This window comes from Cricetulus griseus, assembly GCF_003668045.3.
Source record: "Cricetulus griseus strain 17A/GY chromosome 1 unlocalized genomic scaffold, alternate assembly CriGri-PICRH-1.0 chr1_0, whole genome shotgun sequence".
NCBI lineage: Eukaryota > Metazoa > Chordata > Mammalia > Rodentia > Cricetidae > Cricetulus > Cricetulus griseus.
This window is the reverse complement of record NW_023276806.1, coordinates 185,133,465-185,205,553: the sequence shown is the minus strand read 5'-3', so window position 1 is coordinate 185,205,553 and position 72,089 is coordinate 185,133,465. Positions and strand designations below refer to the sequence as shown.

The 72,089-nt window shown below is 38.9% G+C and overlaps 1 non-coding gene and 1 pseudogene across 1 annotated transcript; one reads left to right on the top strand and one right to left on the bottom strand.

Moving 5' to 3' along the window:
• Positions 1–26,226: 26,226 nt before the first annotated feature.
• On the top strand, positions 26,227–26,383 carry LOC113832861. The gene has a single exon (XR_003480335.1). It is a non-coding gene; the product is annotated as a U1 spliceosomal RNA (small nuclear RNA).
• A 3,766-nt stretch (positions 26,384–30,149) lies between these two features.
• Positions 30,150–30,813, bottom strand: LOC100766695 (annotated as a pseudogene).
• Between the last annotated feature and the right edge of the window lie 41,276 nt (positions 30,814–72,089).

Sequence of the window (72,089 nt, the reverse complement as noted above, 5' to 3'; positions counted from 1 at the left end):
AAATCCTTAACACAAAATATCCAGGAAATATGGGACACTGTCAACAGGCCAAACCTAAGAATAATAGGCATAGAAGAAGGCGAAGAAATACAGCTCAAAGGTACAGAAAACATTCAATAAAATCATAGACGAAAACTTCCCCAACATACAGAAGGATATGCCTATGAAAGTACAAGAAGCTTACCAAACACCAAACAGGCTGGACCACAAAAATAAGTTAACCTCGACACATAATAATCAAAAACCAAATCTTCCTATTAAGAGAAAATATTAAGAGCAGCAAAGGAAAAAAGCCAAGTAACAAATAAAGGCAGACCATATATATCCTACAAACACTAAGGGAGCATGGATGCCAACCCAGACTACTGTACCCAGCAAAACTTTCAATCACTAGAGATGGAGAAAACAAGATATTCCATGACAAAACGAGACTTAAACAATACATATCCACAAATCCAGAACTACAGCAAGTTCTAGAAGGAAACTCTAAACCAATGAAGATAACTATACTCACAAAAACATAGGCAATAGACAATCCAATTTTACCAAACAAGAAAAGAGGGAGAAATCCACACACAATGAAACCACCAACAATAAATCCAAAACAATCAAGACCCAACAATCAATGGACATTAATATCCCTCAATGTCAATGGTCTTAACCTGGCCATCAAAAGATACAGGCTAACAAAATGGATACGAAGACAGAATCCATCATTCTGCTGCATACAAGAAACACACCTCAACTTCAAAGACAGGCATTACCTCAGAGTAAAGGTTTAGGAATAATATTTCCAATCAAATGGGTCCGAGAAACAACCTGGTGTATATATCTAACAAATTAGACTTCAAACTAAAATCAAGCAAAAGAGATGAAGAAGGGTATTTCATACTCACCACAGGAAAAGTCCATCAATATGAAGTCTCAATCCTGAACATCTATGCCCCAAATATGAATCCACCCACATTCGTAAAAGAAAAACAACTAAAGCTCAAACCACACATAAAACCACACACACTTATAGTAGGAGACTTCAACACTCTTCTTTCACCACTAGACAAGACCACCAGGCAGAAACTTAACAAAGAAACAATGGATCTAATAGAAGCTATGACCCAATTGGGTTTAACAAATATCTATAGAACATTCCATCCAAACACAAAAGAATATACCTTCTTCTCAGCACCATATGACACCTTCTCTAAAATTGACCACATAGTTGGGAACAAAGCAAACCTCCACAGATACAAAAGAATTGAAATAACCCCCTGTATCATATCAGGTCACCATTCTTTAAAGCTGGAATTCAACAGCAATACAAATTTCAGAAAACCCACAAACTTGTGAAAGTTGAATAACACCCAATTGCACCATTCCTGGGTTGAGGAAGAAATAAAAAAAGAAATTAAAGACTTCCAAAAATTTAATAAGAATGTAGACACAACATACCAAAACTTATGGGACACTTTGAAAGTAGTGCCAAGAGGAAAGTTCTTAGCACTAAGTGCCCACATGAAGAAACTGGAGAATAGTCACACGAGAGAATTGACAGAACAAATTAAAGCTTTAGAGCAAAAAGAAGCAAACTCACCACTGAGGAGTAGATGCCAGGAAATAATCAAAATGAGGGCTGAAATCAATAAAGTGGAAACTAGGAAAACATTACAAAGAATCAATGAAACAAAGAGTTGGTACTTTGAGAAGATCAACAAGATAGACAAACCTCTATCCAAACTAACCAAAAGGCAGAGAGAGAGCTTGCTAATTAACAAAATCAGAAATGAAAGGGGGGATATAACAACAGACACTGAGGAAATCCAGAGAATCATCAGGTCATACTTTGAAAAACTGTACTCCACAAAATTCGAAAACCTAAATGAAATGGACAGTTTCCTAGATAGATATCACTTACCAAAATTAAACTAAGAAGAGATAAGCAGTTTAAATTGACCTATAACCCCTAATGAAATAGAAGCAGTCATCAAAAGCCTTCCAACCAAAAAAAGCCCAGAGCCAGATGGCTTCACTGTAGAATTCTACCAGAAATTCAAACAAGTGCTAATACCAATACTCCTCAAATTGTTCCACACAATAAAAGCAGAAGGAACATTGCCAAACTATTTTTAGGAGGCTACAATCACTTTGATACCCAAGCCACACAAAGATACAGCTAAAACAGAGAACCACAGACCAATATCTCTCAAGAACATCCACACAAAAATACTCAACAAAATATTGGAGAATTGAATCCAAGAACACATCAGAAAAATCATCCACCATGATCAAGTAGGCTTCATCCCAGGGATGCAAGGATGGTTCAACATACGAAAATCCATCAATGTAATCCACCATATAAACAAACTAAAAACACAAAAAAAACAAAAAAACAAATGAACATCTCAATAGATGCTGAAAAAGCCTTTGACAAAATCCAACATCCCCTTATGATAAAGATCTTGGAGCGAACAGGAATACCAGGAACATATATCTAAACATGACAAAAGCAATATACACCAAACCAATAGCCAACATCAAACTAAATGGAGAGAAACTCAAAGAGATTCCTCTAAAATCAGGAAGAAGACAAGGCTGTCCATTCTCTCCATATATCTTCAGTATTGTACTTGAAGTTCTAGCTAGAGCAATAAGACAAGAAAAGGAGATCAAAGGGATACAAATTGTAAAGGAAGAAGTCAAACTTTCACTATTTGCAGATGATATGATAGTCTACATAAGTGACCTAAAAAACTCTACCAGGGAACTCCTACAGCTGATAAACACTTTCAGCAAAGTAGCAGTATACAAAATTAACTGAAAAAATCAGTAGCCCTACTACATACAGATGATAAATCCAATGAGAAAGAAATCACAGAAACATCACACTTCACAATATCCACAGGTAACATAAAATATCTTGGAGTAACACTAACCAAAAAAGTGAATGACCTGTACAGTAAGAACTTTCAATCTTTAAAGAAAGAAATTAAAGAAGATACCAGAAAATGGAAAGATTTCCCATGTTCTTGGATAGGTAGAATCAACATAGTAAAAATGGCAATCTTGCCAAAACTAATCTACAGAGTCAATGCAATCCCCATCAAAATCCCAACACAGTTCTTCACAGACATTGAAAGAACAATACTCATCTTTATATGAAAAAAACAAAAAACTCAGGATAGTTTTAACAACTCTTTACAATAAAGGATCTTCTGGAGGCATCACCATCCCTGACTTCAAGCTCTATTATAGAGCCTTAGTTCTGAAAACGACTTGGTATTGGCACAAAAATAGACAGATGGAATCGAATTGAAAACCGTGATATTGACCCACATACCTATGAACACCGTATCTTTGACAAAGATGCTAAATCTATACAATAGAAGAAAGATGGCATCTTCAACAAATGGTGCTGGCACAACTGGATTCAGACATGCAGAAGATTGCAGACAGATCCATATCAAAACTAAGTGCACATGAATCATGCACAAAACTTAAGTGCAAATGAATCAAAGATCTCAACATGAATCCAGTCACTCTGAATCTTCTAGAAGAGAAAGTGGGAGATACCCTTGAACAAATTGTCACAGGAGACTGCTTCCTGAACATAACACCAGTAGCACAGACATTGAGGTCTACAATGAATAAATGGGACCTCCTGAAACTGAGAAGCTTCTGCAAGCAAAGGACACAGTCAGTAAGACAAAACGACCACCCACAGAATGGGAAAAGATCTTCACCAACCCCACATCTGACAGAGGGCTGATCTCCAAAATATAAAATGAATTCAAGAAACTATCCACCAAAACATCAAAAAATGAAATTAAAAAGTGGGGTCCAGAGTTAAACAGAGAATTCTCAGAAATTCTCAAATGGAATCTGAAATGTCTGAAAGACACTTGAGAAAGTGCTCATAATCCTTGGCCATCAGGGTAATGCAACTTAAAACAACTCTGAGGTACCACCTCACCCTGTCAGAATGGCTAAAATAAAAAAAAATACCAATGGCAATCTATGCTGGAGAGATGTGGAGAACAAGGAACACTCCTCCATTGCTGGTGGGAGTACGATCTTGTAAAACCACTTTGGAAATCAGCATGGCGGTTGCTCAGAAAAATGGGAATCAGTCTACCTCAAGATCCAGCAATTCCTCTCGGGCATATACCCAAATAATGCATGCTCATTCAACAAGGACATATGTTCACCTATGTTCATAGCAGCATTGTTTGTAATAGCCAGAAATTGGAAGCAACCTAGATGCCCCTCAACTGAAGAATGGATAGAGAAAATGTGGTACATTTGTAAATGGAGTACTACTTAGCAGAAAAAAGCAATGGAATCTTGAAATTTGCAGGCAAATAGATAGAACTAGAAGAAACCATCCTGAGTGAGGTAACCCAGTCACAAAAAGACAAACATGGTATGTACTCACTCATATATGAATTTTAGACATAGAGTAAACAATTACCAACCTATAATCCTCTTTACCAAAGAAACTAGGAAACATGAAGGACTCTAAAGGAAAAAATGCATGAACCTCAGGAATGGGAACGGGAGCATGAGGGTAGGGGAGAGGGAGCTGCCAGAATGAGAGGAGGAGAAGAAGAGAAGAAAGGAGGAAATGAAGGAGTAGAAATATTGAGTTGTGGGGAGAATAGAGGAGAGAGAGCAGGATCAGAGATACCATATTAGAGGGAGCCATTATAGGTCCAAGGAGAGATCTGGCACTAGGGAAATTTCCAGAGACTTAAGGATGACACGAACTGACAATCCTGGCAATGGTGGAGAGGATAACCTAAGCACCCTTCCCCTAAAATGAGTTTGATGACTACTTTTTATGCCATCCTAGAGCCCTCATCCAGTGGCTGATGAAAACAGAGGCAGACATCCACAGATGTACACTGAACTGCACTCTGGAACTTAGTTGTAGAGAGGGAGGAATGAAGATTGAAGGGGTCGGTACCAGGCTGGTGAAACCCACAGAAACATCTGGAATGAACAAGGGGGAAACACATCCATCCCAGACTGCTGTCTGGGAAGCCAGTACAGGATTGATCCAGACCCCTGAACATGGATGTCAATGAGGAGGCCTCTGCAGTCTAGGGGGGCCCTGGTAGTGGATTAGTATTTTTCGCTGGTGTAAGAAGGGACTTTGAGAGCCCATCCCATGTGAAGGGATGCACTCTTGGCCTGGATACATGGGGAAGGGCCTAGGCCCAGCCCAGGATGATGTGGTGGACTTAGTGAACTCCCATTGAGGGCCCTACCCTGCCTGCGGAGTGGAGGATGGATGGGATAGGGGGTAGTTCGGGGGTGGCAGAGGACAGGTGGGGGTGAGGGGAGGGAGATGGAGAAGGGATTGAGATGTGAAACAAGCTTGTTCCTAATTTGAACTAATAACGAATCAAAAGAAGAGAAATAGTTATCAGATAAACATATCTATTTCTGTTATGCTTATGCAGTAGACTAGAAGATGGTGGAAATAAATGTTCAGCAAAATGTACATGATCAATGGTGTCTAATAAGGAAGATAAAGACTAAACAAGTCATCTACATGATAATATTCATGCAACTAACAAGGACCAATAAGAAGAAACCTTTTCCTCAGGAAGCAACAGGCCAAGGGATCTTTAACATGTATTGGGTTGAGTCAAGATCAGTCTAAGAACATAGGAAGGTTTGTGGTGTATTCCAGTTTGAAAATACTGCAAAGTAAGTATTAATGCATAGAGAGGTATTTAATATAACACAAGTGAAAATTGTGTCATAACTGATATAACACACTTTAAGAATTGCAGTTCCTTTAAAACTATCAAGATCATATGTAGCAGAAGTTTGTGCTTCAATTCATTAGTGCACTACTTCATAGAACATCTTGTATGGACCTTTGTTTTCATTGTAAACAGTTGAGAGACTAGTACATGTTAAATTACAGACAAAACCAATTAAAACACTTTTTATGTATAGAACTTCTCAGACACAATGCTAAATTATAAATATTCATACATTTTAAAAAAGAGGTGTGATTTAACTAACATTACTTATGGAACTCTTCTGCAAATGATTTCAGTGGACTATTGGGTCTAGGTAGAATGAACTTAAATAATAATGCAATAAACCATATTCATTCAAAAAGTAGCCACTGAGGACCTAGCACAGTGCAATTGTTTTTTTTATTTCTAAAGAAATGCTAACATAATAAAGAGTGTCATCCTAGAGGATAAAGGTAAATGGTAAAGAAGAGCGATGGCCATAAACCAGACAACTGGACAAATAAATGCAGAGAGGCATCAATATGAACAAGGGACATGTAGCACTCTTCTACTGCATTGTCAATTTAAGGCATATGTCACATATAGTTCCCATTCCAAACATTAGGCTTGAGAAACAGGAGAGGCAACTTTTCATCTTAGGAGCCAACAAAGGCAAAGCAAGTTCTGAAGCTTGAAGGGAAGGCTGGAATCCAGATACAGCTCAAGCAGTCTGGCAGAAGGGCAATCTCCCTTACTGAGTGCAGGTTTCATCACTCTTGTAAAACCAAACTCAGGCAACAGGCTCAGCATTGATCATTTATGGAGATGGCACCTCCGTGACCTGTTAACTTCCCATGATGCTCCACTTCTTCCTTTAACATTTCACACTGGCAGAGAATCCAACACATAAATCTTGGGGGATATACTCAAACTGTATCAAAACCATAACAGAAGACACAGCGCGCTAGTGTTTCTAACTACCTTCTTTCAAAAATCAATTCTATATTCCCTCAGCTACTCACGGTTTTTAAACAGTTTTTTAAATAGTCCAAATGACCAATAGCAACCCTGCCAGGATGTTTTTATCATAGCCCATTGATACACTTCTAAGAGATACCCTAAATGATGTACTGTGTTCCAAACATGGGCTTCCTTACCTTCACTGTTGAATAGAATTCAGTCTAGAGAACAATTTGCTTATCTCTAATAGAAGTATTCTTTTGTTTATAAACAAGATTTATAGGCCAAAAAAATACATAAGATCTTGAGAGCTTGTTTGGAGGTTCCAGCAGGGGAGTGCAGCTACTCATATACCGTTGGCCGAAGACCGGTCCTCCTCTATTCGGGGAAGGTCATCCTCTTCTATCTAGCTCGCAGCTTCGGGAGGGAAGCACATGGTGCCCTGAGGGAGGAAGGGGACACCCGCCTAGTCAGCCAGATCAGCGGAGTAAAACCTGGCGATCAAAGGGGTGACAGATGGTCCCCTGGAGAAGGGGAAAGGGACAAGATCTCCTGAGCAAACTGGGAGCACGGGAGGAAGGGTAAAGGAGCTAGGAAAATAAGAAGGGGAGAAGAGGAGGGGTGAGGTGGACATGGGGGAGCAGAAAGGGGAAGAATAGAAGTTAACAAGAATGCAGATAACATAATAGGATTACAAAGCAAACAGGCACTAGGGAAATGTCTGGAGATCTACAAAGATGACACCAAATAACAATCTAGGCAAATGAGGAGAGGCTACCTTAAAAGCCCTCCCCTAATAATCAGATTGATAACTGAATTATATGCCATCCTATAGCCTTTATCCAGCAGCTGGTAGAAGTAGAAGCAGACACCCACAACTAATCACCGAACTGAACTGGAATCCAGTTGCAGAAAAGAAAGAGTGATGGGCAAAGGGGTCCAGACCAGGCTGGTGAAACCCACAGAAACAGCTGACCTGAACATCGGGGAGCTCTTGGTCCCCACACTGATAACTGGGATACCAGCATGGGACTGATCCAGATCCCAAGAATGTGGGTTTCAGTGAGGAGACCTCGGGATTCCTGTTCAGTACTTATCCCTAGCATAGGTGTGGACTTTGGGAGCCCAATCCACATAGAGGGATATTCCGTGAGCAAAGACACACGGGGTGGGCCTAGGCCCTATCCCAAAGGATATAATAGACACTGATGGCCCCCTGTGGAAGGCCTCACCTTCCCTGGGGAGCAGAAAGGATATGTGATAGGTAGGGTTTTAGTTGGGGGGGAGGGGAGGAGGGAAGGAAATGGAAACTGGGATTGACATGTAAAACAATCTTGTTTCTAATTCAAATTTTAAAAAAGATAAAAAAATACATAAGATCCTAGGAACAAACTTTTGTTAGGTTCCTAATGCTAAGTAGTAACTTTTCCATTCCTATCCCTAGAGTCCTGGTTGTAGGAATTCTGAATATAGGAAAGATAGCATCACACATTGAAGACTAATTCAGTGAAGACTCAGCCTTACAGAGAATGTATTCTAAGATTGCATGATTGTCACTCACATGTCATTGTAATTGCAACTTTAAAATGCCATTGCATTGGTCTATCAAACTAGCATCTCTGGGTATCAGGGATCATGGTGTGATGACTGAATTCGGTAACACTGTCTCACTGCTGTATTTCTTTTGTTATATAGTGAGATTTTCTGCTCAGATGTAATGCCCTGTATATGATGCTAGATAAAGCATTTTTTAAGTCTGTTAATGAGGAATATCCTTTTGAATACTGTGAATATAAATTTCTCTTATTGGTTGATGAATGACGCTGTTTTGGTCAATGTACAGGCAAGATGTAGACATGCAGGAGGTACAGGTGGGGCTACCAGACTAGAAGAAGTCTGGGAAGAGAAGTGCAGAAAGGTGAGAGAGAGACACCATATAGCTGATGAAGGAGTAATGTGCTGTAGCATTACAAGTAAGCCACACCTTCGTGTCAGTACATAGTTTAATAGAAATGGGTTAATAATTAAGAGAGAGCTAGCCAATAGAAGCTGGAGCCATTGGCCAAACAGTTTATAATTAATATAAGTCTCTGTGTATTTATTTGGGGCTAGATGGCTGCTGGACCAGGCAGGACAGAAGCCTTCCATCTACAATATGTGGGAGGCAGTCTTGATAAAAAGGACTATGAACAGAAAAGACAAGTATGTATCCTAAGTAAGTGCCTAATATATAAGGATAAAATATTTAAATTTCTGTGATGAAACTGATCCAGTGTCATCAATCTACCATCAGGCAGTCAGCTGGCTGAACTGTCTAAAGAATGATTCTTTAGTAGAAATGTGTTTGTCTCTACTGGCAGCAGATTGGTCGATGGATGGTAGCTAAAGTTATAATGGCCATGGTAGAATGAAGTCCATGTTGCTGAACCCCCCCCCATAACCTCCATCCCTGGTAACATGTTCACACTGTTCATGAGCACAGTGGGCAGTGGTAAGGTAGCTGCAGAAAGAAGTCAAAGACTAGGATCTATAAAATTACCCCCCCCCAGATCCCTATTAAGCTACCCATTGGCCAAGAACACGATTTGGTGAGCATTCATGAAACACACAAACATATTTGTAGTTTAGTCCATCCAAGCGGATCTACCCATAAATCTCTTTCCCCGTGTTCCCTGTTATAAATCTTCAAATAATTTTCCTTCAAAGTTCCTGATTATCCAGCTAAATGATTCGCTACAGCCCATGAACTGTTAAATAATCACATATCTTATCCTTTCTCTTTACAAGCAAAGTGAGTGTCCAGATTCACTGCTTAAAGGTCTCATACTCATTGGAAGAATTTTCTTTTTTTCCCTAGATTTTTTAATTTAAATTAGAAACAATCGTACTTTACATATCAACCTCAGTTTCCTCTCCCTCCCACCCTCCCATGCCTCACCAGCCCCAAATCTCATCCCCCTTCTGCTCCCCAGGGAGGGTGAGGCCTGGAAGAATTTTTTTGTATCACCAACCTTCAAGGATATTTCCAAGGCTGAAGAGCTTCTGCTATTCATGATGTGGTGCCACCTTCATATTTTGCAGAGTGCTATAGACCAGGCTCAAGTCCTCTCCACCTCTGTCCACTTCTTTTGCAGGCATGGTGAAGACTGGGAGAGAAAAGGAAATGTGGCCACAGTGGAGACCATGGACCACTTTCTTGTGTAACTCATCTGAACCTTCAAGACCTTCTCCAATGTGATCATGTGTGCCCTGCTTGCATTTTGTTACTCGTGCCAATTTTGTGGTTCGGTGGATCTCTTCACTACTATAAATGAAGTCATTAGCATCTTTAAATATAATTAGATTAGAGATCTCTTTAAAATCCCAGAATCAATTCAGGAAACACATCCTTAAATTCTTTTAGAGTAACTCTCAGTACCAAAATCTGAAGATTAGTCAGAGCTCTCCAGAGAAATACAGCCAATATCGTGTGTGTGTGTGTGTGTGTGTGTGTGTGTGTGTGTGTGTGTGTGTGTATGTGCGCGCGCGCGCTCTGTGTGCATGTGTTTTTCTCTCTCTGTATATAAGTTCTGACACATGGTTACAGAGCAAAGGCACAAGATACTCAGCCACCAAGCTAGGAATCCAGGAGAGTCAATGGCAAAGTTTCAATCTGTCCAAAGCCTGAGAATCAAGACAGCTGATGGTATGCATTCTAGTCGAAAAGTTAATGGTCTCAAAACGAAGGAAGAGCTATTTTCAGCCAAGTTGGAATGAAGAAAAATGATGCCCGAGTTCAAACAGGCAGGCAGAAGACATTTTTCTTATTTAGAAGTAAAGTTTTTTTTTATTTTTTTTCTCCTTCAGCTCTTTGGCTGGCTGGGTGAAACCTACCCACTTTATGGTATGTAATCACTTTACTCAATCAATTGGTCTAAAAATTAATAATTTCTGGGGACATCTACTGAAATTCAACCACAATAATATTTGACCATATGGTTGGGCAAATGGTTGGGTACGTCATGACCTACTCAAGCTGACAGATAGTATTAACTGTCAGTACACTTTAGGTGATGGAGTTGAACCGTTCTCACCAGAGCTGAAACTCTCAGTGTAGCTGAGCAATGATGACAAAATTAGCACCCTAGTTTTCTTTTTTCTTTTTTTTTTTTTAGGATCCAAAGAGAGTTCATTACAGCACAATTAACAAGACAATTTGGTTACTTCTGTGACCCTGAGATTAACCCCACACCTATGAACACCTGATTTTTGACAAAGAAGCCAAAACCATACAATAGAATAAAGAAAGCGTCTTCAACAAATGGTGATTGCAAACTGGATACAGGCATGCAGAAGGCTGCAGACAGATCCATGTCCGTCGTCACGCACAAAACTTAAGTCCAAATGGATCAAAGACGTCAACATAAATCAAGCCACAGTGAACGTATCAGAAGAGAAAGTGGGAATTACCCTTGAACAAATTGGTACAGGAGACCACCTCCCAAACAACACCAGTACCACATACACTGAGATTCACAATTAATAATTGAGACCTCCTGAAACTAAGAAGCTTCTGTAGGGTAAAGGACACAGTCAACAACACAAAATGGCAGCTCACAGAATGGAAAAAGACATTCACCAACCCCACATGTGACAGAGGGCTTATCTTCAAAATTTACAAAGATCTCAAGAAGCTAGTTTCCAAAACACGAAATAATCCAATTAAAACGTGGGGTACAGAACTAAATAGACAATTCTCAATAGAGGAATATAAAATGGCTGCAAGACACATAAGAAAGTTCTGAACATCCTTAGCCATCAGGGAAATTCAAATAAAAACAACTCTGAGATACAACCTTACTCCTGTCAGAATGACTAAAGTAAAAAACACCAATGACAGTTTTCTTCCATTTCTTTAAGAGATTTCCTCATATCCTCTTTGAAGGTCTCTATCATTGCCATGAAGTTGTTTTTAAGGTTATTCTCTTTTGATTCATATTCGATGGGATATTCAGGTCTTCCTGGTGTAGAATGCCTAGTCTCTGATGGTGTCATATAAGTCTTTCTGTTGTGGGATGTGTTCTTATACTGTCATCTTCCCATCTCTTCTTCCAGTGGGTACAGGTTGGGTATCTCCCTCTCCAAGGAAGTTGGAAAACCAATTAATTGTAAACTTGTATCACATTCAACAAATCTACTCAAAGTGAGGACTACTAAATATCTTTCACCTCTTCTAATTGTACTTCTATGTCTTCTGGAAGTTTGACAATTTTCTTCAATATTATAGTCTTCCCAACTGCACCCTATGTCAATGAGATTCCTGTAGGTGTCCAGCATCACATCTTTGTAGAGATTCTTCTCGGAAGGATTCTTCACTCTTCCTGAGTGAAGTTGATGAGCACATCATCATAGGTCACTGCACTATGTTAAATGTGAAGTGCAGAACTTCTAGAAGACACTAGAGAAACAGAGCCTCTCCAAGTTTAGCAACTTGACTTCCACGTGCACCAAGAGGCAGCACCCTATTTTTCAATGTACATATTACCATATTAAATAAATGTTAGCACTGGCATGTTCTAGTTTGTAAAGAAAGGCTATATAGAAAGATGGTGGGTTTGTAAAAGAAGAAATACTATTGCCACATCAAATAATTGCTTAATTTGGCTATAGTAGAGAGTAACTTTCATGTTATATGAACCCAAGTTCAAAATCGGCCTACTTGGAAAAGGAAGTTGGTATCAATCACACATCCCTGAAAACTAAATGACCACAAGAAACTACAAGAAGATATCTGTTTAACCAGTCACCAGACAGACAATAATTTGCACTTTGTAAAGGCCTGTTATTACCCTTAGAGACAAGGAAGCCACTGTATATGTATTTCAGAGTTTTATGCCCTCTTGATTCTTTAAAGAGTAATTCTATTTTTAAGACATCTTTTTCCTTATTTATCTTTATCTTGTGCATCTAAACATTTTGCCTGCATGTATGCCTGTATACCACATACATGCCTGATGCCCACAGGGTCAGGAAATGCAATGACTGGCACATAAAGAATTCAAATAAGACATGGCTGGGAAGGTATGTGGCTCTATATCTACTCTATGAGGTTTTTAAAAGATGAATTTAGCAATTCCAGAAAATAGATTGTGTGTGATTTATATTTTCCTACACACAGTGGGTAAGATTTGCATTTGAGGTCATTATTATGGAAGCACAGAAACAATCTTTAGCATTTTGACAAGACAGCTTTCACAGTGAGCATGATGGATGATACAGCACCATGAATAATGGTGTAACCAAAGTCAAATAAATGGCATCAGGAAAAGTCGAAGCAGTAAGACCTATAATGTTCCAATGCAAACAGCTATGACACTGTGAGCAGATACAGTTTTGCTATTTGTTTTTCCTATTGAGATATGAAACTACCAAGGAACATTGCATTTTACCTGAAGAGACAGTTTGAAAAATATTTGCCTAGTCTATTAGTCTCTAGTGTCACTGTAACAAAATATCACACTCTGTGTTGTAATCAGCTAAGGTTTATTTCTCCTTGTCTGGAAACTAGAGACACAAGATCAAGACATCTCAAAAGCTTTTTCTAACACCTCCCTGCTTAGTTTTCAGATGACTGCCTTCTAGCCGTATCCTTACGTCCTGTACAAGCCCCTTGTGACTTGTCCCTTAATAAAAGATATGAGTCATAAATGATTAGGACACTGCTCACACAAATCTTTAACCTTAATCATATCTTTATAAGCCAGTCTGCAATGAGAGCCTCAGTGGAGGGTAGCTCTTCAGCATGAATTGAGTTAGATAATACAATTAAGTCCATAGTATTTATGATTGGAACTCAAATTTAAAAACAAAATTACAAGGAAATGAGGAAGGAAAGAGAAATTTTCTTTGGGTAGTTTCTTAAACATTTTGTAATGTTTTCTACACACTTAAACATTTTAATTAAGTAATAAGAGGACACATGTGACAAAATACAAAAATTAAAACAATAGACAGGGCATTGGTGGCACATACCATTAATCCCAGCACTCCGAGCAGCAGAGGGAGGCAGATCTTTGGAGGTTGGGGCTAGCCTGATCTACAAACAAATTTCTAGTTAAGCCAGGCCTACACAAAGAAACCCTGTCTCTCAAAACCAAATAGATGATAGATAGACAGATAGAGAGACATAGATAGATAGACAGACAGACAGATAGGTATGATGCATAGAATCCTTGTCAGCACCTTAATTCTCTATAAATTTGTTTGTGATACTAGTTAATCTTTTCCTTCCTGTATCAATGCAACACTTCATCTTAAAAGAATCCATTCAGTGTGAAATTTGTAGACTACAAGAAGATTGATCCAATTAAGAATTTTATAAAGGTATTATCTATTTTAAAGGTTTCTATTAAAACTGAACTCAGACTTCTGATTTGTCAGACTACCTATTCACTGAACAATATCTTTATTTCCTGATAAATTCTATTACAAGTTATTCATAGAAAGTATTAAAACTTCTACCAAACCATAACTGGTCAAAAAATGTTAAGTTTGACACTTACATCCAATTTTCACTGCTATTATAAAATGCAACAGGAGAAACAATTTAAAGAATAAATTGTTTTGGTTAATGGTTTCACTGACCTTAGTTCAGGGTCAGTACGTTCTATTGGGTTCTGGCCTGGTGAAGAGAATCATCACAGAGAGAGTGCATATCGGAGGAGGTTGCTCAACTCATGGTATCCAGAAAGCAAAACAGAAACAGGGAATGGGTCAAGATTCCAATATCCCTTCTAAGGGTATGAGTCCAGTGATCTGCTTTTTGCTAAGTAGGCCCCACCTCCTAAAATTCCATAGCACAAACCCTAGCAACCAAACCTTTAGGAGATGATTGGGGGGGTACATTCTGAATCTACACCTTAAAACCATTACAGCCTGACCCAAAGAAGGCATGAAGCACTTTACCATGAGTGTTGAATGATTATCGTGATCCTTAGGCAGAATACATGTTTTATAGGTTAGGAAAAAGAAAACATAGTTTTTACCAAAATAATTGTCTAGTTATTAATCTGAAGCAATCATATACAATGAGACATACTGAACAGATCTGTAAGATAGTAAATCTTATGACCATAACATACAATTACTTTTGCATTTCAAATAAAAGATGAAAGAATGCTCAATTTGAAAATGTAAGCAACTACTATAATTTAATGCATATCATTGAAAACATATGCCAAAAATTGGATCTATAAAATAGATTGTGTCCCAGCTCTCTTTCAATGGATACCTATCATCTTCTGTCTTCTGCTCCTAAAAGGAACAAAGTTTATGAGTACTATACTTTTTTACTTTTTATTAATTATTACTTTGATTCTACATAGTTACAAGGTAGCATGTGATAATGAATTATATGTATACAGTGTATAAAAAGCAAGTCAAGTACTTAAAATTTCTTCCTGATCCTTCTTTAAAATTTTTAATATATAGCAATGTACATAGTCATTGAATACAATGCAATGCTTTCATTTTCTCCTTTTCAATTCTTCTTTCTCTTTTGTTGTGCTAGGATATCATTTATTCCAGGTTTGCCTCTCCATGTTATTTAGCTGAGGATGACCTTGAATCTCTCATATTTGATTAATGTTTAGACTAACTTAGTTAACTTTAAGTGTATTGGTGTTTTGTCTGCATTTATGTGTGTGTGTTCTATGTATGTACCTTGCACCTGTAAAGATCAAACAAATGCATTGGGTCCTCTGGAAATGGAGGTACAGATGGCTGTAAGCTGGATGCTGTGACGTGAGCCAGGGTCCTCTGCCAGAGCCACAAGTGCTCTTAACCACTGAATCATCTCTCCAGACAAACCTTGAATTTCTGATCCTCTAAGTCCATCTCTCTGGTGCTAGATTATTAAAGGTATGTATCATCATGCTCAGTTTATATAATGCCAGATATTAAATCAAGTGTCTCGTGAATGCCAAGTGTAGGGAGCTGCAGAAAACCGCACCCAAAAGATGGCGCCGGTTTCCGCCTTCCGCCAGCCCGACGGCGAGCGCTCTCTGTGGTAAACAACTCCAAATAAGGCAAAGGTCATGTATCCTCTTAATTCTGCTTGGAGACAACCTATCCTGGCGCGCCACGTAGGGTTAGGTGATTGGTAGATGTAGACTATATCAAGCCCCGTCTCCCTCGGCCCGGGGCCGCCGCCATTATACATTGTACAAAGCAAAGAGGTTCCCGATTAAACTGTGTTTGAAGAAGATTCCTCGGTGTGGCGTCTTTCTTGCTGGTCAAGGGTGGACGCCGCAAGTGGTGGCCCGTACGGGGACGCCGCCACCGCCGCGAGTGGTGGCCCGTACGTACGGGGAATCAGAACTTCTCACAGTCGGGGGTAAGTTCCCAAGGTAAGTGGAACTGTAAAGTCCGCGGTGAATGCGGAGATAGGTCTCCGGTAAAGGAGCACCAAGGTCCTCGGGAAAGAGGAGATAGGTCTCCGGTAAAGGAGCACCAAGGTCCTCGGGAAAGAGGCAATAAAGTCTCCAGTAAAGGAGCAACAAAGCCCTCGGGAAAGAGGCGGTAAAGTCTCCGGAAAGGAGCAACACTGTTCGCGACAAAAGCGAACCGAAAGTAAAAAACCTCGCTTCTGCTTTAATTTGCAGAGTGAGAGTAAGTTAATGGACCCCGCTATTATAGTGGTGATTTGGCTGCTTTTTGACATCGCAGTGTGGGCTTTTATTTTCTGGTGGTGTTATCCGACTTGCAGTGAGAAATCAAAGGAGAAACAGAAAAGGGATAAGAAGCAAGTTTATCCTTCTCTAGGAAGGTTGAGAAAGGAGTTAAAAGAACCAGGAGAGGATTCAGAATCAGAGCAGGATATATGTGAGGATGAGGACATCATGGAGGAAGAGGAGGAAGAGATTATTGAGCTCATGGAAAAACATTCATTAAAAGTATCAGAAAAACAGCGTCCTAAAATGGCGACTGTAAAACAAGGGCACCGCCCTACCGCTCCTCCCCCCTACTGCTCGAAAGAGGAAGTAGGAGGTCCTGGTTGCTCCACCTTCTGTCCGGAAGTGTGGCGTACGGTTCGCACTGAGCTTCAGGTTACTCAACCACTGGCTTATCCAGTTTTTACAGACGGTAACCAACAGAGATATCATGAACCAATTGACTTTAAAATTGTCAAAGCTCTGGCAGAATCGGTACGCACCTATGGGGTGACAGCAGCTTTTACAATTGCTCAGGTAGAAGCGCTCGGTCGCTACTGTATGACACCCAGTGATTGGACAAATTTGGTAAGAGCTTGCTTATCACCAGGACAATATTTAGATTGGAGAGCTTTTCAAATTGAGTTTGCCAATGATCAAGGTGCGATTAATCGTGCAGCTGGTGATCAATATTGGGATGTGGACATGCTTCTTGGTCAAGGACGTTTTGCACAGCAACAAACAGGATATCCTCCTCAAGTGTATGATCAGATTAATCAAATAGCCATTAGGGCTTGGAGGTCTCTGCCTAACAAAGGTGAGGTCAGTGGAAATCTTACAAAGATATTACAGGGTCCTATGGAACCCTTTTCAGACTTTGTGGCAAGAATGGTAGAAGCTGCAGGAAGAGTGTTTGGGGATCCAGATACTGCTATGCCTTTGATCAAACAGCTGATTTATGAACAGTGTACAAAAGAGTGCAGAGCTGCAATAACTCCATATAAGGGTAAAGGCCTTGAAGTCTGGATGAAAGTCTGTAGGGAGTTAGGGGGTCCGCTGACTAATGCTGGACTAGCAGCTGCTGTGATGCAATTAACTAAGAAAGGTGGAGGTTCAGGAGCTTGCTTTAAATGCGGCAAGCAAGGGCATTTGAAAAGGCAATGCCCCGAGGGAGGAAACACTAAAGTCAATAACTTTGCTCCGCGCCCTAAGCAACCTGGCTTATGTCCTAGATGTAGAAAAGGAAATCATTGGGCTAAGGATTGTAGATCAGTAAAAGACATCAGTGGACAGCCTCTTGTTCAGGGGTATGGAGGAGCCCGTCCAAAAAACGGACGACGGGGCCCACGACCCCAGGGCCCACAAATATATGGGGCCATGGAGGATCAGAACCAGGACCAGAGTCCCGAAACCTGGCCCTCTCTTCGTCATCTGAGGGACCGAGGAGAGCCACTACAGGCTCCGCGGGGCTGGACTTACGCTCCACCACCAGACTCGTATTAACTCCCAGAATGGGGGTCCAGCTTGTTGACACCGATTTTAAGGGACCCCTTGAGCCTGGCACAGTAGGTTTGCTTATAGGAAGATCATCTGCAGCATTGAAAGGTTTACGAGTACATCCTGGAGTTATAGATCCTGATTACATGGGTGTAGTAAAGATCATGGTAGAATCTCCTAGAGGGATTACAGCCATTTCTCCTGGAGACAGGATAGCACAGCTACTGCTTTTGCCAAGTTTGCATGACAAGTTTCCAGCACAAGCCAGAGAGAGAGGAGAGGGAAACTTTGGCTCCACTGGATCAAACTTAACTTTCCTAGCTTTAGACCTTGATCAACGTCCAACCCTTGAGTTAATAGTGAATGGTAAGAAAATCTTAGGCTTACTAGATTCTGGAGCTGATAAGAGCATCATAGCCACTAAAGATTGGCCCTCTGGCTGGCCTATACAGGTTTCTTCTCAAAGTTTACAAGGTTTAGGCTATGCTAAGGCTCCTGATATGAGTGCTAGACAATTGCCTTGGAAAGATCAGGAAGGGCATTCAGGGACCATGCAACCTTATGTGTTAGACTTACCAATTTCATTATGGGGAAGAGATTTGTTAAAGGATATGGGTTTTAAACTCACAAATGAATACTCAGAAACATCTCAAGGTATCATGAAACGAATGGGATACGTCCCAGGCCGAGGCCTCGGGAAACATCTGTAGGGTCGTGCCAGTCCTATTATCCCACAACCAAGACCAAAGAATCTAGGTCTGGGTTTTTCCTAGGGGCCACTGAGGGAGGTATTCCTATTACCTGGAAAACAGAGGAGCCGGTATGGGTTCCTCAGTGGCCACTTTCCTCTGAAAAACTGGAAGCTGCTAAGACTCTAGTGCAGGAGCAGCTGGATCTGGGGCATATAAAAGCCTCTGTATCTCCATGGAATACTCCTATTTTTGTCATTAAGAAAAAATCTGGTAAATGGAGATTGCTTCACGATCTTAGAGCTATTAATCAGCAGATGCAAATTATGGGCCCTGTACAACGTGGTCTTCGGGCAACCTCACTGTGGATAGTTGGGATAAGCTTGGAAAAGATCTAGATTTTGTCTGGGCACAGGGAACGCTGAAGCCAGGGACGAGGCCTATTTGGAAAATGGTTCGCAGCTGTCTAGAGGATCAAAGATGCCGCAAGGCTGTAGAAGAGGGGCAGGAGACGTTAGAACAGCTGAAGGAAATAAATAGATGCAAGTCATGGGGCCTGTGCAGCGTGGTTTACCATTGCTGTCAGCCCTACCCAATCATGAAGAACCTGATTTGTGATGTGTGCAGGATAGTGTTAGGTTTGCTTTTACTTTACCTTCTATTCTCCATACCATTATATGAGTGGGTGGTTTTACCCCAGGGTATGGCCAATAGCCCCACTATGTGTCAGCTTTTTGTGTGTCATGCTATTGCTCCTATTAGAGAGAAATACCCTGCTGTGAGATGTGTCCACTATATGGATGACATTCTCTTAACTAGTAAGGAGTTGAAATTGCTGCACTTAGCATATGGAGATTGCATTGGATATCCAATCTACCCTTAATGCTCAATTGAAAGATGGCATTATGGTTTTGAATCAACACATTGATCTATTGCAGGAACAATTGGATACTTTATGGTAACTGGCACAGTTGGGATGTGAATGGAGAATGCCTGGTTTGTGTATAACAGCTGTTTCCTATCAGAATTATTCCTTAGAAGCAAACATGTCTAAACAACCTTCATAGTATCTTCTAGGCAACTGGTCTGGGGATTTTGACAAGCTGATGCAGGAGCTGAGACTCTCCATAGTGCATGTGAATTCCACCAGGGTCGACATCTTGGTTGCGGAAGGACTGTCTGCGTGGATCACTCAAGCCATGAATCATCTGAAAGAGTGGGCAGGAATGGGTGCCCTGGGAGGAATGCTTATCCTAGTTAGTTTCATAGCGTTATGGTGTATCTGCAGGATGAGGGTCACACAGCAGAGAAGTAATACCATGATTGCACAAGCCTTTAGTTTAGTTAAGGAATGGGCTGGAGTAGGGGTTATGTTTTCCATGATGCTGTTAGCCATTTTTGTTTGCTTGTGGTGCCTATGCAGGATCAGGAAGTCACAAAAATCCCAAGCTGCTATGTTGGTACAGGCCTTTGCTGCTGTGGAAGCAGGACAGTCCCCTCAAGCATGGTTATCCATGCTGACAGACAAATAGATGTCTGTCTCGCCCTTGCTGAGTGAGTGATGCGTATCTGAATCAGTCATGCTCAATGACGGGCACCTACCCTCATGCTGAGCGAATAAGCATACATGTGTTCCCTTCAACCTAAGACATGAGCCTGTGAGGGCGACACAGTGACTCTTTGACGGGTAAGATAGGGACACTGGGGTTGAACCTAAGACAGAGATGACTGAAATCTGACAACAGATAGATACTGCTACTCCTATAATATTAAAACAAAAAGGGGGAACTGTAGGGAGCTGCAGAAAACCGCACCCAAAAGATGGCGCCGGTTTCCGCCTTCCGCCAGCCCGACGGCGAGCGCTCTCTGTGGTAAACAACTCCAAATAAGGCAAAGGTCATGTATCCTCTTAATTCTGCTTGGAGACAACCTATCCTGGCGCGCCACGTAGGGTTAGGTGATTGGTAGATGTAGACTATATCAAGCCCCGTCTCCCTCGGCCCGGGGCCGCCGCCATTATACATTGTACAAAGCAAAGAGGTTCCCGATTAAACTGTGTTTGAAGAAGATTCCTCGGTGTGGCGTCTTTCTTGCTGGTCAAGGGTGGACGCCGCAGCCAAGCAAGCACTCTCTCAATAAGCTATATCACCAACCCATAATGTGATACTTTCAATACTTGCTACTCATTTCACATCTGTGTAAGTTAAGGTTCTCCAGTGAAACAAAGCCAATAGAAACAGAGAAATGGGTAGGTAATCAGATAGGTAGTTATCTAGATGAACTTAAGGAAATGAGGCTTAGCTCCAAAAAGTGCTTCACTGGGGGAAATACCACAAGGATTTTGGCCTACCCTGATTCTCATCTGGCCTCTCTGCTTCCTGATCTAGGAAAATGTGAGCAAGCTCCCATCACTATGGAGCTACCTCTTGCCATGCATCATTCAAAGGGTGAAGAGATGCACATGAGGAGACACTTATGATAGGTAACTAACCCATATTGTTGTGTGGCCTGAGAAATAACAAGTCCTATAGCTGTCCAGCTGGAGAACCAGGGCAATCAGTGTGGTGACATAGTCTAAATCCACCAGATTGAGATTCCTAAGAAACTGAAATCTAGTTCTAGTCTAAAGAAAAAGAAAGTGTGATAGTTCAGCTCAAGCAATAATATGAAAGAGCTCCTTTATATTCAATCTCTGGGCATAATTTAGGACTTCAGTTAATTAGATGAGGCTCACATTGGCAAGATCCTATCATTACTTTCATCAAAAAGTCACCCTCAGAAGTGCACTCAGAGGGATGCTATTCAAACACCAGCCCAGTGAGGCTGACAAGTAGTACTGACCATCCAGTATCTTCCTACATACATAAATATCAGATTTTAATTTTAATTTTTAGAAAGCAAACTGTCACAATATTTTTCTGGTGTTAGAAAGGCATTAAAAACATGATCAACTTTTTAATTTATGGAGCGAGTACAGGGATGTAGTCCTAAGGAAAAAATGTAAAAATAAACCTTTAAATCTTTATTTAAAGACAATTTATTTGTACAGTGAAGTTATTGATGAACGAGGGGCTATCTTGAAGGAACAAAACAAACAAAGAGCAACTAAAAATGCTATGACCTTTCAAAAATAGAGCTGTAATAATCTAGCTAAGATCAAAGTCACTTATGGAACAATGTTGCCTCGGGCCTAGAAAGTCTTTCAATTCAAACCCAATAATTATCTATCAAGAAGATAGATTTTGTATTTCTTTCTACCGTTAAATCATATTTTATTCTTAAAATTGTACCTATGGCTGGCAAGTGACACATGTCTTTAATCCCAGCACCAGGAGACAGAGGCAGGTAGATCTCTGTGAATTTAGCATCGGTCAGGGCTAAACAGAAAAACCCTGTATTCAAAAAATAGTCTACTTATTTTTAATCAAATTTCAAGTATAATATTTAGCATTATTGACAATGGTCATACTGTTGCATACTGGATCTCCATTCTGCTCTCTGACTCCACAAACATGGCATTTTAGATGCCAAATTTAAATGAAAGTATATCTATTTTGCAAACTTATTTTTAAAGGCTGGATGATAAGGGGTGTGTGTGTGTGTGTGTGTGTGTGTGTGTGTGTGTGTGTGTGTGTGTGTGTTCATTCATCTTTATCCATTCACTCACAACAATTACTTATGTCTGTGTTGTAGCTGATGTGAATTAGTGCTGAAATGAAGATGAGAGTCCAGGTATCTTTTTGAGATTCTGATTTAGTTTTTAAGACATATCCTCTCAGAAGTGGGATTGGTAAATCATATGGTAGTTCTAGTTTAGATTGTTTTCAGACATGTTCACTGAATCCTCCAAGAATTCACAGTGAGAGAATGGTTTCTTCAATAAATGGTGTTAGAGAATCACCTAATCCTCTACAGGAAAATAAAATTAGAACCTTAACTCAAGCCATGCACAAAAAATCAATTCAAAATGGACTAAAGACTTTGATGTTCGACCTCAAACCATAAGCCCACTAAAGAAAAGCCTGGGGAACATTTTTTGACACTAGTTTGGGCAATGATTATTTGACTATAACATAAAAAGCACAAGCCACAAAAGTGAAAACAGAGGCAAGTGGAATTGCATTGAGCTAAAAAACTTCACATGCAGAAAAAAAAAAAAAGTGGAGATACTCCACAGACTGGGAGGAAGTGCTTACAAGCCATGCATCTCAAAAGGAATCAGCATCCGAATTTCATTAGGAACTTAAGCAACACAAAGGTTAAATGGCCAAAGGATTTCAAAAGATGCTTCTCTTAAAAGACTTCACAAAGCCAACAGTTTTTTTGAGCCATCTTGTCAACATCACTTGCCATTAGATCAATGCACATGAAAACTACAATGAGATATCAACAAATCTGTTTCCAAAGAGACAAGACATAGCAAGTACTAGCTAGGGTTGGAGACACAAAAAGCATGATCCATTATTGGTAGAAATGGAAATTTGACAAACTTTCTGCTGCTTTCTTCTTTAGCTTCTTCATTCACTCTTCAAAGCACATGTTTCAAGCATTTCCATTATCTATCTGCAAACTCCCTCAGTTCCTTCATAAGTTAGTAAATTGCTTTCACTCCATATCTAGAGAAAAATATATACTACCAATGGAAACAACTTGAGGTTGTTTGAAACCCTGCCTATTCTTTTTTTCTTTTTTTTCCTGTCACAGGGAAAAGTGTCAGAATCCCAATTCTAATGCCTCCCTCAGTGTTGTGATACCATCCACGAGCGCCTCCTTTGCCTCGCTCTACTGCTTATCCATACTCCGTTTTCTCCTGTCAGCTTTATTTTCTTTTGTTATACTCTTCATCCAAGGGAAATTCAAATGTGCAGACAGTTCAACCATCTCAAAATTAAAATGACCCATCTCCCCTTCTCACATGTTTTGTATCTCATTTACTTAGATTTCTTAAGTGATCAAGTGTGCACTCCACAGAAGCAGATAGCCCTTCCTTTTTTCTATGCCTACTTTCTCATTTACCCGCTCTTATGCCCACGCTTACCAGGTTACCACCTTCAGTTTATTAATGCAGCTTTAGCTGGAATGGATAACTTCCCCCTGTCTGCTAAATCCTATAGACTCTGCACTTCTGATCCCAGTTAGTATCTCTACAGAGGGAGCTCCTCTTCCATGGAGCTCTACTCTCCTATGGAAAGGCAGTGTCACCATTTTTGGTAGCTTCAGCTAGTTGTTGCTAAGAGAATGAACCTCTTCTGTTTATTGATTAAAAGACACTATCTTCACCTTTTCTCTTTCAGAGTATAAATTTCCCCCTAAGCAATGCCATTTATTTCCATGGTCTCAATTACCACCACTAGGTTAGTATCTTCTAGGATTTCAGGAAAATGGGCACAGTTGTGAGATAATTTACCCAACAGATAGGTCGCTTGTCATTTGTAGGGAAATAACCAAGTTTCTCCCACAAATATGTTTCTCTTCTGTGTGTGTGTGTGTGTGTGTGTGTGTGTGTGTGTGTGTGTGTGTGTGTTTATCCCTGGGAACAAAGCTGCAAATTCTGACTAGTAAATCTCTTCAGTGTTCCCATCTGAGCCAGAAGTAGCAGAAGTCTTCTAATGTTCCTGTTTCCTAAGGCAGAAAAAAAGTACAGAATTCCTTCTAACTGATCAGGCTAAAACCTTGACACTTCCATCAGCCTGTGTTGCTCCTGCCCACCCAAATGCCATTATCTTCTTGTGTGGTCACTCCAACAGCCTCCTGATAGCCGCACTGTCTGCCTTCACATCCCTTCCACACTCGGCCTGGTGACCTTTCAAAAGAGTGAATCCAATTGCTTCAGCCTCTTGTTCAAAATCTCTCACAGCTGATCACTGGTCAATAATATTGTCTAAAGCCACTAAAGGTGTAAAAAAAACTGAAAAAATTTACACAGATGGAGGATTTTCCGATTGCAATCCTGTAGGTTGTTTCTAAGAAATATTTAAGAATATAAAACTTGAAATTATTTTATTTGTCCCCAAATAAGGATAATAATATTAAACATTTGCATAGAACTTTTACTAATAAAGTATGATATTGCTATTATTTTCACTCATGACTTTCAAATTTCAAGTCTTAAAAAAAGAATCGTTTCCCCATTTTATTAATAATAAAATAGAGAGTGAATATAAGGGTGAATGAGGAACCAAGACCAATTATCCACTAAGTTATATGATTAGTACTCAAACTCAGTCAAAACTAAACCATTCCATAAACAGAAATTAAGAGATTGAAGTTGAAATCAGAACAGTCTTGCAATAAATTTTATGTGAAAAAAAATCATGACAGAAGATAGATGGATAGATGATAGACAGACAGACAGACAGACAGACAGACAGACAGATAGATAGATAATTTTCATACAGGTGTCTCAGTGCAAAATTAAATAGCTTTAAAAATAGATATTTTATATATAGAAAAATGTTATTCTCAAAAAGAACAGTACTATTTATATTGTCAAAAACTAGATATAATACTAAATTTGTTGTGTGTAAGTAAAGCCAGATAATATAGGTCTTAACTAGTTACAATTATATCTTCTTTCTTTTAACACTAGAGTTGACTTTCAAAAAAATAAATATTCCCACTATAAAGTGATGCAATTGCCACTAAATAAAAAGTGAAACATTTGTTGGACTGAAGTGAAGCGTAACTGAATAGATAAAGAGGGAGAGTTGGCATTGTCATCCGAAGAGTCGGGCACTCAACCACAACTCCACATAGGGAACTCAGCCAAGAACAAAATGAATGCTTCCCTGCAGCATGAACTGACAGGGGGAGTCCTGGGAGCCAATGTGAATAAAAGACAGAGAACAGAGCCAATTCAGGTCAACCAGGTCTAATGAAAGCCTAGATAAACTGGGCGAAAGATGCCGACCAAGTGGAAATGCCTGTCTATATAACAGCTAATGAAAGAGTCCACAAAAATTGAGGAGACACAAAAGCTGCTCTCAGAGCCCAACCCTCCCAGTGATTGCAACACAAATGCTGTCCATGAAAGATCCTTCTCCAACTGTAGAAAATCCAAATGAAACTTTTATAACGTCACAATATTTAGAGACAAAAGCAATTCTGAAAGTCAATTTGCTTTAAGAGGAAATCACTTTATACTCAACTGGTTCCTGACTTTAATGAAAATTTTAAGGAGGAATAGCCATGATGAGAATTACTGTTTTTCCAATAATTAAATAAAACATTCAAATACAAACAAAAATAGTAGTAAAAGTCAAAAGCAACCAGGAGAAAGAACAGCATCAGGACTGTGTGACCATTCAGAACCCCACTTCCACCACAGAAAGGTACAATCAACATTGCCCAATTTTGAGAACAAGTGATGCCTAACTAGAAGTAACAAATAAAACCACAGATTAAAAATGGATATTTTGTGAGGCCTTAATTTCATAACTTTGACATGCAGCTTTTTTCTTATTTTGTAAAAGATTGGCAAGAAAAGACCAGAAAACATATAAAGTATTAGCCACAGCAACCCATTATTTCTTTTACAGCATACATACATATATATATATATATATATATATATATATATATATATATGGAAAATAATAAAGAAAAATAAACTGATTAGGCAAGAATTCAAAATCATAACATATATCAACCAGCCAGGGAGATGACAACATCAGGGAGGTAGATTTCCCAGGGCAAGGCTTATCAACTGTTGTCTGTGTTGGCCCCCTGAAATTTCCCCAAATGTGAGAGACACCACTCTGTAATTTGTGACAGTGAGGAGTTGAGTTCACTCTCCTATGGGGGAAAAAGTCATAACAAACATCAGGAGACTTTGCCAGAGACTAGCCAAAGACAATTAGGGTCTGTCTGGGTGGTTCCAAGTAGACAAATTGCCATACACCACTAAATCTAGCTAACTCAAGTTCATATACATTACTTAGACTGATCTCAGAGATAAACTGTTTAATTCAGGCTTCAAATCCTCTAGGCAGTCTAACTTCACATGTGGACATATGATAAAAATAATATTGTTTTCATTTCCAATCATTTACTTTGTTGTAAAAGATTTTCCAGATCACACTAGCCTAAGCTTTTAGGTTTGTTACCAGACATGATGAGAAACATGGGCCAAAAGCTGCTTTGGGTAAAGGTGTGAGGAAGGAGTGAGCCACTGTGGGACAGTACAGAGGGAGGAACTGTAAACTTTGTCCAATCTATTACACAACAAATTGTTAAATTTCAAAGCCCCTACCTTTGACCTAACAACTCAATCTCTGGAGATTTATTTAATGCATAGCCTCGGTAAACGTTTATGTGGAAATTTGAGGCAGCATTATTTATAGTCACGGAAAATAAAAGCAAATCACATATCAATAAAGATGGCAATAAATTTTGATCCATTCATCCAGTGGAATTATAGACAATCGCTGATGTTGTATTCATTACTAAGAAAACCTTCCAAGCAAACTGAATTTAAAATCAATGTTTTATCCTGTGATAGTTCCTTTCATGTGTAATTTTTAGATCATATCTTCCTGTTGATACATAAGGATATCTTCATATGCATAAGTTCATGCCTACAATGTTTTATATAGCAAGAAAAAATTGTCAAGTGCTAAACTCCAGGTGTAGATAAGGATATGAACGGAAATGGACTTCTTTAATTTTTTCATTGCACATCTACCCTACCACATGCCCATTCTAACTATGAACATTACATAACAGTTTCCAATGTCTCCATGAGACTTATTTATCACCACAGGTGAGATCTGAGGCCAATTCAATTTGTTTTGTTTAATTTCTTGATAGGAAGCTGCTTTTTATGATTTTTAAAATTTAAATTAAAAACAATCTTGTTTTACATGTCAATGCCAGTTCCCCCTCCCTCCCCTCCTCCCCTGCCCCCAAATGGACCCCTATCCCAACCACTTCTGCTCCGCAGGTAGGGTGAGGCCTTCCATGGGGGATCTTAAAAGTCTGTCATATCAATTGGATCAGGGCCGAGTCAAAGAAGTAGAAACTGTTAAGTATGGGAGGGTCAGCTTAGCCATGGTTGGGTATCCTTTGCCTGCCTGCCCCAAGCATAAACAACTGCTTATAATTGGCCCATATTATATTCACAGCAAGAGCCCATGCAGTCTCACACTCTTCTTCCCTCCAGAGTAAGCAGCTTCAACGAGGCACTAGTGTTTAATTAAGTACAATTTTTAAAAGCTGGATCAGGCCTCACTACACATATAAATGCAATATACTTAGCACTGTAAAGTTGGCTAATAATACACATCCATAAGGTAGAAAGACCTCTTAGGCAGACTATTAAGTTTGCCAGTATCCAATTTGTGAAAAACCTCCTGTATACTCTCACTGGTGAGCAATAATGCATTTCACTTTCATCCTGAAACAAAAATCTCTCAGGTTCCTTTATATTCTTTTATATAAGTACCATAAAACATTAATAGAAGGGTTCTCCTAGGCCTCTATTCAAAATATGGCTTGATTTGTAGATTTCATTAACAAACATGAAGGCTATTTTCTTTGGCTGGTATTACAAAGTGGGACAAAGCTGCCAATGCTTGCTTTGTGAAAACTTGCATAATGATGTATAAAAGCTACTTTGGGGACCTTGTCAAAATTAGAAATAATCTTGTCTCAGGGATAGCTGACTTTGATTATTTTTAATGTACAATTGATGGATGTTTCTACACAACAGGAAATAGAAACTAAGCAAAGAAATCCTCTGCTCTGCTCTCATTTCTTCCCCTGGGACAATGCTTTGAAAATGCCAACTGTAATAACATCTCATATTGCATTTCAGCCCTCTGCTGATAGGAATTTCTGAGCTTCCTAGGACCTTCCCGTCTGAACCCCTGTGCTGAAATGGCCTCTTAGCCTGGACCATGGAGACCTGAGGAGGCATTCCTACTCAGGAGGAGGATACATGTGATCACTTTAGTGAATGCCCCATAGCAGAACTAGGAGCAATGGTAACAACTGCCAAATCTCATCTGCTCACTAAGACAGCTACAAGGGACAAGCCTTCCTCTACTAACAGAAATATTAAACAACAAAAATGCCTGCCTTCCCAAAAACCACATCTCACAAAAATGTGTAAGCACTATGTCTATGCTGTTGGATGTGATCACTGTTGTGTTTGGGGAAAAGTGAACACGAATAACTGGTTGAGCCTTAGTTATGAACTACTGAAACATTTTTCAACAACACTGTTCTGTTTACTGAGTTTGAGCAGGTTTGGGGGTCAATGAAATGCAATTTGAGTAAGAGTTTCTCCGAGTAACTCTAGATGGAGCCACTGTGGAATATGTCACCATTGTCTCTGAACAGAAATTCAGATTCTCACATGACACATTGACCTTCTAATCACTCAACCACAAGAAAGCACAAACTGTTTGAGGAGCAGCTCACAAATTACATGATAAATGGCCAGCAGTTCTTTATTCTGAAGCCCTGAGAAATGGTAGTGATCAAGAAAGAATGGTACACACAAAATCTTGTACTTTCATAATATATCATGGCTGATTAATAGACATATCATTTATCAGTCCTTTATCCAAAAAATATTTAAACACCATAAGTTGTCTACAGACAATGTATTTTGTCAATGTCTTGAAAGCTCCGTCAGCTCTTATATAACGTGAATTTTGTATGTTTTGTGTTACATATTCATAAACATTATTTCTCATGAGATCACATACATTCACAGAGTATAACATTTAATGTGGAAAAAAAGATTCTCAGAAAGATTAATTTTTTCACATCTTCTTTCATTTATTGAAAAAAAATTTAGAAAATGGCAGTTAATAAAGGGCACAAACAAATCAACAGGAACATACTAGTGGAAAACAGAGAATATAAAACTGAAAGTGCCACTGGCTTCTTTAATTGGTTAAGAGCACAAAATGTAATAGGCAGGTCTATTTTAACAAATTAAAAATCTATTTTGTGTTCTTTTAAAAATAATTCTTCCCAAGTCAAATCTATATACACACTCACAAAAATGGCATGTAAAGGAAAGGTGTCATACATAAGTTGTATCCTGGATTGAAGGAAATAGCTGCTGAAGCAGGGATTAACACAAAGTCAGCAACAAGCTAACAATACCCATGCCCCAAGACAAGGCCTGGCTCTACAGTTCAGGATGGCCTCAAACTCAGCCCCCCTTCCTTAGCCTTCCATGAGTTGGCATTGTAAGTGAACACCGTGCCCAGAAAGTTAGCAGTTCCTAAGAACTAAGCGTTCAAACACTGCATGGCACAAAACTATACTAAATAAAGTACTATTAAGTACAAAGGAAAAAGTATGCTTGGCTTTTACAAAAATGCTTCTTAAGGAAAACAACATCAACAAAAACCCTACTCAGCAGACCACGGCTATAGCTAGCCATCAAAGATACAACTTTGCATATCTTGATAGGAAATTAGAAAATACTAAACGGGCTTTTTTTTTTTTTTTAAGCATTTCATACTTGACCAAGTTGAAGCTTTCTGTTTCTTCTCTACCCACCAGTAATTCGTCCGATCCAGCAGAAAGAGAGATTTTGGAATATGCTATTTTATTTTTCTTTCTGTGGCGAGACTGTTATGGAGCCTGGAGATTTCAGGTTCATAGGCATCCATGACCAGTGTCCTGCTGTGATCAAAGATCTTAGCAATGGCCTTGGTGAACTCGGCTTCCTGCTGCTGCTTTGTCCTTCCACTGATGAAGGTCAACTTCAGGCTGTATTTATCATCAAACCTTTAGAGACTGGAGGACAGTTGCCACATCAGGACCCATTCCTGAAAGATCTTTTCTGTAAGCTGCAATAAAGATGCTCTTCTCCTTATATGAGGTGTAAATGGTCAGAATCCCCATCATCACAAAATAGGATATGACACACAAAGCCAAAACTGGCTTGGATTCTGGAAAGGGGTGCATGTAATCCCAGATCAAAGCCGCTATAGCAAAGAAGCAAGAGATGGTACAGACGGTGAGGCGACCGTCAATTAGACCAAAGTTTTCCACATACTTGTCTTTTTCCAGAAGTACCTTTTTGGCGGAATCATTGAAAGAGTTTTTCACAGCTGATCCATGCCACTTATGAATTTTTACAGGCTTTTATCATCAGTCTTCCACTTATCCAACAAACCACTGCGGCTGCTGCTTGTTCCGCAGCTGGGCCCCACTACTGCCTCCACCACCGGCGCTTCTCCCGCCTTGCAATGCCACTGCCATCTTATCTCAAGATTAATTTGTTACAATTGTCTGTAAGTTCAAACATAGAATCACACCATAGATTGTGCCACCAATTTCTGTGGCTTTGTTGAGTATCTTATTTACATTCAACTTACAGAGGTATTAGAAATACCATGGTTCACGTGAGCTACTATATTATGTATACATATATACATAATTGAGCTATAAATACAATATATACTATATATACACCAGTCAGTTAGCTAAAACCGTTTTTAAAGATCAGTGTGACAATTCCAGTGCCAGGCATGACAGCATCCACTTGTAATTCTACCTATGGCAGGATGGAATGAGTTCAAGGCCAGCCAGGAATATATATGAGATCTCTATAAAAACAAAGGTCAATTCCAGATACTAACAGTTGCCAAGAAGGTTTATTACAATAGTGTAGCAAGACACTTGCCAAGTGGCTGCTTTAAGAAGGAAAGTCAGAGAAGGCTTGTCTGAAAAAAAAACAAAAACAAAAACAAAAACAAAAAAAAAAACTGTCGTTTGCAGTGACACCTGATTGAAGGAAAGGAAGTTTATATCTGGGTCGGAGGTGAGTTCAAGCAGAGGGATACCAAATTTCTCATTTTCTGAACTTATAGGTAGAAAAAAAACCTCAGTGCATCTGGGGCCAAGGATAACAGGAAGTGATGGATTTGGATTATGGAAGGCCTGATCATATCTTTTACAATAGCTATGTGCCGTTTACATAAGGCATGCTGACATGACCTGGCTGGGATAGGAGTTTGTTCCACAGAGGCATTAAAGAACCATGTCTCCTTTCAATTTGTGGAATATCTTTAATACACAGCCTCCAACATCACCTCACAATATAAAAGAAGACAAGAAAAACACTTCACGGGCCAGCCAGAACTACAGCGATAGCCACCCCTTCCAGCTACATCCCTTTGTTACAGTTGAGGCGGAAGTGTGGGAATGGGACATGTTTAGCCATGTGATGAGAAAGGAAAGCGGCTATTGAGAAATGTTAGCATTCTTCAAGACAGGCTTTGTAGTTTTAAAATGGCTTTTTGTGTACAATGAGAAGCCACTGGGGTTCCATGCAGAAGAGAAATGGAGTCTGGCTATTATTTAGAATGGTTATTTTGCCTAATTTGGAAGTTCAAATGTTATGGGTGAGAGCACCTTGGGAATCTATAGTAGAACCTGGGTAGAATTATGTCTGGACTGGTTTATAATGGAAATCAAAAGTAGTCAGATTTGGAATATAGTTATTTGGTGTAACGGCAGGAGCTTGGTAGCAGATGAAATATTAGAGTCAAAACAACATATAGATCTCTTTTCTGGTTAAATTTATTGAGATTTAGTGGCTTAAAGGAGGTTACATTTGGGATTAGGGTACAGAAAGATTGTTTAGAGTTATATTTAGGAACATTAAGTTTAAAATGTCTATTAGACCTTCAAGTCAAGATATCAAAGAATAAATTGATGTGTGAATCTGGAACCCAAGAGAGTAATTTAGTTTGGAGATAAAATTTGAGACCATCATTGTATAAATAGAATATGAAGTTCAGAAATGTCATTCCTTGATATATGCAAGGGACTAGAGACAGTGTTAGAGCACAAATACATATTTTAGTGAATATTTATGAAAGACAAAATAAGATGAAAATCCTTCACTTTCCAAGAAATTTTTATTTTGGAAAGTAAAAAATTAAAATGCTACAAATTTACATTGTGACACGAATAAGAATTCTTGTTTGTAAATAATGCAACATGGAGCTTCTGGCTGTATGGATGAGATAGCAGAGTTTATGCCTCTTAAACAGAGATGGAAAGCATTGCACAGGCATACAGTGTTTCTTTGGATTTTAGCTCAGACACAATAGAAGCAGCCTCAAAGTTTAAAGTGACAAATAAAAGCAAACTTTATGCGAATACCCACAAATCTTAGGCCTCAATATAATTGGGCCTGGTTAAAGTCAGAAAGAATATTTGATCATCACATCAAGATATTTACTCCAAATGGGAAGTTTGATTATGAACAGATTCTACTGAACAAAATGCTTTAATTTTCAGTTTGTAAGGCTACCTCCTGCATGTTTCTACATGTTTTATTCTGTATATGTAAGTACACAGTATCTAACAGTTTTTTTAAACTGTATCAAAATATTTTCAGAATGTATTTCCAGTGTGAATTCAACATAGCTCAAAACTCTTCATGCACCATGGGCTCCTCTCTCCCACTAAGCCTTCCCAGAGCCTTGGACTCATACTGAGTTGTAATACCAGTTCCCAAGGGAACTTTAAGCCAGGAGAATTGTACTTTCATTTTTTTCTCTAGAATGAACTTGATCCTTCCTTCCTCACTGAAGACAAAAGGCAAAATGGAGAATTAAAGTGTAAAAAAGAAAAGAAGTTCTTTGATTTTTAGATATCAGAGATTTTTCTTTTGAGAGGTTAAATAGTCCATTTTACCTAGGTTAGGCCCCCTGTCAATCATGTAGCTTATTTTCATGATTTAGTTTAAAGAAATAGGTCTTAAAAGTGATTAGCTGGCCAATAAAAAATTTTAGGATATCCATACAAACATGAAGTAAAACTGATACAAGTTCATCTTTCAAATAAGATATTGAAAATTATAAAACTCTTTCCTATGAAGTCAAGTTGTGTAATCAATAATTTGGAACAATCTCTTTTGTAAATATACACATTCCCTCTAATTAAAAACCCAAAAAGCTGTCTCTACAGCAGAGTTGAACTCTTCTCTAGAGACCATTTTACAGGGTGGACATTTGGAGCTGAAACAGGACTTTAAATTAAACAAACGTCAAGGTAATCACAAGTTTCACTGAGGAGCATATGAGCAGATGCTCCTTGGGACTTCACCATCAAAAGCAACTTAATCAATATCAGCCTCTTATTTGAAAACCCTACACACCGATCCCAACTTTCCCACACTAAGTTCATTACTGCATTGCATCTCATTATTCTTCACAATCAATCCAAATCTTCTATAAGTGGGAAATCATTTTTAGGGTATCATCTTTGGCAAGGCATCAAAGGCCATCCTCGATGTGCACCACCTTTCTCCACTTATTCCCCATACATTCACTGACCATATTTTGTAGCAATTCTTCTTCTCCAACTGTGGCTTTTGTTGGGCATCTTATTCCCATACTTAACAGTTTCCAAATTTTACACACACTAAAAAGAGATACCTTCACAATTGCTAATGGTTTCAAGGTTGTACAAGGCTTTTAAGGTATGTCTTACTATAACGAAGCTTTTTACAAGGATCCTCAAAAATTGTAGATTTATTGCTGGAAAAGGAGCAAGGCCATACTTAGGCCTTAAGCATGATTCATTTTCATTTTGACATTAATATTTGAAAAGACTCTATTTTTTTAAAAAAAAAAAAAAGAGTAATTTCTCCATGTAGCAAACTTCAACAATTGTTAATTGTCCTGGAAGTCTCGACTCTCAGCTGGTGAGATATGCCTTTATTATTCTCTAATGCCCTTTCTACCATTCAGAAAGGTCCCATTTGACCTGAAACTATTGGGAGAGAAATTGGAAAGCTCAGCTTAATGATGAAGGCAGAGATATGCATGCATCACAAGAAAATAACACTTAGACACCTATTATCAAGAAAAGAAAACATGAGCTCAAACTGAGAGTGTTGCCATGGAGAAATCCCTACACCTTGGCATACATGTTTTGTAGCACATTCAAGGGACTGGATTTCATAAAAATGATCCCTAGTAAACAATGGCCCCATGCATGTTCTGAATTCTTCATTTAATTAGGCAGATATACTCACAATAGTAGACAGAAGTATTTTATTTAAAACATTACATAAAAATGAAAGGTTCCAATGCATTATTATAGGAAAGTTTACTCATAAGAAAAATCATTTGCAATAACAACATAAATAATGTTGTACTAATTAAAACATCTTACATAATTAAAGAGAGTTCAGACACTCCTGGGGTTGTCAGAGAAGATTTCCAAAGCTGCTGGTGGCTGAATTCTTCTTGGAAGAAATGAAAATAGTATTCTTAGACAAACAAACATTACATCTGGGAAGAGACGTATTTAAAGGGCATGTTCATGAAACAATAAGTGATCACACTGAAGAAAAGTATTTGAAGGTTAACAATGTAGCCAGAATATAGACAGGTTTCCATTTCAACCTGAGAAATATATCCATAACAGAATGTGTAATAAAGCCATTGAAAAATCCTTGTTAGAAGCCATCTGATAAAAGCTATGTGTAAACACAGCTGTGTTTGCTGGTTTTGATTTTGTGCTGTTTATTCTTAAGAAAAACGTATATTAGTGAGGCTGGAGACTAGCAAGCCACCAGTTCATACTCTTGAAGCAACCATCCATCAAGCTGTAGAGACTATTGGAAGAATACCTTTCCTTCCTTCAAGTCTGCATCTACACAAGACACAAGCCTCTGTCAAGAATGTTCTCACTGGGTGTGGTGGCCCATGCCTTTAATTCCAGCACTCAAGAGGCAGAAGCAGGCTGATCTCTGAGTTGGCTCTGCCAAGTGAGTTCCAGAAGAGCCAAGGTTCTGTTAGAAACCATGTCTTGAAAAACAAGAACAAAAATTTGAAAAAGGAATGTTCTCATCTGGACAGCATTACATATGAAGGCATAAAATAAGTACTGGTGTAACAGTGTTCCAGCCCTTCCCTCCTCTGTTCACTTAAAAGAATTCTAGCACAATACATTTTGTGCCTTTGACATCCTAACAAAAAGACTTAGAGGGATTCATTTAGGACTTTTCAAATGGAAAACAAACAGAATCTTAAGCCCAAACCCTGCATCTAAAAGGCTACTTGGGGTTAAGAGAAGGCAAAAACAGCATAGGAGTCAATGCAGAAAACGGATCAAACAAAACTGGACATGTAGAGATACCTTCACTCATGATGTACGCTAAAAGGAGATGAGTTTTGAGTAATTCTGGGTTCAAGACTACTGCAACAAAACCTGAAGAGTTCTCAGAACTAAGACTAGGGGAAGAGTCTTAGACCGTGTATTTGCCAATTCACCTCAAATCAAGTAACCTTTCTGGAAATCCAATAGCTGGAGATAATAGAACAACTGAAAGATGGCAGCCACCAGTTAGGCTCCTATCTTCCCACAAAGCCTGGAACAGAAGACATGTCCTCTTTGGGAATTGCCTATTAAAGGGATGACAAGCTGCAAATCCAGCTGGAAGTTATTTTAAATGAAACCTGAAAGAAGCAGAAAATAGCATATAGTTACAAAGGTTTTGTTGTTAAGTAAATGCTCTAGAATTCAAGGTCTAAGACCTAATGTTCTGAAGAAGCCTATTTTTTATCATTTAGTCAAGGTCAGGGAGACCCTAAGGTTGTCTTGATCAGAAGCAATAATTTTACATAAAAACAAAGGTGAAATGAAAAAATTGAGAAATACCTGAGGTAAAACAGGAGTTTGAAATTATTCTTTAGTATTTTGTTCCAAAACTACTGTGAGCCTAAATTTTAAGGATTCTTTTTCAGTAGTATACAATAGTATTAAAAACCCAATTTCCACAATGAAAACTAGCTCATCACACTAAGTAATCCTAACCAAGAGCCACTTTATTATTTTACATTCTGGCTACAGTTTCCTCTCCCTCCTCTCCTTCTGATCCCTCCCCAGCAACACCACTTTGTTCCCACCCCCAATCCACTCCTCCTCCATTTGTGTTCAGAAAAGGGCAGAGTTCCCATGGATATCTAGAAAGCATTGCATATCAAGTTGCGGTAACACTAGGCACCTCCACCTCCCCCTGTATTAATACTGGGTAAGGAAACCCAGTATGAGGTATAGGGTCCAAAAGCCAGTAAAAGAGTAGGAGACAGCCCTTGCTCCTGCAGTTAGGAGTGCTAAAAAAGTACCAAGCTGCACAACTGTAACATATATGCAGAGGGCCTAAATCAGTCCCATGAAAGCTCCCTAGGTGTGGGTTCAGTCTTTGACTCTGTGGGTTTTCACATAGTGTCCTTGACCACTCTGGCTCCTACAATCCCTTCTCCTCCTTCTCTGCAGCATTACCTGAGCTCTGCCTAATATTTGGCTGTGCATCTGCATCTGTTTCTACTAGTTATTGGATGAAGCCTCTCTGATGACAACTGTGCTAGGCACCAATCTATGAGTATAGCAGAATATAGTTTGGCATAATTAGATTGACAATTCTTTCCTCCAGCATGTTTAGTTCTATATTAGGTCCCTGGGTTACCTAGTCTGTGCCTCCAGGCAATATTGGGGGTGGACTTACTCTCCTGGCATGGATTTTAGACTAGACAAGTCATTGGTTTGCCACTCTCTCAATCTCTAGTCCACCCTTACCCCAGCACATCCCATAGACAGGAGTAGGTCGAAGGTTATGTGCCTGGGATGGTGTCCCACTCTCTCTACTTGAAGTTTGCCTGGTCACAAGAGATGGCCAGTTCAGGCTACATTTCTGCTATTGCTAGGAGTCTTAGCAGGGGTCATCTTTGTAGATACCTTTGTGCTAGGTTTTTGCTTGACCCCAAAATATACTTCTGAGACTCAGAAAGACAAACATGCTATGTACTCATCCAAAAGTAGATATTAGCTATAAAATAAAATATAAAATGCTACAATCCACGAACCCAGAGAGATTTTGTAAAAAAGGAGGGCTCAAAGTGGACTGCATAGATATCCTTGGGAAGGGGAAATAAAAAAGATTTCATGAGTGGACAGAGGGGGGCGAGACAGATGGGGAGAATACCAAAAGAGACTACTCAAAAGTCACTTTCTAATGAAAGAAAAATGACCTGATCTGAGATATTTTGGCAAAGAAATAACAAACTGAGAAAGTGTTCTCTAAAAATGAAGAAAACAAGCTTAATAAATTAATACTTCGTCCAGTGGAGGAAAGGGTGACAATCTGCATCGTTGGTGTCTAATAAAATAGCCAATAAGAAGATAAGGTTCACTGGGCATTGTGGCAGGAACCTTTTTATCCCAGCACTCAGGGAGGCAGAGGCAGGGGCAGGCAGATCACTGAGAGTTCAAAGTAGTCTGTTCCACATAGTGAGTTCCAGGACAGCTAGAGCTACATAGTGAAACCCTGACTCAGAAAAACCAAAAGAAAAGAAAAGGGATGGGGGAAGATTTAGATATACACATATTCACACGCACACGCACACGCGCACACACACACACACACACACACACACACACACACGCGCGCGCGCGCGCACGCGTATTTCTCAGAGACATTTTAGGTTCTTAAGAGAATACAGGAACTTGGTTAATTCCAGGTACATACATATCATATGTATAAGGCTATGAAATCTGTTTCTAGTACATCTGGCTATATACTCAGAAATATTCAGTAAGCATGTTATCGGCTAGGTGGGAGTGGTACAGGTCATGAAAGAATGACAGTGACCGGGAAAGGAGAAAATGGGTTTTGAGAATGCGGGGGGGGGGGGGGGGGGGTTGAACACATGTAAAATGAACATGGAAAGGACAAAGTTAGACTTGGGGCAGAAGGGAACAGGCTTAGAGAGAAGCAGAGTGATTGAAGGAAGGAGAGTGCGAATCAACAAAATCAAATTATGTGTGAAAGTGCTGTAAGGAGCCCTGTTGCTCTTGATTGCTTTCCTTTCTTTAAGTAAGAATTTTAGACAGTGAGGAGCATGAAGATAATCCTTTTAACATAATCATTTCCTCCATCCAGTGCACCAATCCCCTCACCCCCACCCCCACCCGGTACACACACACGCAGACACACGCTTCCCTATTCATGGCTAAACTTAAGTACCTCAAGGGAAAGTGACTGAAGCAGGTACATACAGCAGACAGCACAGTCGGTGATGATCTGGCCTCTAAACACCTTCCTCTGTTGCTCCTCTCAAGTTGGCTGACCTGCTCAAGGATCTGGAATGGAGAAGTTCGTGTAAAGAGGTGCCCTGCAGCGCTGGAGCATCAGAAGTCTCAGTAAAAGCCACCCCATAAACCACAACTCCCTCAACAGAGTCACTGACTTGCTGCTGGTGTAATGGACTACCACTGAAAACTACTTGATCTTAATTGCACCTCAGGGCAGTGTTTCTTAAGAAAAACAAATCGCGAGCTGATTCTCTGATTTACCCATTTCCTCCACTGATGCTTTTCTGGCAACTCTTCATTAAACGTCAGATACTAACTTGTCAAATTGATAATATAGAATGAACTTCCTAACTTCCCCTTTCCCTAACTCCTCCTTTCTACCATAATTTTGGATCAATAGAAAATGCAGGGATTTTTCTAAAACGAACTACATGAACTGAAAAAAAATTCCTTGAAGTCTCTCCCCCACAACATCAAAAGGAAAATAAACCCAGGTATCTTTGTCTTTCTCCTCACAATAAAAAGGAATGTAGAAGAGGGGAGATGTTTCATCTCTTCTTTTAAGAAGGGATCTTACAAAATCAATCAGAGAAAAATGTATTCACGCTAATGTGCCATCCTTACAATCTCCCCACTTAGAGAAGAAACAAAGGCCCCATCTATTCTCAGTGTGGTTTGTCAAATATTCATGAGTGTCTGGAATTATTTAAATAATCTGGTCCTGGCACATTTGCTTTTGTCCTAAGTGTAGGAATAAGGCATGCTTACAATGATTTTATTTCAAGATTAACCGTGTAATGAAAGTCATCTAAAAAGCCTAATGACCTGAGTTTCATCCCTGGCTCCCACATCATGGAAGGAGAGAATGACACCTCTAGGTGTCCTCAGAACTCTACACAGATACACACACACACACACACACACACACACACACACACACACACTGTGGGTTACCCTGCTCAGACACCCTCAGGGGAGGGGATGAGAAGATGCAGTACCAAGGACTCAGGCACTGGGAGTCAGTGAGTAGCAAAGTGTGCTGTAGACTCATTTATTCAGGAAGTTAGACCTGCCTTTATACCCCCTGCTAAGGTCCTATTAGCTCAGGTGGCTGACTCTGCTGAATTGTCCTTTCTTCATTGGTGTCTCTTGCTCAGGTGTCTCTTCATCAGCCGTCTCTGAGCATAGAGGCAGGCTTGGCTCAGGGAGGAAGTGCCTGCCTTGCATGCTCATGCAGGCCTGGGTGGTTGACTGGCTTCAGTTTGTCCTGCACTAAAATATATGTTTTGTGTTTTTGTTTTTTATGAGGGTTTAAAAAGTAAAAGAGATTATGTTCATCTGAAGAGAAACAGAAAATGATATGCAAATTATCATGGTTCTCTAGAGAAACAAAATCAATAATATATATATATACTCTATCTACACTATATCTATTCTAGGGGTATGTATATACATACACACACATAATTACATGAAGGGATTTATTAGAATGACTTATAGGCTGTAGTCCAGCTAGTCCAACAATGGCTATCTATGAAAGGATGGTCTCAGAATCTGGTAGTTGTTCAGTCCATGAGGCTGGATGTCTCAGCTAGTCTTCAGTACATGCCAGAATCTTGAAGAAGTAGGCTTTAATGCCAATGAAGAAATGCATTTGCTAGTAATACTGAGAGAAAGTAGGGCGAGAGCAAGCTTCCTTGTTCCATGTCCTTTATATAGGCTGACAGCAGGATGTGTGGCCCAGACTAAAGGTGGAGCTTCCTCCCTCTAAAGATCTACAAGTAAGTCTCACCTCAATGTTCCAGACTAGAACAGGGTCTTCCCACTTCAAATGATTCAATTTTTAAAAATCCATCATGGATGAACCTGGTCACTTGGGTTTAGTTCATTTTAGATGCAGTCAAGTTGTCAACCAAGAATAGTCATGACATCATGGTCTGTAATCATGCGTATGACTTTAGGCCAGCATCTTTAAACAGAAACATCAGGTTCAAAAAGTGTGCATGGATTATTACTGATCAATTTATCAGTTGATATCTAACCAAGAAGCTGAATCAAGTAGTAGGCAAATTTCCATATTGTTGTAAAATGGAAAAGATTTGATCTACAAGGAATTTTTAAAGTGACCATAGTAAGCCTTGGATAAGATGAGCTTGAGAAGATTGAAACTGGATCTGACCCGGGATCTCACCAAGAGAGGTGGTCACAAGAAAAGGCTAGAGACATCCGGATAGCCTGGAATAGCCATAGGTCTTTTTTTCTATGTAAGTATCTGCTTTGGTCAAGCCTTAGCATGTCACCACAAAATGTTGACTGAAATAGTGATGCTCACATAAAGGAAACACCTGTCATGAAACATCTGTTTTATATTTGAGGATTTTCATTGTTGGTGTGATATTTTCCAGGAATGTATGCCTCAGATAGTTACACATACCCAAGAGCATTTAATTTGTGATCTTCAAATAGGGTCCCCAAATATTCTCTAATGATGGTCTAATTCTGTCAACTAGCAAGCCATTTGTTCCACTACATAGCTATGACAGAAAGGTTAAAGTATCACTTAACACACCATGAAATTAGTTAAAATTATGGTGACATCCTTCATTCCTCCTCAACAGAAATGACATGTTCCCCCAAGTGCTACATATTCTCAATTATGTAGATTGTACCATTTAGGGATTTCTAGGTTCCTTCTGGTTTTTCTTATGTAGCTGTATCCCAGATACATTATATGTACTTTCACTTACAGCTACATATTTCTATGTATCATATCACCCCCATCTCCCATAAGCATGACATCATGTGTTCATTATCTGTTCTATCCAGACAATTTTACTCTATAACAATCGGACCTAATTCACTAGGAAACAGTGATATAAGCTTCAATAGCAATTAGAATTCTGAAAACCTTAAGAAAGACACGCCAATGAAAATACAAGAAGCCTACAGAACACCCAACAGACTGAACCAAAAAAAGGTCTCCTCGACACATAATAATCAAAACACCAAACATACACAACAAAGAGAAAATATTAAGAGCAGCAAAGGAAAAAGGTCAAGTAACCTATAAAGACAAACCTATCAGAATCACACCTGACTTTTCCTTGGAAACTCTAAAAGCCAGAAGGTCCTGGATAGATATTCTACCTACACTAAGAGACCACAGATACCAGCCCAGACTACTATACCCAGCAAAGCTTTCAATCATTATAGATGGAGAAAACAAGATATTCCATGACAAAAGCAGATTCAAACAATACATATCCACCAATCCAGCCCTACAGAAAGTATTGGAAGGAAATCTCCAACCCAGGGAAGTAAACTACAACCAGAAAAACATAGGCAATAGATAATCCCAACTTACCAACAGCCAAAAGGAATAAGGGACAGAATCCCACACATAATCTTACCACCATCACCAAATAAAAAACAAACAAGAATGATCAATAATCAATGGTCATCAATATCCATCAACATTAATGGTCTCAACTCCGCATAAAAAGACACAGATTAGCAGAATGCATAATAAGACAGAATCCTTCCTTGTGCTGCATACAAGAAACTGACCTCAACCTCAAAGACAGATGATACCTAAGAATTAAAGGTTGGGAAAAGATCTTCCAAACAAATGGACCCAAGAAACAAGCAGGAGTAGAAATCCTAATATCCAATAAATTGGACTTTAAACTAAAATCAGTCAAAAGATATGAAGAAGGTCACTTCCTACTCATCACAGGAGCAATCCATCAGGATGAAGTCTTAATTCTGAACATTTATTTATGCCCCAAATACAAAGGAATCCACGTTTGTAAAAGAAACATTACTAAAACTCAAATCACACATAAAACCCCACACAAGTATACTGGTAGATTTCAACACCCCACTGTCACCATTGAACAGAAACACCAGACAGAAACTTAACAAAGAAACAAAAGATCTAATAGAAGTTATGGTGCAATTGGACTTAACAGATATCTATAGAATATTCCACCCAAATACAAAACAATTTACCTTCTTCTCAGCACCACATGGAACCTTCTCTAAAATTGACCAAATACTTGGCAACATAGCAAACCTCAACAGGTACAAAAAAACTTGAAATAACACCCTGTGTCTTATCAGATCACCATGCTTTAAAATTAGAATCCAACAACAACATGAACTACAGAAAACCTACAAACTCATGAAAATTATGTAACACCCAATTGCACAATTTATGGGTCCAGGAATAAATAAAAAAAGAAATTAAAGATTTCCTAGAAATCAATGAGAATTCGGACACAAAATACGCAAACTTATGGGATACTTTGAAAGCACTGCTAAGAGGAAAGTTCATTGCGCTAAATGCCCACATGAAGAAACAGGAGAATAAAAACACTTGAGAATTAACAGCACAACTGAAAGCTTTAGAAAACTAAGAAGCCAATACACCCCGAAGGAGCAGATGCCAGGAAATAATCAAATTGAGGGCTGAAATTAATAAAATGGAAACTAGGAAAACAATACAAAGAATCAATATAACAAAAAGTTGGTTCTTCGAGAAAATCAACAAGATAGACAAACCTTTATCCAAACTTATTAAACAACAAATAGTGAACATCCAAATTAATAAAATCAGGAATGCAAAGGGGAACATAACAACAGACACAGAGGAAATCCAGAGAATCATCAGGTCATACTTTGAAAACCTATATTCCTCAAAATTTGAAAATCTAAAGGAAATGAACAATTTTCTGGACAGATTTCATTTACCAAAATTAAATCAAGAACAGATAAGCAATTTAAATAGACCTATAACCTCTAATGAAATTGAAGCAGCCATTAGAAGTCTCCCAACCAAAAAAAGGCCAGGGCCAGATGGCTTCAGTGCAGAATTCTACCAGAAATTCAAAGTACAGTTAATACCAATTCTCCTCAAAGTATTCTACACAAAAGAAGCAGAAGGGTCATTACCAAACTCTTTTTATGAGGCCACAATAACCCTAATACCCAAGCCACACAAAGACACAACTAAGAAAGAGAACTACAGACCAATATCCCTCATGAACATTGATGCAAACATTCTCAATAAAATATTGGCAAATCGAATCCAAGGACACATCAGAGAAATCATCCATCCTGATAAAGTAGGCTTCATCCCAGTGATGCAAGGATGTTTCAACATATGAAAATCCATCAATGTAATCCACCATATAAGCAGACTAAGGAAACAATCACATGATCATCTCACTAGATGCCAAAAAACGCCTTTGACAAAATCCAACACCCCTTCATGATAAAGGTCTTGGAGAAATCAGGGATAACAGGAACATACCTCAACATAATAAAAGCAATATATAGCAAGCCAACAGAAAACATCAAATTAAATGGTGAGAAACTCAATGGAATTCCTCTAAAATCAGGAACAAGGCAAAGCTGTCCACTCTCTCCATACCTCTTCAATATTGTCCATGAAGTTCTAGCTAGAGCAATAAAACAACAAAGGGAGATTAAGGGAATACAAATCGGAAAGGAAGAAGTCAAACTCACACTATTTGCAGATGATATGATAGCCTACATAAGTGACCCAAAAAACTCAAAAAGGGAACTCCTACAGCTGATAAACACCTTCAGCAAAGTGACAGGATACAAGATTAACTAAAAAAATCTGTAGCCCTACTATATACAGATGACACATTGGTGGAGAAAGAAATCAGAGAAGCATCACCCTTTACAATTGCCACAAACAACATAAAATACCTTGGAGTAACACTAACCAAAAAAAGTGAAAGACCTGTACATTAAGAATTTTGAGTCTCTACAGAAAGAAATTAAAGAAGATACCCGAAAACAGAAAGATCTTCCATGCTCTTGGATAGGCAGGATCAACATAGTAAAAATGACATAGTAAATCTTCCCAAAAGCAATCTACAGATTCAATGCAATCCCCATCAAAATCCCAACATAATTTTTCACTGACTTTGAAAGAACAATTCTCAACTTTATTTGGAGAAACAAAAGACCCAGGATAGCCAAAACAACCCTGTACAATAGAGGAACTTCTGGAGGCATCACCATCCCTAACTTTAAGCTCTATTAAAGAGATATAGTCCTGAAAACAGCTTGGTATTGGCACAAAACTAGACATGTATACCAATGGAATTGAATTGAAAACCCTGATATTAACCCACACACCTATGAACACCTGATTTTTGATGAACAATCCAAATATATACTCTGGAACAAAGAGAACATCTTCAACAAATGGTGCTGGCATAACTGGATGAAAACATGTGGAAGACTATAGATAAACCCAAGCCTCTTGCCCTGCACAAAACTTAAGTCAAAATGGATCAAACACCTCAACATAAACCCAGCCACACTGAACCTACTAGAAGATAAAGTGGGAAATACCCTTCAATTACAGTACAGGAGACTGCTTCCTGAACATAACACTAGTAGCACAGACACTGAAATCAACAATTAATAAATGGGACCTCCTGAAATTGAGAAGCTTCTGTAAGGCAAAGGACACATTCAGCAAGACAGAAACGACAGCCCACAGACTGGGAAAAGATATTCACCAACCCCACATCTGACAGAGGGCTGATCTCCAAAATATAGAAAGAACTCAAGGAGCTATTCTCGAAAACACCTAACAATCCAATTAAAAACTGGGGTACAGTCTTATGTTTTTGGTTATGAGCCTAGCCTTTAACAGCATTTCCAAAAAAGAAAATGGGGGAATGAAGGGACCAGCTCCCCATTTCGGCAGCCATGACAGTAACACGTCTCTATGACCTTGTCTTAGTCATTAGAGGTTAGGTGCCTGCCTCGTGACAAGGAACCAATCAGAAGTTAGCTGGTGGAGCTATGCTTTACGACCCTGGGTGTACTTTACGGACAAGCACACAGTGATGTGGCAGAGCATAGCAACCACCCTGGGAGGGCCTATGGGCCATAACAACCAGTTGACCAATCAATACAGGGCAAGCCCTCCAAGGCTGGAGGCACACCAATAGTGAGCCTGTGCGTACCCCTAAACACTCCCCTTATGCTGCCCTACAAGATCTCTTGGGAGGCCCTAGGAGTTGTCTTTTTGGAGCCATCCGCCATGGCGGGTGGGTGAAAGACCCCAGCTAACATGGGTTCAGAACTGAATAGACAATTCTCAATAGAGGAATCTAAAATGGCTGAAAGACACATGAGAAAGTGTTCAACATCCTTAGTCACCAGGGAAATGCAAATCAAAACAACTCTGAGATACCATCTTACTCCTGTCAGAATGGCTAAAATCAAAAATACCAATGACAGTTTATGCTGGAGAGGATGCGGAGAAAGAGGAACACTCCTCCACTGCTGGTGGGAGTGCCAACTTGTACAGCCACTTTGGAAATCAGTATGGCGACTCCTCAAGAAAATGGGAATGAGTCTATCACAAGATCCAGCAATTCCACTCCTAGGCATATAAGAAAAAGAAACACATTCATATAACAAGGACATATGTTCAACCATGTTCATAGCAGCATTATTTGTTATAGCCGGAAACTGGAAGCAGACTAGATGCCCCTCAACCGAAGAATGGATAGAGAAATTGTGGTACATTTACACAATGGAGTACTACTCAGCAGAAAAAAAAACAATGGAATCTTGAAATTTGCAGGAAAATGGATGGAACTGGAAGAAACCATTCTGAGCGAGGTAACCCAATACAAAAAGACAAACATGATATGTACTCACTCATATGTGGACCTACTTTATAATACACAGTAGTGATCATGCTTTAGCAGAGCTGTTTTTAATGATGTTGCTCAGAATGGTTTCCTCCCAGATGATGATTGAGAAGCTAATTAAAAAAAAAAAAAATGGTGCCAGGTACCACAAGAGTAACAGAACTGTGCTTGTTTTTCTGGGATTTTGTTTTTTACTTTTTTGTTGTGGTTGTTGTTGTTTGTTTTTGTCTTTTTGTTTTTGTCTTTTTGTTTTTTGGTTTTTTTTTAAATGGAGTGTGCTGAATATCTCTACAATTTTGTTCAAATGACTGCAGAACCTGGAAAAGCTGTTGCTGCTATTGATGCATAAAAAAATAGATACAAAACTTTGGACTGACCAAGATAAGATAAATAATAGAGTATAGTCTTTAAATTTGCCAAATACAACTGGACTGGACATTGTGAATATAATTCTTATTGTTTATAGGTTTAATACACTAGAGTTAAAATCTTTCTTTTTTATTTACACAAACGGGGGGAAATGTCACAGAATATTTGTTTATACTGTGTAAAAATATGTCACTTTGACTGATTTAATAAAAAGCTAAACAGAAAAAAAAGAAGTGACAATGATTATGGTGCTCCCATAGAATGACTATGCAATTAAGTCATCTACTTAATAGATTTACTAGACTGATAGTAGTTTCAGAATCCAGTTGTCTGAGGCGGGGAAGCACAGTGCAGACCTTTCCCTCACGACCAGAGGATATTTTGGACTGACTTAAGACCCAAATGTGATTCTGAAAGTTTCCACAGAGTTTCTGGTGTGGAAGTACCATTGTAAATCAAGCTACCACAACCACTGATAACATTTAATAAGCATAGCACCTCTTCAATGAGAAAAAAAATAGTTTGCAATGAAAACCACCATGTAGTCCATGATAATGTCAGCTGGCTATAATATGCATCCAGGTACATCTGAGCAAACCATAATTATTACCCAGACAGAATCCTTGAGAACCTCCAACAGGACATACTGGTAATGCTGAATGACTGGGTTCCATTTGAGCTTTTAAAGCAACGAGTCCTCTCCACAATTATAGTTAATGTACTTACCTGGTTGTAATACTATTGGAAATGACAATGATCAATAGTCTTTTCCCTCAGTCCCTGGTGTCAAGCCCTAAAATCTCTCCAGTAGAAATTACAGTTAGTGGCTTTTCGAAAGTAATTTATCTTAACTAGCATGTTCAAGTCCCTAGGTTCAATCTCAAACACCCCAAAAAGTGCATTTTAAGAATCCACAACAACAATAGACATGTTGCCCACAAGACCTTAATCTCACACAAAGAACTATGGGTAACCAAGGAATGCTGGCGGCAGGAGAAATGGTCTTCTCCAGGGAAAAGATTAATTAGTTATCAAATACCAAATGGTCAGTCCTTAAATCATACATACAAGTAACATTATTCACACTGAGCATGATGTATTTATATATTTAGGAGTGTGTGTGTGTGTGTGTGTGTGTGTGTGTGTGTGTGTGTGTGTGTGTATGTAATAATGGTTAATAAAAAAGGGGAACATAACTTTAAAAGAAAGCCAGGGGAGTGTATAGGGAGGTTTGAAAGGAGGAAAGAGAAGAGGGAAGGAATGAAATAATATTATAATCTCAAAAAGAGAAGCATTAAGAGAAGCTTTTTCCAATTTTAAATTGGACCCATAAAAATAGTGACAGATGGTTGTATTACAGGTGGTTGTTTACAATCCCCTCGAATTGTCTAAAAGAGGTTAAGTGGGATTAGAAGGACGGTGATTCAAATAAGAATAAGGAAGAGCAGATGGAGGAGCCCGATTTCCTCCTGTTCCAGTATTACTCAGTCAAACTCTATTAAAATAATATCTCAATTAATTTTGTTCAACATTTATGAAGTGTCCTTTTTCAAATGACTTTTCATCCATGGTTTAAGTATGATAGTTTAAAGCATTAAAGGTAAAAGAAATTATCTCTCTTAATGTTGTAAAGCACATGTGTGATTTCTCTGAGAACACACAGCTAGAGGCACAAACCCTTCCTGTGTGAGTGCACACCACAGTCACTGTCTCAGCTTCTCCCAGGACTTTATCCCAGTGTTTGATTTCATTTTGCATAACTATTCCTTTGCCTCAAACATCTTTACTTTCATAAGGTAATATTCTACATGGAAATTTCCAGAGGCCAGTCGAGGTCTATTCATCTGGTGTCAGTCCCAATTTTCCAAAGAATATCAGTAAGTAGCAGCTTCAACCATTGGTGGCTAAAGTCAAATGTCCAGTTTATGTTTAAGTCTTGTGGCTCAGAAGTGATTCACAAGCAAGACTTTCTAGTTCTCTCTTCCAAAATACACCTGAGATTCTACACTTCTTCTCATGCCAGGCTGGCATTCTCATCTCTCACACGGTCCATTCCCGCCTATCTTCTACAGATAGCTTTCAATGTGTTAGCCAGTTGCTGCTCTTAGAAGATGCAAACCCAGCTTTCATCACTGCATTTTCTCATATATTTGGAGGAATCAGTCACCTGTTTCAGGTCTTTGCTTTTGAGGCAATTTTAACAGGCATTTCTAAACACTCTATTTAAAATTTCGTATCGGATCACTCCACAAAACTCTGGTTTGTTTTCTGCAGCATACTGGCAGAGTTTGAGGTCCAATAAATGATTTCCAGTCAGTCGTCCATCTCTTTCCATCAGAATGCAAACATCAAATAGCCAAGAACTTTAGCCAGTTTGTTCAAGGCAGTAACTGAGTGCCCAGAGCATCACTCAGAAGCAGGTAAGTTTCTCATCTTCTTCTCTGTGTAAGCCTGAATCTGCTCTTCCAAATCCTTACTTAACATCTCTGTATTCCAAACGTTCCTTCAGAATCCATCATTGTAAGAAAGCCATTAAAATCAAGGAAAAACTTACTCAAACCTGGCAAGACTACCCAAGCCTCATTCTGGGCTCTTCTTCAATACACAATTAGCCATAAAAATGGTATTAAGCTTTTAGAGCTTTATAATGAGGTTTCTGCATATAAGAGACATAAAAGTGGTTGATTATAAGTATTTAAATCAGCGTGAGAATATATGGTGCATTTTAATGACTCTGATAGGTTGAAACTATTCATTTATAGTACAAACTTGCTATTTTGATACTGTCTCTCTGCTATAATCTACAACCTCAACTCATTTTTTGCTATTTTAAAGCAAATATTATAATACAATTTAGTCTCATAAAACTGTGTTCAGTCAAACCAATGGCTCATTCACTGTCTGCTTAGGTTACTTTTAAAAGTTTCAGTTAGCAAGAAAGCCACTTTTCTGCTAGCTGGGCATAGACAGCCACTGGCCCAGAATAAAGAGCCGTGTGCCTGCAATAGGCAAAAGCAAGTCACTTCTTTTAAGAGGCAGAATTTTTGCCATGTCCTGTAAAATCCACTCAGTTAAGTACTTTGATGCCATTAGCGGCTCACTCCTTGTTACAGAAAGTCTCAGTCATTGACCATGATTTCACTCACATTAGGTGTACCTTGGCTCTAGTCTTCCTTATCCAAACCATGTGGCCCAAGTCTGAAAATGAGTAGGTAATTAAAATGGTCCTATTGCAAAGCAATTGAAAGAAAGAAACTTGCAGAAAATCAGCACATGATTTCTAAATCTCAAAAACTTCTCAAAAAATATCTCAAAAACTTCTATAAGTAAAAATTTTTAAATAGATATTAAAGATAAAATCAAATGTAAATTCAAAAACTACCATATAAGACTTTATTTAAATAGTTTGCTGAAAGCTGATAGGTAGGTAGGTAGGTAGGTAGGTAGGTAGGTAGGTAGGTAGGTAGATTCCAGAATTTTTGCTGGTATTGGGCAATTTGGATTGCTTTGAACATCCTTAACCTTTTATGATTTTCACGAGGAAACAAGAAAAGTTATTGTGAGATTCACAGTTATTTGTGCAAGTTTCCATTACGTAAGAGAATTTTTCCATACATTCAATATGACAACAATTTAATTAGACAGAGTCAATTCAGCAGTAGGATAAGTTAATACATTCAGCAGTTTTAGAGTGCTGTCTGAAACACAGCAGGCACTGAATCAAGGTTGCCCTCATGGTTTAGGACACGACAAGTAGAACTACCAGAAACTAGAGAAATCACCTCCTAGAGACTGGTATTCCAAGATGGATTTGCATAGCTACAGGGCAAACCTTTATGGAACAGAAGTTTTCCTAGCAGCAAATAAATCAATAATTTCAAATTATTTACTTAAATATAAATAATACTATACGGTTCAATGCATTTAAGTGACTGAGAAGCTAAAGAAACTAGCACTCATGGGAGAAAACTTTGGACTGGATTTGTGATTCCGGCTTGACATCTTCCTCAGAGGAATATTTTGGAGGCAAAGTCTGACAAGAGGGCTTTTTAAAACAACCTCTTACACCTCCTCACTTCTGTGCACAAAGTGAACTCCCAACACTTCTTCACTCTAGCTAATGTTTCAAGGGCTAACATGATTTCTCCTGCCTTTTACACCAGAAAGGCTTTCTGCCTTAGACACGGTGAAACTGAGGTAATCCTTGTGTACATGATCTCTCCCCATTTTTACTTCAAGCTGTATGGGATAAAGACTGATTAATCCCCACTTGGAAACTCCTAAAATGCAACTGCTTCTAAATACATGATTAATAACATCATTAGGAAGTACTAAGTACTATGTATTTGCATCTGGATGAGAATATTGGAAAAGCAGAAATCAAAATAATGATTCTTGGTGTTTTTAAGATGTTCCATATGATTCAGTGTTTACATCATGATTACAAAGCCTCTTCACAATTCACAAGTTGCAATTCAACTCTTCCACCCACTTAAACCTGATTACTCCAATGACCTTGTTCTAACAGCAGGTGATTTAGTGTAAATTATTTTTGGAAATTACTAATGAAAAAGAAAATTTTTACTTTAAAATACCTGTTTATAAAAGTGTAACTTTCAGATACAGTACTTTACTCAAAACCAGTGTACTCGATACATTTAGTAGAAAAAAATACTTGAATTTTCACCTCTTATAGGAAGATTTTTAAAATAAGGCATCTAGTTAACTCCCAAACCTGAAGATATATACCACAGAACAACAAAAAAGTGAAATTAAGTTATAAACCCCTGGAATTTATACTTACTTATTTACATTTAAAATCCTCTTCTTTATCCTTCTTTTTATACATATATACACATGTAGAGAAAATATACAAAAATTTAAGTAACACAATAGGTTAAAGTATATAATATAAATCTAATAAGTTAGCTGCAACAAGGGAGAAAAGTATCACTATTTTTACTATTTTTTATTACAAATTCAGAACCAAAGTTCAAGGTCAGGATGTATTGCAAAACTGACATAATAACTTACTTGGGGATGCTTAACACTCCAGCAAAACACAATCAATTTAGGATGGATGCAAGGGAGTCTGGGAGCTGGAAATTTTGTTTTCATTTTTTAATAGTGAGGTGATTCCATTCATGTTTATTATGTATTACATATTAAATAACATTATTTAATGTCATATTACATTTTTACTTGCTACAGAAAATTTGATCAAATTGCATATTTTATGTTACCTGCAAGTCCATTTCTACTACTAGTGATTAGATGTTGGGGTCAAATGGAGTGATATCAGTTCCTCCAGTACTGAGATGAATTTCTTTCTTTTGCAATGACAAAATAATCTGTCACCTAGTATTTTGCTACCAGGTAATATTCAATTCTTCAGCAGCCCATAACCTAATGTTTTAGCTTGCCCTGATAATCTTTGCCTGAATTCATTATTTCATTATAGATTACAAAAGAAAGTGATTTCTCTAATTGTATCATTTATTCCATATTGATTAGTTGCATTCTTCAGGAAAAAAATTCTTGAGACAATTTGTTTTCTGCTAAAAAGAATTTCCAACTTAGAATGAAGGAATAAATACTTAGTTTTTCCATTTTAAGTACCAATGGAAATGCTAAATAGTATAATGGTCACTTCCACTGACACAGTTAAAGTTTTAGCTTTGTTGTGTTTTCTTTTGGTTTCAATTGTCTTCCCTTTAGTCAAGAGCATTCTAGAGGCTGATTCCTGGACAGTTCTGAAGATGACTCCTATTGTCTAGAAGCTTCTCCACTCTCTAGAACAGCTAGATCTTCCTGGCTCATCTTTGTACCCTGCCTTCCTCACCTGGGGACTACTACACCACTAGTATCACTGTGATGAGCCTTACTGAGACCAGAATTAAGATGCTAAAAAGGCTTGTTGAAAAGGACAACTTTTCTGCATCTCTTGGAGAAAAGTGCTTTTATATGAAATCATAAATTCACATGAATGTTTTTATTTCACACAGAATATTTCAGTATTCTTACAAAGATTAATTGATGGCATTTGTATTTGTTTTACCCACATTAAATATAAAACACCACAAATGCTACTACAACTAAAACTAAGTAAAATTACAATTAAAAATAGTTTTTTATATTCAGAACATAGCACTCCAAAGTATAATCATTAAACCATAGTAATATTACTACAGAATTATTAAATATTGATTAATGAAAAACAACATTTGCAAAAGACTATAAAAGGCACTTCAGTAAGTTGTGAATTCATCCTGTAAGAAAAAAATGTATGTGCAATAAGCCACATACTTGGGATAGTTTTATTAAATTCTTCTGTCATAACATTCACAGAAATAAAATTTATCTAGCTTTAATGCAAAACTCAAACTACATTTTTCAGTGTTTCTAATCTGAAAGAAAGGAACGCATTCCTAAACACGGTGTGTAAAACTCACATTGTTAAGCTTTCTTTTTATTTATCCTTTGCATATCTCACATCACAAATCTTGATCCCATTAATTTCCCCATCTCTTCATGTCTGCCTCTGCCCTTGCAACCTCCCCACAAAATAAAATAAAATTTAAGAGAGAAAAAAAAAGAAAACAAACAAGAAGGAAAAATCTTGTCGTGGATGCTGTAGTATGATATACAGTGAGTCACACAGTAAATCCTTTGATCCATACATCCATATGCAAGTATTCACTGCAAAGAGTCATTGATCTGGTCCAAGGCAGCTGGTTTCTGTTACACTATTAACACTATTAAGTCCTCACCAGAAATCCTTTTGGTTATCCTGTCGTTGCCCTTTGCATGGAGATCCTGCAGCTTTGGATCTGCAGGACAAGTCCCTTCACACACTCCAGCAGATCATAGATGGAGTGGATAGTGGGGCAGGTCAACTCATAGCCCTGGTTCTGAGCCTGGGTAGTTGCAGGACTGATCATCCCTCCGGCTTTCCTCCGTCCTCACCACCAGGATGAGTTCTCTTACATGGTCCTAGCTAATTCACCCTTTGTGACGATGAGTAAAGGGCAGGATCAGTTCTCCAGCTTTCTCCTCCACAGGGTTGGTTCTAGTACTCCTTCATCTTCAGGTCCAGCTCTGCTGTGTTGTCCAGGCATGGCAAAGAGGCCACTCTCCAGAGCGCTGCAGTTGATGAGGGGCAGGAACAGCCATCCTGCTCCTATGTCCTCAGGGTCAGCTCTCTCAACTTTGTCAGATGTTGATGGGGTAGAGGAAGGGGCATGGAGTAGGGGGTATCTCTCACCCACCCCTGCTGCCACATGACAGATGAGTAACGGGGACAGCTCTCCCATGCTCCCGTCTTTGGGGCTGTCTTATCCATACCTCCTCCAACAGGATTGGCTCTTCTGTGCTGCCTGCTTCCACCTAGATGTGGTGGGAGGTCTACTTTCCCAACACCTGTAGGTGGTAATGGGGAGGGTCAGCTCTTGCACCCACCACAGGTGATGGGAGAAAGCAGGGAGGGCATCTTTTCCTTTCCCTAACCACCACACGGCAGATGAGGACAGTGTGGCCAGGTATACCACGTTCACACCATGATATTTTAAAGAGAAGTAAACACTTGGTGCACAGAAGTGCACTCCAGTAGCCTAAAGCTACCCCAGAAATTTGAAGGCAGCCTGGGCAAACGGGTAAGACACTGTCTTTAAATACATAAGTAAATAAATGGCAGGCAGATAACTTCTTGAAATGAAAGATTAAGACACAAGAAGTAGTATTATTTTGCTAATACATAAAACAAGAAAAACTTCTATAAACTAGTTTATGGACAAAACTTCACCTAAAGAAAGACAGTATTTAAACATGGGGTTTATAGAAAGAAAACCACAAACACTAAATAAGATCTTCAGTGTTCACTGATATATAAGAAAGAACTGACAGCAAGACTATCCAAATTATTCCACAAAATAGAAACTGGAGAAACAAAACATTTTCACAGTATTCCCTGCCAAAACCACACAAATACTCAAAAAAAATGGAAAATTATAAACCAATTATGAACATAGATCACAATAAAATACTTGCAAATAAATTTCAACAATACATCAAAAACATCACTTGCCATGATCAAGTTGTCTTCATCCCAGAGATTCAGGAATGGTTTGATATCTGTAAATCAATAAATGAACCCATCACATAAACTAAAAGGTTAAAAAATGAAACTTATCTCATTAAACCCAGAAAAATTCTTCTGACAAAATCCAAAATCCCTTCATGAAAAAAAGTCCTGGTGAGACTAGTTTACAGGGACACATCTCGATATAATAAAGGCAGTTTACATGAATCTCATGGCAACCATAATACTGAAAGGAGAAAAACTCAAAGAAGTTCCACTAAAATCAGGAACTAGACCAGGATGTCCACTTTCTCCTTACCTATTCAATACAATTCTTTAGTCTTAGCTAGAGCAATAAGACAACCGAAGGAGATCAGGAGACTACAAATAGGAAAGGAAAAAGTCAAAATTTTCCTATCTGCAGGCAGTATGATGACATAATAAAATATCCCAAAAAACTCCACCAACAAACTTCTACATCTGATAAACACTTTGAGAAAAATATCAGGATACAGAATTAACACACAAAAATCAATGGCCTTCTTACACACGGATGACAAACATATTGAGAAAAAAAGCAAGGAAATATCACCTTTCATGATAGTCACAAGAAAAAATCTTGGAATAACTCTAACCAATTAAGTGAAAGACTTGCATAATAAAAAATTTAAGATTCTGAATAAAGAAACTAAAGGACACATCAGAAGGTAGAAGGGTCTCGATTCTCATAGATTAACAGGAATGATAGTGTGAAAATGGCTGTCCTGCCTACAAATTCAATGCCATCCTCATCAAAATTCTAATATGATTCTCATTGAATTTTTTTTTAAAAAAAAGCAAAACCATAAAACAACCTTACATAAGGTCAAGCCTGTCAAAAATCCATCACGGAAAAGAGAATTTGGGTAAAAAATATTACCCCTAAGCAAGAAACTACTTACAATTGATACCTATCTTCAGGGAGAGAAAAAATCAGTTTCCTCCAGCAGAGTGACACTGGGTATACAAACCACATTGCAGGGCAGGCATCCTATTCATTTGTAGCTCACGGAGACAAAAAGAACTCCATGTTGTGTGGGTTTTTGTTTTGGTGTGTGTGTGTGTGTGTGTGTGTGTGTGTGTGTGTGTGTGTGTGCTTTTTTGGTGACAATTTGGTGGTTTCTGTTGCTCTGCTTTTTATTTTGTTGGTTTTTATATGGGATTGTTGGGGATTCTTTGAGCAATGGAGAGAGAAAAAGAAGGAATATTAACTTAGGTAAGTAGGGAAATGGGGAAAATGTGGGAAGACCTGGGAGAAGGAAAAGGGCATGAAAAAAATGTATTGTCTGAAAAAAACATATTAATAAAATAAGGGACTATAAAGAATAAAATAGTACAGGTTAAAAAAGAAGAAATGAGAGTGAAATATCATTTTGGCCAATCTATTTACAAAAAAAAAAACAACCTTAACTATATTTATTAGGAACAGAAATTCCCAAAATGTTTTAGCCATTGTAAAACTGTACAAGTGTTTGGTGGAGACTATAGAGGACAGTCAAATGTGAGTCTTTTTGGAACAGCATTTTATTTCTAGTCATCTTGTCCTTAGATAAACATTTTAAAAATATATATAAACAAATTATTTTTAAAGCATTGGTCATAATAGTGAAATCATTAAATAACATCATTATTCATTAATAGGCAAATGATTAAAATGTTGAAACACCAAGTAGGTTGCTGCCCCAGACCTTCCCCAGTCTTTGTTAGCCCGGACCCAATTCTAAGGGTTGCCCCTATCCTGCAACAGAATGCCAGTTACAGCTTCCCTTCCCATTCTCCCACAGACCAACGAACCCCACAGAACATTGCCCCCCTGGCCTTCCTCCCAGCATGAGCACTGTGTTCCAGTCCCCAACTTGGATAAACACCCCTGATCAACCCACCAAAAGACCAAGTAGGCTGCAACAGACCTTCTCCATCTTTCTGTTACCCCAGATCCAATTCTCAGAGTTAACCCCTCACACTGCAACAGATCATCTCCCCCAGACCTCTCCTTCCCCCAGCTACCAACACCAGCAGGCATTCCCCCATGAACACACCAACCAAGCAGGCCAGTAGAACAGGCAACACACAGCCAACATATTCTGGAAATTTTGAGGGAGAAAAAAACAGAAACCAAGGAACAAAACACCCACCAAACAAAGACAAACCCAGAAATCAGCACCTAGATATCATTTATCAAAGTTAAATCAAGATCAGATAACCAACTTAAATAGACCCATAACTCCTAAGGAAATAAAAGCAGTCAGTAAAACTCTCCCAACCCCAAAAAGCCCAAGGCCAGATGGATTTAGAACAGAATTCTACCAGAATTTCAAAGACATAACACCATTATTCCACAAAATAAAAACAAAAGGAACATTGTCGAATTCATTTTTATGTGACCACAGTTACCCTAAAATGCAAACCAAAGATTCAGCAAAGAAAGAATTATAGACCAATTTCCCAGAAGAACATCAATTGGAAAATACTCAACAAAATACAAACTAAATCCAAGAACACATGAACAGGATCACCTACCATGATCAAGTAGACTTCATCCCAGAGATGCAGGGATGGTTCAACATACAAAAATCAGTTAATGCAATCCACCTTATAAATGAAGTGACAGAAAAAATTAAATGGTCATCTCATTAGCCTTTGGCAAAATATAATACCCCTTCCTCATAACAAGTGGTGGAGAGATTAAGGATACGAGGGACATGCCTAAACATAACAAAGGCAATTTACAGCAAGCCTATAGCCAACATCAAACTAAATGGAGAAAAATTCAAAGCAACTCCATGAAAATCAGAAAGAAGACAAGGCTGTCCACTGTCTCCTTATCTATTCAACATAGTACTTGAATTTCTAGCTAAAGCAAAAAGACAATTAAAGAAGATCAAGGGGATAAAATTGAAAAGGAAGAAGTCAAAGTATGGTTATTTTCAGATGATAAGATAGTATACATAAGTAACCCTGAAAATTCTACCAGGGAACTCCAACAGTGATGTGACTGGATACAAGTTTAACTCAAAAACAATCAGTAGTCCTCTTACATACAAAAGGCAAAAGAAAAAATAAGGGAAAGAACAACTTCACATAGCCACAGATATAAAACACCTTGTGGTAAACCTAACCAAGCAAAAGAAAGATGATGAATTCAAATCTTTGAAGAAAATATCAGAAGATGGAAAGATCTGCCATGCTCATGGATCAGTAGGATTAACATAATAAAAATGGCCTTTGGTACTAGGTCAAGGAAGAAATAAAAAAAGAAATTAAACACTTCCTAGAATTTAATGAGAATGAAGACACAACATACCCAAACCTGTGGGACACTTTGAAAGCAGTGCTAAGAGGAAAGTTCATAGCAATAAGTGCCCACATGAAGAAAGTGGAGAATAGTCACACTAAAGAAATGATAGAACAACTGAAAGCTTTAGAGCAAAAAGAAGGAAACATACCATGGAGGAGTAGAAGCCAGGAAATAATCAAACTAATGGTGAAATTAATAAAGTAGAAACTAGGAAAACAGTACAAAGAATCAATGGAACAAACAGTTGGTTCTTTAAGATGATCATCAAGATAGACAAACCTCTATCCAAACTAGCAAAGAGGCAGAGAGAGAGCATGCTAATTAATAAAATCAGAAATGAAAAGGGGGATATAACAACAGACACTGAAGAAATCCAGAGAATCATTAGGTCATACTTTGAAAACCTATACTCCACAAAATTCGAAAATCTAAAGGAAATGAACAATTTTCTGGATAGATATCACTTACCAAAATTAAATCAAGAACATATAAGTAATTTAAATCGAAGTATAACCCCTAATGAAATAGACACAGTCATCAAAAGTCTCCCAACTAAAGAAAAGCCCAGTGCCAGATGGCTTCACTGCAGAATTCTACCAGAAATTCAAAAAATAGTTAATACCAATTCTCCTCAAATTGTTCCACACAATAGAAGCAGAAGGGACATTGCCAAATTCTTTTTGTGAGGCTATAATTACTTTGATAACCAAGCCACACAAAGATACAACTAAAAAAAGAGAACTTCAGACCTATATCACTCATGAACATCAATGTAAAAATACTCAACAAAATATTGGTGAATCGAATCCAAGAACACATCAACCACATGATCAAATAGGCTTCATCCTAGGGATGCAAGGATGTTTCAACATACGAAAATCCATCAGTGTAAGCCACCATATAAACAAACTGCAAAAGAAAAACCACATGACCATCTCACTAGATGCTGAAAAAGCCTTTGACAAAATCCAACATCCCTTCATGATAAAGATCTTGGAGAGAACAGGAATAACAGAAACATATCTAAACATGATAAAAGCAATATACACCAAACCAACAGCCAACATCAAACTAAATGGAGAGAAACTCAAAGGGATTCCTCTAAAATCAGGAAGAAGACAAGGCTGTCCACTCTCTCCATATCTCTTCAAGATTGTACTTGAAGTTCTAGCTAGAGCAGTAAGACAAGAAAAGGAGATCAAAGGGATACAAATTGGAAAGGAAGAAGTCAAACATTCACTATTTGCAGAAGATAGGATAGTCTACATAAGTGACTCGAAAAACTCTACTGGGGAACTCCTACAGCTGATAATGACCTTCAGCAAGGTAGCAGGATACAAAATTAACTCAAAAAAAAATCAGTAGCCCTAATATATACCAATGATAAATCCAATGAGAATTAAATCAGAGAACCATCACCCTTCTTAATATCCACAAACAACATAAAATATATTGGGGTAATACTAACCAAAAAAGTGAAGGACCTATACAGTAAGAACTTTGAGTCTTTAAAGAAGAAATTAAAGAAGATACCAGAAAATGGAAAGATCTCTCATGCTCTTGGATAGGCAGGATCAACATAGTAAAAATGGCAATCTTGCCAAAAGCAATCTACAGATGAATTTACACAATACCCATCAAAATCCCAACACAATTCTTCACAGACCTTGAAAGAACAATTCTCAACTTTATTTGGAAAAACAAAAAACTCAGGATAGCCAAAACAACCCTGTACAATAAAGAAACTTCTGGAGGCATCGCCATCCCTGACCTCAAGCTCTATTATAGAGCCATATTCCTGAAAACAGCTTGATATTAGCACAAAAATAAACAGACCAATGGAATCAAATTATAAACCCTGATATTAACCCACACACCTATGAACACCTGATTTTTGACAAAGAAGCTCAATCTATACAATGGAAAAAAGAAAGCATCTTCAATAAATGGTGCTGGCACAACTGGATTCGGACATGCAGATGATTGGAGATAGATCCACATCTATCACCATGCACAAAACTTAAGTCAAAATGGATCAAAGATCTCAACATAAATCCAGCCACACTAAGCCTTCTAGAAGAGAAAATGGGAGATACCTTTGAACGAACTGGTACAGCAGACCGCTTCTTGAGATCTACAATTAATAAATGGGACCTCCTGAAACTGAGAAGCTTCTGTGAGGCAAAGGACACAGTCAGTAAGACAAAACGGCAGCCGACAGAATGGGAAAAGATCTTCACCAACCCCACATCTGACAGAAGGCTGATTTCCAAAATATACAATGGAATCAAGAAGCTAGCCACCAAAACACCAAATAATGAAATTAAAAAGTGGGATGCAGAACTAAATAGAGAATTCTCAATAGAGGAGTTTAAAATGGCTGAAAGACATTTAAGAAAGTGTTAAAAATCATCCTTAGCCATCAGAGAAATGCAACTCAAAACAACTCTGAGATACCATCTTACACCTGTCAGAAGGGCTAAAAACAAAAACACCAATGACAGGCTATGCTGGAGAGGATGTGGAGAAAAAGGAACACTCCTCTATTGCTGGTGGGAGTGCAAACTTGTAAGACCACTTTGGAAATCAGTATGGGAAAATGGGAATCAGTCTACCTCAAGATCCAGCAACTCCTCTCTTGGGAATATACCCAAATAATGCACAGCCATACAAGGACATATGTTCAACCATGTTCATAGCAGCATTGTTTGTAATAGTCAGAACCTGGAAGCAATCTAAATGCCCCTCAGCTGAAGAGTGGATAGAGAAAATGTGTTGCATTTATACAATGGGGTACTACTCAGCAGAATAAAACAATGGAATCTTGAAATTCGCTGGCAAATGGATAGAAGTAGAAGTACCATCCTGAGTCAGGTAACCCAGTCACAGAGAGACAAACATGGTATGTATTCACTCATATATGAATTTTAGACATAGAGGAAAGGTTTCCCAGCCTACATCCCTTATCACCAAAGGAACTAGGAAACAAGAAGGACTCTAAAAGAAAAATGCATGGACCCTGGAAAATGAGAAGTAGAAGGATCTCCTGAGCTAATTGGGAGCATGCCAGAATAAGAGGAGTAGAAGAGGAGAGGAGAGGAGGAAATGGAGGAACAGAAAAGTTGAGTCAGGGAAAGAATAGAGGAGAGCAGGATGAGAGATACCATACCAAAGGGAGCCATTATAGGTCTGAGGAGAGAACTGGTACTAGGGAGATTTCCTTAGATCTACAAGGATGACACCACCTGACAATCGAGGCAATGGTGGAGAGGCAACCCTAAATGCCCTTCTCCTATAATGACATTGATGACTATTTTATATGCCATCCTAGAGCCCTCATCCAGGGGCTGATAGAAGCAGAAGCAGACACCCACAGCTAAACACTGAACTGAACTCTGGAACCCAGCTGCAGAGAAGAAGGAATGAAGATCAAAGGGGTCAGGACAAGGCTGGTGAAACCTACAGAAACAGCTGGCCTGAACAAGGGGGATCACATGGACCCCAGACTGCTGTCTGGGAGGCCATCACAGGATTGATCCAGACCCCTGAACTGGATGTCATTGAGAAGACCTCAGCACTCTATGGATCCCCTGGTAGTGGATCAGTACTTTTCCCTGTTGTAAGAAGGGACTTTGAGAGCCCATCCCACATGAAGGGGTGGTCTCTCAGCCTGGACACATGGGGGAAGGGCCTAGGCCTGGCCCAGGATGATGAGGTTGACATTGGGGAGCCCCCATGGAGGGCCTTACCCTCCCTGGGGAGCAAAGGGGGTAGGGGGTAGGGGAGCTGGGGGGGAGGAGAGGGAGAAGGGATTGACATGTGAAGCAAGCTTGTTCCTAATTTGAACTAATAAAAAAAATATGAAAATGAAAAAAAACATTTGCAAAACAATGGCCATCCTACCAAAAGCAATCTATAGATTTAACACAACCTCATTAAAAGTCCAACACAATTTTTTAGAGACCTTGAAAGGATATTACTCAATTTCATATGGAAAAACACAAAACCCAGGGTAGCTAACTTAATCCTGTACAATAGAAGAACTGATGGAGGTATCACCATTTCTGACTTCAAGTTGTATTACAGAGCTATCATAATAAAAACCATGTGGTATTGGTGTCAAAACAGACATGTTGATCAACGGAATCAAATTAAAGTCTCAGACATAACTCCACATACCTATGGATACCTACTTTTCTTTTAAATAAAGAAGCCATAAATACACACTGGAAAAAGGAAAGCATCTTCAGTAAATAGTGCTGGTCTAACTGGATGTCTGCATGTAGAAGAATTCGAATAGATCCATACTTATCACCCTGCAGAAAACTCAAGTTCAAATGAATCACAGACCTCAACATAAAACCAGAGACACTGAACGTGATAGAAGAGAAAGTGGGAAACAGTATTGAGTGTGTTGGCACAGGAGACAACTTCCTGAACTGAAAAACAGTAGTTTAGGCACTAAAATCTACAATTAATAAATGGGACCTCATGAAACTGAAAAGCTTTAATAAAGCAACGGACACAGTCAATAGGACAAAGAGGTAACCTACAGAATGGGAAAAGATTTTTATTTTACCAACTCCACATTGGATACAGTTCAAATATCTAAACAGTATGAAGAACTCAAGAATATAGATATAAAAACAATAAATAACACATTTAAAAATTGGAGTATGTCTAAACAGAGAATTCTCAATAGAGGACTCTCAAGTGACTAAGAAACAGTTAGAAATGTTCAACATCCTTAACTGTCAGGAAGATGCAAATCAAAACTACTTTGAGATGCCATTTTACACCTGTCAGAATGGATAAGATCAATAACACAAGTGGCAGCTTGTCCTGGAGAGGATGTGAAGCAAGGGGAATACTCCTCCATTAATGGTGGAAGATCAAATTTGTACAGCTGCTATGGAAGTAGATACGGCAGTTCCTCACCTGGGCCTTGGGGTAGATTGACTCTCAGTTTTCTGAGAAGCTGCCATAAGGGGAAATAGAAGCTATTTTGTGTTTGGACTCTGCTGATAAGAATGAGAGTTGGAGGGATTGAGTGTCAGATAGAAGGAGAGAATGCAGGAAGAGACATCTGGAATTTAGGAGCATTTGGGGGAGAGTGTGGAATCCTAGTTCAGTCGAAACTTCCTGGAATCTATGAAGCTGATCCCAGTGAGGATGCCTAATAATGGAGGAACTGGCCATCTTTTGTAAGCAGGTAAAGCTTCCAGTGGTGGGCCTGGGTTGCATTTGGTTGTGTTGTTGCCCAAGGTGGTCTCAGGGAGATCAGTAAATAACTCGGGTGAAGCTAGAACAGCAAGTTGCTCTCCAAAAACTGACTGGGGGCCCCCACTGCTAAGGACAACACCCACACAACTCATTGAGCAGAGAAAGGTCCAGTGATACCTTCATGGAGCCTCCACCCCTATTTTCTAGTGTCTTTGTTGGGAGATGATATTCTGTAAGATATGGACACAAAAACCTAGACACCAACCCAGCCACAAAACCTTTCACCTACAACTTGTCTTGCCTGCAAGATATGCTGAATCAATGGTGGAGCAGAGCATGTGGGAGTAGCCAACCCTATGGTTTAACTTTAAGTCCATGACATGAGAGGGACCCCATGCCCTACACTGCCTGGATGGCAGCAACCAGAGACTGTATAGCCCAGAGACCTAGGGTAGAATTACACACAACTGGGGGAAAAACAATAAAATGATTCCTAATGATACTATGCTATACTCATAGATCAGTGCCTTGTCCAGGGATCCTCAGAAAGGCTTCCTCTGGCAGTAGATGGGAGAAGGGCCAGAGACACACAGCCAGACCTCATGCATAGAGAGTCTAAATTGAAGGTCTCTCCCCTCTGAGATTGGGAACCCTGCAGAAAGTTTGGAAGATCCAGAAGAGATGGAGGAGACCAGGAGAACATGGCCCACTGAACCAACTAAGCAGGGCTCACATGGGCTCACAGAGACTGAAGCAGCAAGCACAGGGCTTGCCTAGGTCTGCACCAGGTCCTCTGTATATATGTTATGGTTGTTATCTCAGTGTTTTGTGGGACTCCTAACGCTAGGAGCAGGTGTGTCTCTGACTCTTTTGCCTGCTCTTGGGACTCTTTTTCTACAATTGGGTTGCCTGGTCCAGCCTCAGTATGAAGGCTTTTTCTTTGTCTTAGTGAATTTTATCTTTTGGTTTTATTTTGTCTTGTTTGATTGCTATCTTCTGGAGGCCCGCTCTTTTCTGAAGCAAAAAAGGAGGGGGCATGGATCTAGGGGGAAGGAGGTGGAAGATTTCTGGGAGGAGTTTAGAAAAGGGAAGCTGTGGTTGGGATGTATTGTATGAGAGAATAATCTAGTTTCAATAAAAATAATTGTTAATTAATTGAAACTATTTCATTTATAATATTAAAAGCATGGCATATTTGTAATATGAGAAGAATATGTGTATTTTGGCACAAAATATAGATGTAAGATCTCATTTATTTTTAAAATACATATGTGAAAAGATGCAAATTGATACATATACAATACATATAAACAGTTTTGTGATGTTTTGGGGGTGATAGGTTATAAGGTCTGCCCACAAGTGGATTAATGTCATTATAAAAGTGCTTGACAGAGAGAGGTGAGTACCTCTTCCAGCCCACCTTTCCCTCTTCAAGTCCTCTTACCTGTGGCTGCTAGATATTTCCTCCTACTGAATCCCCCAGAAGAACCTGGAGGCAGAACAAAGCATCCAGCATTGGCTACCATTCCTGTCTTGCCCCTGCACCCTCTTGGGAGAGAGGAGAGGATAAAGCCTTTAACCTATGTCCACCAGGAGATGGAGAGAACCCCACCTGTACCCACTGGAAGAAGAGATGTGAAGATGACAGAATAAGAGCATATTCAACAACAGAAAGACTTATATGACACTACCAGAGTCTAGGGAATCTACACCAGCAAGACCCCAACATCCCAAGGCAGATGAAGCAGAAGAGAACAACCCTAAAAACAACTTAATGAAAAAATGCAATAAATAAATAGATCTCTTAAAGAAAGCAAGGAAAGGCAAGAAAAAACAAGCAGATGAAGAAAACAATTCAAACAGTTCAAGACCTGAAAACTGAAATAGAGACAATAAAGAAAACATAAACTGAGGGAATGCTGGAAGTGGAAAAGCTGAGAAAACAATCAGGAACCACAGATGCAAGCATAACCAACAGAGATGGAAGGCAGAGTCTCAGACTCTGAAGATAAACTAGAGGAAATAGATTCATCGACCAAAGAAAATCCTAAATCAACAAATCCTTAACACAAAATATCCAGGAAATGTGGGACACCATGAAAAGACCAAACCTAAGAATAATAGGTATAGAAGAAGGTGAGGAAGCCCACCTCAAAGGTGCAGAAAACATATTCAACAAAATCATAGAAGAAAACTTTCCTAACCTAAAATAGGACAGGCCTATGAAAGTGAAAGAAGATTACAGAACACCAAATAGACTAAACCAAAAAAAAAAGTACCCTTACCACATAATACTCAAAAGACCAAACATACAGAATAAAGAATATTAAGAGCAGCAAAGGAAAAAAGCCAAGTAACATATAAAGGCAGTCCTATCAGAATTGCACCTGGGTTCCCCATGGAAACTCTAAAAGCCAGAAGGTCCTGGATAGACGTTCGACAAACACTGAGAGACCATGGATGCCAGCCCAGACTACTATGCCCAGCAAAGCTTTCAATTGCTATAGATGAAGAAAACAAGATTTTCCATGACAAAACGAGATTTACACAATACATATCCACAAATCCAGCCCTACAGAAAGTTCTGGAAGGAAAACTCCAACCCAAGAAAATTAACTACACTCACAAAAACATAGGCAAATACATAGTTGCACTTTACCAAAAGCCAGAAAAAGGGGGGGGGGGGGATTCACACATAATGCCACCACTAAAAGTGCTTGACAGAGGTAGTTTTTGTATTATTTGTTAATCTTACTTTTACCCTTACATCCTTTCTGCCACTGGAGAACATAGAGCTGCTCACTCCAAGAACACAGCTCCAAACCACCATCTTGGGAGCAGGTTAGCTCTTGGCAAACAAATGAACATGACTAAAGAAGAATAAAAGTTTTTAATTTAAAAACAAACCCATTGGTTAATCACTCCTTCACCATGCCCATTTGGTTACTAGTGTTGCTTACCCAAACCCTTCACCTGAAACGTTTCAATGGGATGTCATCGTCGAACTGCACATTTAATTAGGAGCAACATCCTGCTGACTCATCCTTGGTCACAGGTCAAAGTCTTTATTTTTCTCAAAAAGCCAATCTTCTTCACCTCAGAACTTGGGAAGCAAAGTACATCTTGTTCACAAAAGGGAGACAGGATATCCCTGGCACCAGTGTCACTAGTCGTGAGTAATCTGGGGTAGTGAAACAGTGTCTGCTTCCTCAGGCATCAGCAACCTGGGGTAGTGAAACACTAATAGGTGGTGCTGATTTAAGCTCATATTCAATCCTGTGGGAGATTTAGTGACTCCATCTTGGTCTGATGGGTCAAAATGCATACTTGATTTCCTCTGCTTTGCTGACAGAACAAACAAGGTGTTTTGCCAAGAAAAACAGCATTGCCTTACCTCCTTGAGAACAGGGAAGTGGTTTGACTGTTTCTTGAACCTGAGGTACCTTCAGATAAAGAAATCTGTAACAATGTAGTATTCTTTGCTGATGTTCCTTTGCCTGTTTCTGAGCTGTGTATAAGCACAGAGCACAATAAACTGGGGGGGGGGGCAGTACGCACCGACAGTCTTCTGGGTGGAACTCTCTGCCTTGTGTCTTTATTTTCCTTCAATCATCACACCCTATTTCAGGTACTGTTCGACAGGTTGGCAGGTTCTGACACAATCCCATCATCATATCTCAGCAGATGTGGCCCCCTCCTCCCTGCTGACCACACATGTCATAAGTCAAGTGACATCATTTTTAACCAGAATGGCTGAAGATTCCTGACTATTCTGGCATTTTACTTAAACCCATTCCTTACCACTTTGTACAAAGACTCTAGGTGAGTATTTGTTCTAATCATTGCAAACCACTGGAAACTGACTTGGACTAATGTGAGCAGAAAAGGAATTGTGTTACAATTATCAGAAAATCCTCAGGTCAACTGGAAGACACAGAATTAAACTCTAGAAAGGGTAAAGACTCAAAGAGGCCAAGGAATTGGGAGGCACAATTATTGTCCTGAGGAGAATCAGGTGATAATGACACAATCCCTGTCAATGGAGGCTCAGCATCACCCCAGTGGCATTAATTGCTAATAAGATGTGACCATATGTCCCTATATTACTGGGCTAATCTCTCAAATCAAAGAGTAGCAGAGAAGTTTCTGATTTGCTGGAGTCTCATGTCCTTCAGTCTAATAATAGAAAGAAGAAGTACCTGTCCCTTTATGGTTTTCATAGTAATAGACAGAACTCAGACTCCAGTTAAAACCACATAATGGGGCATTCCCTGAATTAGCAAGAGCCATTGGATTCTAGTAATGAAGAAATAATAAATATTAACAGCAATTTTCTTTAAAGGAGACCCTTAACCTTGTCAAGCCTGCTATTAAAACTGATCACTGGCTACTTATTCCCTGCACTAGGAGATCTGCACTCATAATGCAGCATCAAACAATCCCCATACTCTCTTCCCAGCTTCCTCTTCTCTTCTCTGCACAATTTTAATTGATGAAGACTGGTCTTATCCTGGTTTCATTATTCTCCTTGGGCAGTTATTACTGCTAATAATTTTCTCTCTTTATTTCCACCTGTACAACAGTTACATCACCTTCAAGAATCCTCCCAAAAGTAACTGCTTCGATTGCGCCACACTTTCAGAGAACCTCTTCCTTTTGGAAGGTCCCATTCAAAAATACTTGCTTTCCTTTCTATGTATAGTTCAATCGTCCATGCACTTTACCTTTTATCTGTAGACTGTAGTCTCCTAAGGAGCAGAGTGCCATTTATTCTTTGTAATTTTACAAATATCATTAGCATTGATGTCAAGTAAACGCTAAGTTGTATGGACCAATGCAGCAGTGAGACACCAATACGAAGCATAATGAGCTACAATTGCTGTGGACCTAAATGATCAGGAAGCCACAATAACAGAGATGAGCGCCACACTAAGAATGATCTATGTAAACATCCAATTCCGAGGAAGAAATCAGCTTTCTTCATGCATTTCCCAAACAAAAGCATTCATTTGCAAATGACTCCCTCTGCCCTTCAAAAGGTAAGCTTCCCAGGAGTACTAAAATAGCATTTGATTTACAGAAATGTTATTCCAAATGTCTATTGTGTATTGGAATGTATATACATACATAACACATAGGATGAACCCTTTCACCAAGCTCCTAGTCGTCTGAAAATATTCTTTTTGGCTCTGTGTTTTACAAGGAAAGAGGGAGGAGAAATGAACTGGTTTAGCAGAAAGCTAAAAGAGATGACTGAAGGGTTTAGGGAAAGATCTAATAAAGGAGGTCAAGGGAATGGATTTATTGAGCATCAAGTTTAGAGGCTAATTTGAGATGATTTAATAACAATCTATGAACACATGAAGGGCTCTCACACACAGAATAATCACCAGTTTCTCTTCAACTTCAATTTGAACCAGAACAAGAGAAAAAATATGTTAGATAAAAGGAAGATTTCTCAATCATATGAATTATTTAATTCTAAAAGGGTAGCTAAGGAGAATTGTAGACTCTTGCTCCTTCTGATAAGGCTTCAAAATATGTTTCAAAAGGTGGCATCTGCCCAAGGGTAGGGAATCAGCAAGAAAACCTTACCAAGGTCTCTTCCAATGGTTCAACTCCCAAGTTTCAAGTTTATTTTCTTTTAGAAAATTTTACTTTTTAAAAAAAAATTCCTGTTCTGCCTGAGAAAAACTGTATTTAAAATAACCTTAAGATTTGGTTATATTCCAGTTTTCTCCCACACCCAACTTAAAATTCTGCCATTTTGATGACTGCTTCCTGGCATTTGAGTGCTAAACATAGAGAGAAGGTGAGCAAGAACATACGCAATCTGGATTTTTAAATATATTCTACTTAGTGTCTCTTATCCTCCATACTGAAGACGGTTTGAACAAATCATGGCTCTTGAGACACCGTGTCCCCTTCTTCTCTTGTGCCACAAAACTGTTCATATTTGACATCAGAGTATTTCTCATTATGTCATTACTTCCCATGAGAGTGTCTGTAACACTGATGGATGTCGAAAAGAAGGAAGGAAGGAAGGAAGGAAGGAAGGAAGGAAGGAAGGAAGGAAGGAAGGAAGGAAGGGAAGGAAGGAAGAAAGGAAAGAAGGAAGGGAAGGAAGGAAGGGAAGGAAGGGAAGAAGGAAGGAAGGAAGGAAGGAAGGAAGGAAGGAAGGAAGGAAGGAAGGAAGGAAGGCAAGGAAAGAAGGAAGGAAAGAAGGGAAGGGAAGAAAGGGAAGGAAGGAAGGAAGGAAGGAAGGAAGGAAGGAAGGAAGGAAGGAACTACTACACAAGTTCCCTCAATTTAACAAGGCTACCATTTTCATTAAAGTTTGTTTGTTCAACTGTATGTATCCAAATTAGCAGAAGAAACTGAAAGACCCAGAAATGAAAGCAAATGATGATTGTTTCCAATTACAGGAAATTGTAAAGTTTTGCTGGTATATCAGAAAGAGTTCTCTAGAAATATTTCTGTGATCTCACTGAGAGACCCAAGAGGCTGTCCACAGCAGAGGGAAAAAGAAAAGTGAGTTTGACTTTAAAGATTTGGCTCATCAGATTGTATTGGCGGTGGATGACTTGAAGGAGTGTCCTCCAGAAACAACAGGACTGATACACATATGAACTCACAAAGACTGCAACTGCAGCACAGGTTCAGACCAGAGAAAATCCCAGCACTAAGGGAAGTGAACACAAACTTCAGCCCTACCCAGGAAGCTGTTTGTAATTGATGCCTACTGGGGAAGAGAAGATCAATCAATCACCTTCCTCCAAAGGAGTACTGTTTACTACATCAACACACTCTAGAGCCAAAGCCACAGTCAGGTCCCTCCCCACCCCTCCCTCTGTGTGTGTGTACACATGCATATGGGTATATGGGTGCTGGACATCAGAAGAGGGTATTTTTGTTTTGCTTTGGTATGTTTCATATTATTGGTTTTCTTATTTTAGGTTTGCTTTGATGTTCTTTCTTTTTATTTCAAGAACACTTTTGTCATTGTCAGTAATTATTTGACAGAATGAAGGCAGATTTAAACCATTTTCATAAACTTTTCAGCAACCTAGAGTTTAAACAACTTTTACTAAATCAAGTAACAAGGATTAGAAGGCTATAAAAACAAATACACAAATACACAGCCAGGCATTAGTGGTGCACACCTTTAATCCCAGCACTTGGGAGGCAGAGGCAGGCAAATCTCTGTGAGCTCAAAGCCAGTCTGGTCTACAGAGTGAGTTCCAGGACAACCTCCAAAGCAATACAGAGAAAACCTGTCTTGAAAAACAAAAACAAAAAAACAAAAAACAAACAAAAAAATGAAATAAATGAAGACACTAAAAAACTAATTTATGTAGAAAGTATACCCTTGAACAATCATGGAAGACTTGAAGATGTCAACTAGTTAATAATCACAGCTACTTATTGTCATAGGGATTTGGCAAATGTTTGAACACTGAAAGTGCACTTGATAGCTTTGATGTGATTGTGGTAATCACCATATCTCATGACAAGCTACTTCTATGATTACTGAAGGTGAAACCAAAAGTATAGTAAGTTTCTGGGAAAACTGTGATAGAGTCACATTAAATCTTTCAACTCTCTGCCTGAAAATTATATGGGGGAAATGAATAGTGAAGTATGAAAAAGTTTTGCAAACATAAGAGGACCAGTATTTCTCCCTAGTGTACAAATGGACTTTGGGAGCCCATTCCCTATGGAGGGTACTCTCTCAGCCTAGATACAGAGGGGAGGGCCTAGGCCCTGCCCCAAATGATGTGACAGATTTTGATGACTCCACCATGGAGGCCTCACCCTCCCTAAGGAGAGGATGCAGTGTGGGATGGAGGATGGTGGGGGGAAGTGGGAGGATGGAAGGGAGAGGAAACTGGGTATGTAAAATAGGATTGCTTGTAATTTAAATAAAAACTAATTAAAAAAAGAAAATACTTGAAACTCATACAGGAAACTGCCTGTGATAGATTGTAGAGTGATATGAAAAATAAATCTCAAATATCCTGGAAAGCTACATTGTGTTCTTGAGAAAACACTTATGTTTGTGACTGACAGTTTCAAGCACTGTAACAAAAAACACCTAAGAAAACAAAGAAGCAGGGATTTACTTGGGCTCCCTGTCTCAGTGACTTCAGTGCTTATCAGCTGGATCTTTTGTTTGGGCCTAACACCAGCCAGGAAGAGGGTGGTGGTGGTTGTAGGTGTTGGTGGGATAGATAGTGGTGGTAGATGATGGCTGTGGATATGGGTGATGGTGGTAAATGATGGCAGTGGTGGTGGTGGAAGATGGTGGTGGTTATGGGTGATGGGTGGTGATATTACATGGCCAGGAGGGTGGCCTATCTCATGGGAGACAGGAAATTTGAACAAAGAGGCTAAGAACACGCTAACCACTTACCCCTCCAGGTAGACTTTGCCTCCCACTAACATCATCAAATTACAGGCCCACCAGTAGATTAACCTATTGTGTAGGCGAGAGTCTTCATGATCCAATCACTTCCAAACACCATCAGCTGGTAACCACCCTTGTCACACTTGAGCATTTTGTACCTGACCCCATAGGCTAGTGCCACACATTCAAACACAGTTACTGATACAAATCTAAAACCGATAAAAATCAGCAGTAGCAGACCTTCTGTTGCAGCAACCACAGGAGAAAACAGTGGAAGAACATCTACAAGTTGCT